Consider the following 72,089-nt stretch of genomic DNA (forward strand, 5'->3'; position numbering starts at 1 on the left):
ATACGCAGGAAAATCGTAAACTGCGATTTGCATACAACTACAGACACAATAGCTCTCGGATTGTAATTTCACTATGCCAGGAAAAATCATTCTGCTACGCGAAAACTCAAGCGAACCCTTTCACAAACACAAACCGGCCGCGCGTTCACAGACCAGCCGCGGCGTCCGCAATATTGCGCGCGCCGGCGCGTTGGGCGTCTCGAGGGCCACGGAGCGTAGTGCCCGGTGTCTTCCATTAAAGGGACACTTAAGGGTTAATATTAAGTGAACGTGGACTCTTGAAATATTATCCTAGAAACCTCGAAACGCTTGTTTCGACGCGAAGAGACGTATTTTAAGAGAAAATGCATTCTGGAGCATCGGCGTACTTCTAGAGCAGTTCAAATCGCCCGCCCTCTGACCGAGGAGTAGTGACGTCATGGTCTCATATGGTGACGTTGCGCCGTCGGTGAGTAAAACGGCGCCCGCAGACGGCGCTACGGCTTTTCTGCGCAAAACGTAAACGCGTGGCCATAAACAGAGCCAAGATGGAGCCGACAGCAGCGCGAAAGTGGAACTATAGTTCCGCTTTCGCTAGCCACCATATATCCTTCCGTCACCATATATATACTTCCAGCCACCATATATACTTATATATATTGGCTATATGGTGGCTATATGGTGACTATATATATAAGTATATGTATACTTATATAGCTTCCGCTAGCCACCATATATGGTGGCTAGCGGAACTGAAAGCGCGCGACAATAAGCTGGCTCTCTATTTTTATGACGCCAACTTCGACGGTAGTTGCAAAGGACGACTCTGACAACGACACATTAGCTCGCGATGCTGGGCTCGACTTCAGCGATTTAAGCACTAACGAACGTGACCTGCTGCTGAGGGCTCGCGCTGCCGGCGTCGTTGCGTACGACTACGGCGGCGGCCTGCTTTGAAAGGCACTCCACACGACTTCAGTAAGTCGGCGTCGAACTCGTAATACTCTGTACGAAAGTGCAGCGAGCACACTACGTGATTTTTCGGCTCTTTGCCTGCGCGCTGCGGCAGAGGTACGGCACTTAAACACTTCGAACGGAGAGGTTCACTCGTTGGCACACAGTGATAAGTAACGTTGGATTCGCCGCTGCGACTACCCTTGGCCAATTTCCGCGGACCGATCACGCATCCCACGACATAAGATGGACGTGGCATTCTCGCGGCTTGTTCCAAATGCAAGTTTTGCGAGCCAGCAGGACCACCGCAGCACGACGCGATAACGAAACAACTGAAACTCAAAGCGTGCGCGGCGCAATGTCGAGCGCGCAGAGTCGAGCGAAAACGAAACCTTTCGATCACCCATATTACTCAAGCGTAATAATAATATTTGGGGTTTTACGTGCCAAAACCACTTTCTGATTATGAGGCACGCCGTAGTGGAGGACTCCGGAAATTTTGACCACCTGGGGTTCTTTAACGTGCACCTAAATCTAAGCACACGGGTGTTTTCGCATTTCGCCCCCATCGAAAAGCGGCCGCCGTGGCCGGGATTCGATCCCGCGACCTCGTGCTCAGCAGCCCAACACCATAGCCACTGAGCAACCACGGCGGGTTACTCAAGCGTAACGTCAATATGTTATTTCTTTTCTTGCAATCGAGCAGAAGTAACTCAAGTAGCATTTTGTTCCGTCTTATAATCTAATGAAATGATCTTTTTAATACGGGTAGTTGAGTACTAGTGACAAATGCTTATGAGGAGTGCCTTCGTCATCGGGCTAGTACCGGAATGTCGCTGGAGGGTCGAAATAGTGTGAAGCATTTACTTTAATTTTTCGGTTGCTAAAGCTCTGTTCGCGATTATATTGACGCCTTAGACGTTCTAGAGCATTGCTTTATCACTTGAACTTGACTTCATCGTAACCCTTTAGTGTCCCTTTATCTCCTGCTCGCGGTCGCCTCCGCCGCATCACGAACCACGCAAGAGGCCATGGTTCCGCCACAAAGCTCGCCGTTCATGCACTTCTCTCTTCCTCTCCTTCAAAAGTCACTACACACACACACACACACGGCACGCGTTTCCAGGTAAACATTAGGATTACATATATGCTCCATTTGCCGGGAAGCGTGAAGAGCAGTCAGGGATGTTTGAACGCTATCGCACTCCAATGTTAAAGGCGAAGCTTAAGCATCATTCAAATTTTTTGTCGAGTTACGGACGCGGACGCATGGGGGGCCGGTCGCGAACGCAACAAGTCATCTGTTTTTTCTCTCTTTTCGGCGCTGCGCCTTCTCGTGTCCAATCTTGGTCCTTTATTTCTATTTATGAACGGGGCGTTCTCTAGCAAGAAAGCGTGGCAGAAAAGGCGCTCTGTAGAAGGAGACATCCAAGACGAGAATGAAACCTTGGGGCTGCGATCGGAGATAGTCGTTGGGCGCGTTCGTTCGGTTAACGGCGCGGGATTGGCCTACTCCGCGCCGACGCCGCCAGCCGCGTGGCGCAGCCACGTTTTTAGTGACGTCAAAATGTCGACACGCAAAATGACGACGTCAAATGACAAGGTGCAACCGAGCACATTGTCTGCTAGGCGCCGAACCCGACGGGAGTTGGGAAGTTTGCAGCGATCATACGCTCGTTACGCGCGGGGCTTCGCATGGCGCGTCTGGTGGTTTGGATTGGATCGAACCGGCGGCTGCGGCTGCTGAATAGCACGTTCGCATCTAATCCGTAGTTTAATTTCAGAAAATGGCGCTTCCGGTGGGAACTTAGGTCTTTGCGCTGGCGTTGCTCGAGGAGGAAGGAGAGCGGGTGGCGGTGCGAAACGCGCTTGAAGAAATGGCAGAACGCGAATTCCGGCGTCGCTTTCATTTCTCCAAACAAATACTGCGTCGGTTGTACAGCGAAATCGACCCCATCATCGGTGCCAGCAAGCCTCTGGAATGTTGTTGCTGTCTCTTGAAAAGTGCGCCACTGTTGCCGTCGTTTCTTTTTCCTTTTTCTCCTCGCTGTGTGCGACACCACCAAGGGACGACGCAGAGAAACTAATAGTTATAAATTGTAGTATTCACACGTACTACTATTTGAAAACGTACTTAAGCTTGAAAAAAGAATACATTTTTTAGACAAAAGTTTGATTCATTAGAAGACGACAAACATTTCGTCTTGTAGTAAACTGTGTGGAAGCAGACAGCACCGCTTGCCGATTGGCTGCTCTCTCCGCCCCGTTCTCAGAAATTTTGCATACTGCCACTTTGTGACGTTGCAGCAACCGAACTGAACGCGTATCGAACAAAGATCTTCGACCGCGCCCTTCATTTCCGTTGCGTCATCGAAGTCGTCCCGTTCCAAGCCGCCACAGCGCCAATCGTAGGAGGGGCACATGTACCCCGTTGCCGGCGGCGCGCAAGGAGGAAGCGCGGAAACATGCACGCCTTCCCGTCACGGAGGAACGCGCATGGGCGCAGCAGTCGGTCTCGACGACAGCGTTGCGACTCCAGAAGGCAAGGAGGGCCGTTTCGCCACGCGTTCGCGTGCTCTGCAATGTGCGTTGCGGCCGAGTGCACGTGAGGACGGAACAAGCCCAGTGAATAAGCATCCGCTGCTGCGGATGCGGCGGTGGATGTATGGGACGGCTGTCGCCGACGATAACGAAGCAATCGTTCCTCGCCGCGTTACGAAGGTTAAGGTGCGACAAGTGTTCCCCATTCTACGCGACAGTGCGTGCAGGGCTCATGTTATCTCTCGTTGACGCTTATCTGGGCGAACTGTAAAGAAAGCTCGGTAAAGAAAGCCACCACGCTCTTTCGCGAACGTAGGATTCGTGCCCGAAGACGACGCCATGCCGGATTGTGGACAGGGACGAGTGCACCGTTTTCGCGACCACGTCGTCGCCGGCGTCAACTGGCGACCTACGCGGTTCGTCGACGAGGTTCCCAGTTCACGTGTGTGCGGTCTCTGCCGCATGATCCCGAAACGGACGGTGCTGTTGCCGTGCTCGCACGCTCTGTGCCAATCTTGCCACGCAGGCAGCCTCGAAGTTGGCCGGTGTCCATTGGATCGAGAGGCATTCGAAGAATCGGAGTGCGTCAGTTATGAATTCCCTACCAGGAAAGCAAACGCCGTGAAGGTGAGCCGGAAAGAAACAATTTCTGTTACTTTTTGAAAGGGGGAGGGGGAATTATGCATTAGTATTCGCATAATTTCGCAGCGGCATATCTGCACGTCTAACGATTAGTGTCCCTTTTACTATTGCTGAACAGTAGTACACAAATTCACCCTGACTAAATTTTACTTTTTAGCGTCTATCACAACTAACACAATAGAACAACACACTCACTCTAGGCTCATGTGAAATATTCTGTTGGAAATCAGTATCTACTTATTTCTTAGTGTCACAGATAAGAGAGAAATAAAAAAAAAAACTTTGATGTGTGCGACGTTACACTGACGTTTTGGAGTCGTCGTTTCAGCGCTAAATTCAAAGGGAAACTGGTGATAATTAATCACTTCAGTGAGCATTCAGTGATAATTCAGTGATAGTTAATCACTTTCTATTCAAACATTATTCTCCTTTCCCTTGAAATTCGCACTGAAATATCAGAAAACGAAGTTGGGCTCACTGCAAAATAAGTTCACTAGAATACTTAAAGTGTGGGCGTATTCCTTCCCCGATTCTCGCTTATCAAGGCTGACTCTTGTCTGAGAGCAGCTGTCTTGCTATCAAGAAGCATAATTAGGTGATTCACTTTGACCTAGTATTCGCGTTTGATCCATCTTTAATGTTTAGACAGCAGCAGACACTGCTGGTTGATTTTGAGCATGGCGTATACACTGCTTCACACCGGACTTCATGTAAAGGTACAGGGTCGTCAACTCTTAGGGTGAACACGGCTTACCGTGGCCGCGCTCCGCGGGGCGCATGCGCACACGTACCTCGGGGAGGCGCTTCGCGTCGTCTGCTACAGCGCTGGAGCACAGGCTTTGCTGCAAAGCACGCTTCGCTGGACCGACAGGTTACTGAGTGCCAGAGGCGGCGTCGCGGGAAGGCGCACTTCACTAACTGGAGCATTTTCCAACTGGTCCGGTCTACAGCTTGTGAACAGCCTGCTTAGTCAACATACATTACCAGAAACGACCTTCTCGCCACATAAATCAGTTAGCATGCTTTTTGTAAGTCATGAGGGTAAAAATACAGTCGTTTTTTCGCGCTCTTTATTAGGCTGGGGCTATTTTATTTTACTCTCACAGCACTTGGTGCAGTGCATACCGAGAGACCTATTAGGCGGGCTCTTCTTGGTGGGAGTCATCACGTGATAAGCCTAGCGAGCCGTTTCGCGCATGTCTTGATGCTGGAACGAATTCGCTTAATTGACTTAAGAAAACGACCGAAACCCGCAATAAATTTCGCAGCAAGTTAGAGAGCGATTTATCAATCACGCATCATCATGTTTGCCATGGATTTTACCATTAAGGATGGCAATAATGTTACTTCCACCGCAACTAAGACGCGATATCCGCTGCTTCGCGACTCGCTTATTGGCACGTTAATGTCGCTCGTAGGAGGGCATGGAGCGCTACACGCGATGTAGAAAAGTACCCTCCCCGACATATCAACTGATTTGTCTTCACTCCCCCTTTTCATCTTTCTACATTCTATAAAAAAACAAAATTAATTTTTGTTGTCACAGTTTGGGCAAAATCCCCGAAGCGGTGCCGGTCCTTTGACGGCTACCTGACGCGAGAAGTCGCATTCTCATTTAGAAGAATCGTCGGTCACTTATTTGATTACATTGATTAGGTGAAGTAAAGCATGTGGCGCCGACGTTTTTTTGGTTGTTGTTGTTTGTTTTTTTTCTCCTTGGAGTCGATGCACGCCGCATGCGAATGCTGTTTCTGTCCGTTTTGAATACGTAATTGGAGGGAAAAATCTATAATCTACGTGTCTGTTTGCTAGCTTAAGTTACGTCTTGCCGGGTAATTAAGTCATTATTCGCTTCTATTTCATTTCAGTACTTCCTCGGAATAGGCCATATGCGTATTCTCACTAGCATGTAATTTGTTAATTGCGCGGTATACGGTACGAAGCGACACATTGCCTCTGCGTTACGTCATAGAGGTGGGCATCGGATAAATTTGGAGAGTAGGAGGAATTGATTTCTTTCCTTTTTTTCTTCTTTTTTTAGGGGGTACGAGGGGGGTTGGGCAGAGTGGGTAAAACCCAAATGCAGCCAAGTGATGCTGTTGGCGTCGTGGGGAAGTGGCCGGTCCGTGGGTTGGACTAACGCGGCCACGATAATTAAACCGGCGGTCACGAGGCCGGCCCGGTGTCGCCTGCCGACAGGATGCCGGTGGTCGTCAAACGGGCTCGCCATTTGTAAAAGCCAAGCCAGATTGCTGCGGTCGGGCCAGTCTACATTTTAGCTGACCAAGGGCGTCAGCCCGATCTACCGCCGAGCCTCCCCCCCCCCCCCCTTATTTTTTTGCTTAGGTCACGGTATGCCCCATCTTAGCTTAATATGATCATGCGGTGCAGCCGACGGCTGCTCAACTGAGTGACCGGCCGCTCACGAGTTAAAGATTCTGGGATGACTCGTCAAATCGAAAGACACCAGAGGTGTTTCCTTTAAACGCATTTCTGTCGACTTGCATGATGAATTGCATTTTGTTCGGTTACTGGTTGTCATGGCACTGCGGCGATAAAAACGCTGTCACAGTGCAGGATAATTTCATCTCCCCGGTGCACTTTCCGAAAGTAGTCACTTCGCGGGTACCGGAAAAAAGAAAGATGACGCATTGTAGATCTGTGCCTACAAAACCATTCTCAACGCGTTATATCCGAGGTGGCAAAAGGGCCACTGAAAACTGTGAATAGAATCGTCCAGGCTTACAAGAAGGATGGAGGAATTTTGCGGGATGCTCCCCGTAAAGTTCGGCAAACAGTGACCACTGAAGCTGAATACATGGGCATTGTTGAGCAAGTGAGCAGTACATGAGCAAATTAACAACAGCCTCAGGTTGGACGACGTCTCTGACACGACTATCATGCGTCACCTCTACGCCCTAGCCTAATAAAGAGCGCGACAAAATGACTGTGTTTTTACCCTCATCCCTTATAAAAAACAAAATGATTTATGTGGTGAGAAGGTCGTTTCTGGTAATGTATATTGGTTAAGCAGGCTGTTCACAAGCTGTAGACCGAACCAGCTGGAAGATGCTCCAGTTGGTGAAGTGCGCCTTCCAGCGACGCCGCCTCTGGCACTCAGTCACCTGCGGGTCCAGCGAAGTGTGCTTTGCAGCAAAGCCAGAGCTCCAGAGCTGTAGCAGACGACGCGAAGCGCCTCCCCGAGGTGCGTGTGCGCATGCGCCGCTTCGCTTCGATGCGCCGCCGCGCCGGATGCAATGGCGCCCTGCGGAGCGCGGCCACGGTGAGCCGTGTTCACCCTAAGAGTGGACGACCCTGTACGTTCTAAAAGTTGGGGACAGGGATGCAACGGGCCTTTAGTAAAAATGTTTTGTCGTCCAAAAAATCGTAATGTCTGGTTTGTTTATTTGATTTCCTCTTAAGGTATACTGCTGGAACGAAGCGCACGGCTGCCAGTACACGGGCACCTTGGACCGCATGCTGGAACACTACGAGAACGAATGCACATTTCACACCGTGGAATGTTTGCGATGCGGCGAGGGAGTCCAGCACAGCGACCTGGCAACGCACTACGCGACCGGATGCAGTGCCGGTGTTTCTACCGCGATCACGGAGTCCTCGGAGCATACAGCATTGACCCTTGCAGATGTGAAGGCCATGTTGGGATGCCTCAACCACGACCAGCTGCTGCCAGTGATTCAGAGTCAGTTGAATGAGCTCACGGAGCAAGCCAGAAACCAGGAAGCCAGGTTCGCCGAGATCACTCGCGAGGTCAGAGCATGCGAGCACAATTTAAAGGCCGAGATGGATCAAATGGCCGCCATGATTTCATCGACCGTGTCGCGCCAGCGGACGTCTCAGCAAAATCCATTGGAGCAAGCCAGCACGACGAGGTCGCTGTCGTTGCGCTCGGGACAGGATCTGATACTTCGAAAGTTAGAAGGTTTAGCGCACCTGGAAAACTGGCGGCAAACTTCCCCGAAGCCTGATTCCAGCCGTGTCATTGCCCGTTGTGAGACTTTGTACGATGACGTTCGCCATTTGACTAGTGCGCTGTTGACACCCGCTTCAATTAAAAAAATTCAGTGCGTGGAATATCTGCTGACCCTAAAAAACTGCGAGGAAATTATTGAATGGCGGGGAGGCTTAAAACAGTTTGCCGAAATTACGGTGTGGCACATGAGGGACACGTACTTTAGAATTGCCGTTTCGAAGAACGGCGCTACTCTTGCATCTTTCCTCATTGTGGAGATCCAGTTTAACGGGACGCTGGTGGACTCCAAGTGTTCGCCGCCTTTCTGTAGAGTGTACGCGGCGAATACAGTACCATTCCATCTACGTTGGCTGACTTGCGGTCGCAAGCCTTGTTTCTGCAAGCGCGATGATCTCTCATTGCCACACTTCCATCTCGAATTTACTATAGACATTGCTTCGCTGGAAAATGACGGCTGCCTCCGAGACGGAAAGATGGCGTTCCGTATCTCGCTCAGCGATAAAGAAGTGCACGGTAGGATCAGAGGAGCACCCTAACGTTCGTCGTCGCAGAATGTGCACTGCACCGGAGAATCCTCCTCGCCACTTCATAAAATGTGTCACATGAGCTTAACGATTTTTTGATCTCCTTTGTTATAAATAAAGTGGGCTCTGCGAAATTTCTTTTTTTTAATTTGCTATCCTTTGTAACTGTCAACCTATTGTTTTTCTTACTCGACTGGCCGTTCATATTGTTTATTTCTTGTGCTAATACAGCTTTTGTTGCGAAATCTTGTGCTCCTCGAGTGGTTTCTCACCTTAAGACGTTCACTCCGATACTTTTCTCTCGATTATTGCCGTGGGGCAGTTAAAGCGATTGATTTCAAGGCGACGTTCGTGTTTGATACTACCAGGTACTACTACCAGGTACTACCTGATACTACCAGGTAGTACCACGCATTGTGCCGTGTCCGAAATGCATGCCCAATGTTAATGCATCGCATTTATTTATTTATTTATTTATTTATTTATTTATTTATTTATTTATTTATTTAATGTACCTTCAAGGCCCGAAGGCGTTGCAGAAGGGAGCGTAACAAAATACAGAGCATGTGCAGATAACAGGGTATAATAATATTTTTTTAAAAATTGAAAGTGCGGATTAACAAATGCATTCTTCAATAGTAGTTCTAAAAGCAGACGTATCGGTTATGTTAACAATTGAGGGCGGCAGATGATTCCATTCATTGGTAGTTTTAGGAATAAATGAATAAAAAACTGGTTCGTGCGACAACGTGGAACGCCCAATTTATGGCGATGGTAAGCACGCGATTATGTGTATGCAGGTTCGGACAAAAGTTCAGTTTTTGATTCCGGATTGTAATAATTAATCATTTGAAGCAGTGATAAGCGTGCTACCTTCCTACGGGATGAGAGGAGAGGGAGGTTTAGAGTAGCCTTCATAGATGTTACGCTTGATGTCCGAAAATAGTAAGAATGAAGCGTGGGCTGCGATGTTGTATTGACCCTATTGCATTTGTTAAGTAATCCAAACCAGGCTCCCATACAGAAGAGGCATACTCAAGCTTAGGACGTATTAGTGTTTTGTATAGAAGTAGCTTTAAGTTAGCGGGTGCCGTAGAGAAATTGCGACGGAGGTAACCAAGCGTACGGTTAGAATTGTTAGTGATGTGGTTTATGTGTGCTTGCCAGGAAAAATTAGATGCAATGTGGACGCCTAAGTATATATAGGAACTGACTTCTTCGAGTACACAGTTCTTCAAGTGATAGTTGGATAGGTTAGACGAAGCAGTATTGCGGGAAACCCTCATAAGTTTGCACTTTTGGCTGTTAAGTCGCATTTTCCAAGTGTCGCACCAGTTAGTTACCTTGTCTAGATCAGATTGTAGTTTTAGAGTGTCAGAATTTGATGATATTACTCTGAAAATGACACATTCGTCAGCAAATAACCTTATGGAGGACGCTACACAGTTAGGAAAATCATTAATATAAATGAGAAAAAGCAAGGGTTTGAGGACTCACACTTGTTAGAGAAATCGGCCTGTAATTTAAAGGCGAATTCACGTCGCCAGACTTAAATAATGGAACCACCTTGCCGACTTTAAAAGCATTTGGTAATGAGAACGACAGGGTACATTGCGAAAGGATGTTGCACAAAATTATGGATGAGTACAGTTCGGTATTTTTCAAAAACTTAGAATTGATATCGTCTATCCTGACGATGACGAAATTTTTAATTTACGAATCAAGTTCACGACAACATCCTAATCAATTAACAAGGGCTCCATCTAAGGAAAATTGATCTTAACAACTTCAGGTAGAGAAGCACAGGGCAACACGTTATGCAAAAATGATTTCGAAAACACTTCATTGAGTGTAGAAGAACATTCTTCTTGCTGAGAAACAGCACCATCTCCATCAGTTAACGGTATTGTGTTACATTGGGAACCATTGACAGTTTTCCAAAATTTTTTAGTACTTTCAGTCAGCAGAGATGGAGGTGTACTGTAAAAGAAAACGCGTTTAGCTTCTTTGACTGCGTTTTTAAACAGTGAAGCAAGCTGCTGATACGCACGCCAGCTATCACTTGTGTGCCGTTTTTTTTTTAGTTTGGCGAAACAGCCGCTTCTTCCTGTTCAAGATACGTGTTAGCGATGCATTAAACCACGCTGCTCGATGGTTACACCGGACAACTCGCAGGGGTATGTATTTTTGCACCAATTCATTAAATTTATTTTTAAAAAGCGACCAGCTCTGTTCAACGCTCCGAGTGTAAAACCCCCATTCGTCCATTTCTCCAAAGTCCATATGGACCATTTATCATCGTTAAGGTTGAACGCAATCGCTTGAATCTCGGTTTGCTGTGCCTCGCCTTTCCATTCCGCCGTCCTGGAATGGTTGCGTCCTTGTGATCAGCTTCCGATGCGTCACACTGCCTAGGAAGAGCCAGTCGCCCCAACGGTGCCCCTGGGGATCGAACCCGCGACCCTTCAGAAATTATAAGCGAGGAGAAGAACACACAAATGATAGCGTGATCGCGCTGCTTCAGTGCTTGGAAATTTGGGCGGCGTGTTTCACGTAACCCAGACACCGCCTGTCGCGTCCACTACTTCGTCTCACGTCCCATCTGAAGCCGCGGTTCTTTTCCTCATTGTTTTAAACAGAGATTCGAGGCCCGTGTGCTCGTATGTCGAATACCCACAGAAGGCAATGCCGTAGAGGAATAACACGGCATTATACTACTGCATGTTTTATTTTAACGTTGACAGAAATACAGATTTTTAAATCGCCTGTGGAGGTCGGCAAAAATCTACTTATTGCGCTGAAGTACTCGGAGATGTATGCATTGAACGGAAAACCAATTCGCGTATACTTCACTATTAACATAACTGAATTGAATCAGTATTCAACTAATTACTTGAGCAGATATACTGCAACGCACGCACTCAAGCCAGCGATTTCACCAGGCTAGTCCGCTTCTGACGAAATTTTGAGAGTATAGCACCATCTTTGAGACCAGCGCAGTCAAACTTGCGGTGAAAATGCACTGTTGGTTCACTTCTTGAAAAAAAAAGCACGAATCCCGGCCGCGGCAGCCGCATTTCGACGGGGAAGAAATACGAAAACATGCGTGTAGCGTGCACGCTTATCTGCACGTTCAAAAAGCCCCGGATGGTCAAACTTAATCCGGAATCCCCCACTATACGGCGTGCCCCACAATCACATCATCGTTTCGGCACTTAAAACGCCAGAATTTGAACAAAAATCACACACACAAACAACAAAAAAACGCTTTTTTACGCATTGAGGCTCGGAAGGTACTGCAGCAGCATTGCATGTTGTTGCAAACTTTCGGAACGCGAACCTCAACACTGATGTCCTACTGAGAATTCGTTGCTAGTGAATATAGCCGTAAAATTAACTGGCTACACTTCGTAAATATGAACACGTGGCGTAAAGGAAGTAGTTTAAAAGCTAAGTAACAAAAAAATTTCATGATAAGCATTATTAGTTTGATTGTTCATGCAAATAATGTCTCCCTCTGTGAATAACTCAAACAGTGGAATTCAGGACACCTAATTGTGCAACGTGTCATAAGTGATTTGTAAAGATAAATCTTAACGATGCGATTAAACATCCCGTATGTATCGCAAGCATAAAGCCTCTCCCGGATCGATATTTGCTGTGAGGCGTCTGCCGCTGCTTCATTAGATACGACATCAGAGTAGGAGATACTTCAGATAGCTTCTGTGCCCTCCCCTCTTATGGAACGCTTCTTGTTATCCTCGGTATAACTTGTGTCACGTTCTTCCAAAGACTGTAATGATCGTACCAACAAAATTCTATCCCAACGCAATATATATATTCCTTGCGAAACTATTGAAAGATAGTTTGACGAGGTACGAATGTTTTTCATTGTAAAAATATTGCTTTTGATACCATATTTCTCAAATAACGCAGCAAAACAACCGAAACACTCACCTAATCGGAGCAAAAATAAATGATGTACTAGACCAATCTTTATTTCCAAGGGGCGATTATTAATTTATTGTTTTGTCATCAAAACATAACAAAACTGTTAGATATTAACGTTAGATCTGATTTCGCATTTTTGAAAACTTCCTTCCCCCGAAGGAGAACGACTGTGTTCTTTTAGTTTATTTATTTATTTTTATTTGCGAGCGACCGATATATAGCAAAGGCGCTTTGTTTCTGCTTTAGAAGCACTTGATTTCATGTTGGTGCTCAATTTCAACTCTAATTCGCCGATTCATGTACACGGAAACGCAGATATGCTCTCCATGCATTAACAAATGCGTCTCCCACGGACAGACTAGCGGCGCCAGCAAGGCGAGGCAGGTTTGGATGGCCGAGTATTGTTTGTTGCTTCATTGTCGCCTTCACGGAGCAACGGGAGCAAGAAACTCCGCAGTTAGCTGGAGCAAAAAGCTCCAGCTAACTGCGGGGTCGTCCCAGTAACCAAGACGCGCCAGCTTGAGTCAAGCGTGACAACCCCTGTCTACGAAGATCCCCCCTCCTCCCTGCGTCTGCAGTGAACAAAAATGCTGGAGTGAGTATGTGAATACTGGCCCTCAACGCGAGTCCCTCGACGACTTTGGACGCTTCGATTAGACGAAGGTTGGACGGCAGTTTCCCTGGTCTAGGGATCTAGGGAGGACAAGGTGTTTTTAAGCAGACCTTTCTCGGCCCCTCGGTATGCTTCACTTCACTCATGCTGGACTGATGGGATGTAACGTCCACCACTCTTCGTGTAGATATTGTAAATAAACGCAGTACTCTTCGTTCTCGATGAGAACGAGTTCCTCCCTTCAACAGCGTCTTTAGGGTGGATGAGTCGGAACACGGCATGGGCAAGCTACAACTTTTTACATGCCCTGCCCATACTCTTACAACATGTCAATTTCGTCTGCTGCCGGAGTTCTCATCGGCTGGGCTGGGGCATGCATCTAAAGCAGACAGGCGTCCATAGTCAATCAGCAATTAAGCAGCAGACGAAATGGACATGTCCACAAGATGTACATATACAGAATAGTCCCCAGCTGGTGCCTTCTCGTGGGGACAGCGGAAGAGGGGCTGAAATGGCGGCTGTTGCAATTCACGTTGGCATGTTTCTATGTTCTGAAACGTATTCTTGCCACATCTGCTGAGCTATTTGCGTTAGACGTCTTCTAACGGCAACGGGTAAGCGGTATTTACAAGGGTCCTTCCTCTGAGCCATACTGTGCTGGCTTCGGCTGCGGCAACAACCAGCGAACGACGAAGCTGCTCATGCAAGAGCCCTGCGATCGATGTTCATGGAGACATGAGTTTGTGTTTGTGTGGAGTGCATTCGGCTGTAGAAGTTTCCGGAGGCACTTGAAAAAGGACGCTGTAATATGGCGGCTTTAAACAGAAAGGACTTCCTGCACAGCAAGCTTGATCGGTTGGGTACTGGTTTTGTTGCCGTCAGCCACGCGATAGTATGCTTCATGTCTGGCTCCGCTGCGGACCTGCGATAACAGCATAACAGTGCCGTTCACGACCCTTCTGCGTATTTTATTGTTCTGCTCGGTCCTATTTCCGGATGGAAAGCACGGAGGTCAACCCGTCTACACAAAACTGCGTTTCGATGTGGAACAAAGGAAAGCAGAAAGCGTTCGGGTGCGCCTGTCGAGTTCGTACTGATGCAGTGATTGCCTCGTTAGGGCAAGCAAACAAGACTGCACCGAACTTGCCGGTTTTCATGCCGTGTGTTATTCGCGTTATTCATATTTTATCGTGTTATTCAAGTTTTTTTTTATTCAGTACATGTTTCCTCGCTTCCTCCTTGCGCGCCGGCGATATCCGAGAGTAGCCGCGAGGTAGCCCTGCTACGACTGGCGCTGTGGCGGCTTCGACGGGCACAACCATGCGAAGCGTGAACTGGCGCGCGCCGCTGCGGATTGTCTACAACGCGATAGCGTTAGGGAGCCCGTGTCGCAGGAAATCCCGCGTCCGCTGTCGCATCGGCAAAAAGATTTCACACCCACTTGTACCCAGGGCTTCTATATGGTGCAAGGCACTGTCTGAACTTATTGAATTTCTCAAACTAAAATACGCAGAAAAATCGCAAACTACGACATGCACAGCCTACAGATATAAGTAGAACTTGTTGCTGGGCGAGTTGGTTGGGATCTGAAGAATACATTGTTGCGCCAGAAAAGGAAAATAAAGACTTGAGAAGGAAGAGTACGAAAAGACAGATTGAGCGCTCAATCTGTCTTTTCGTACTCTTCCTTCTCAAGTCTTTATTTTCCTTTTTTGGCGCAACAATGTATTCTACAGATATGACATGATAGCTCTGGGATTGTAATTTGACTATACCAGAAAACGTAATTCTTCTACGCGAAAACTCAAGCAAACCCCTTCACACACACAAACCGGCCGCGGGGTTCACGGACTGGCCGCGGCGAGCACCATCTTGCGCACGCCGGCGCGATGGGCGTCTTGGGGGCCACGGAGCGCCGCACCCGGTTGCTTGCATTAACTCCAGCTGGCGCTCGCCTCCGCTGCATCGCTGCCCATGCAAGAGGCCGTGGTTCAACCACAAAGCTACCCGTTCGCGGCAAGCGTTTCCAGGTACCGACAAGCATGACACAACCAAACCACCACTAGCTACCACCCTTGCGGCCAAACAAATCAAGTGATCGAGCACACGCTGGACAGCTCCCATATTCCGGATGTGCTCTTACAAATTGTACCTAGGAATGGATATCAAACCAGCTTGTTTTTGCTTAATATCTACAGTGCACCTATATCGTGACGAGACGACTTCGGACAACTTTTTTGGGACGCCAGTAAACAAGCCAAAAAATTGATTATTCTGGGAGATTTCAATGCGTCCCACCCAGCTTGCGGGTACCAAACAGAAACTCCGAAAGGCCGCCTTCTGGACCACGCCATGAACCTTCATCAATTCACTTTGCTGACAGAACCTGACACATTAACCAGAATGGGCAACAGCGTAAGCACGGATACGTGCTCTGGCCTTACAATGGTCAAAGGGTTGACTCAATGCTCCTGGAACAACCTAATAGAGAATCTTGGTAGTAACCACAGCATTCCAGCCACAGAAGTCCAACTGGTGGCCATACGCACCCCAGAACGCCCAAGTAAAATAACGGACTGGGACGCTTTCCAGCGCAACAAAACCAAATCTCAACAACACGACGCGCGATCTCTACACGAGTGGACACAACAGCTACAAGCAGAATTTAAAGCTGCCACTAAGCAACTTACTACAACAACGGAGACACGGGATGTGGAGAGACATCTGCTCCGTCGCTGCAATGCTCGAAAAGACGTGACCAAACGATGGAAGAGGCAGCGGCACAACCGCAGGCTGAAACAATCGCCCGGATCACAGCAGAAGCTGAAGAATACGCCACTAGCCTCACTAATAACAATTGGCACCACATCTGCGACCGCCTTAATGGCACATTAAGTACTTCCAAAACGTGGTCCCTCTTCAAAAAACTACTCAACTCAACGCACACATAAACGCACGCAACCAACACCGTCCGCACTATCATCCACAAAGAACAAATGGGTGATGACGCTCTCCTCCAAACACTGCAGCAGAGAAACATTGCTACAGGTCACCGACCGGAGTACAAAGACTACCCACACGAGGAAGAAACCCAATCGGACGGCGGCATTACAGAGACAGAAGTGAGGGCGGCCCTACACGGCTTAAGACGTAACACGGCGCCCGGAGCAGACGGCATTCACTATGCACTGCTACGCAACCTCGACCATCAAGCCGTACGGCAACTTACTGCCTACTGCAACGACAATTGGAAAAACTGAACGCTTCCACAGGAATGGCGACACGCCGATATTACCTTAATTCCGAAACCCGGCAAACCGCTTTCCCTCTAAAATCTCCGACCCATTTCCTTGACTTCGTGTATTGGCAAACACTTCGAGCACGTATTCCTAATGCACCTCCAACCTCACCTCGAAGCGAACCAATTCTTCCCCAATACCTTATTCGGCTATCGACTAGGTTATCTGGGCAGGACATACTCCTTCAAATTAAGGAGGATGTTGTGCATAGTCCAAGTAAAGCTCAAACAAGGACCGTTCAGGCGTTGGACCTCAAAGGGGCCTTCGATAACGTCTCACATGACCTCATTCTAAACAATCTCGCATTCTTCCGATGCGGAAAACGTATCTATGATTATGTCCGAGCCTTTCTATCTGACTGCACAGCCACCGTCGGCCTAGGTGATATTCGGTCGTATATCATGAAACTTTCCGGCAGAGGCACTCCCCAGGGTTCGGTTCTCTCACCCACCCAGTTCAACGTGGCGATGGCAAAGCTACCACCGCTCTTCGACAAACATACGAACGTGCATCAGGCCCTGTACGCCAATGTTGTTACAATCTGGGTGACCACAGGGTCAGACGGCGCCGTTCAAGGCGCACTACACGAAGCTGTAAATATAGTACAAAAGTATGCACTCACCTGCACAGCTGAGAAGTCGGAGTTCAGTAATGGGGAAAGTTGGGCTAGCTGGTGAGTGAACATCATACCTTGCTGGTGAAGCAGCGCGCTGACAGGGACACACTGAAGACACACAGAGTGTCGTCTTTTTTTGTGTGTCTTCACTGTGTCCGTGTCAGTGCGCTGCTTCACCAGCAAGGTATGATGAGAAGTTGGAGCTCCTACTTGTATTCAAAAAAACGCAATAGGGCCCATAGCCATCACATTGCATCTCAATGGCAACGTCATACCAAGGGTAGCCGGACTACGCGTACTAGGCTTTCACAAACAACACAACGGGAAGGCCACACATACCCTACACAGGCTCTGCCTGTGTAGCGCATTGCATTGCAAGCCGCCGATAAGCGCATTGCATTGCATTGGAATGCAATGCATTGCATTGCATTGCATTGTTTGCATTGCAAGCGCATTGCAAACCGCCAACAAGGACACCAAGAAAAAGATGTGCTCCGAATTGTGCAAGCCCTCACATTTAGCCGTTTAACCTACCACCTCCCCTACCATAATCTGACTCAGACTAAGATGCACCCAGATGGACACCCTCCTCCCTACGGCACTAAAGCCAGCGGTGGGACTACACCAAAATGCGTCTACGCAGCTCCTACTACGACTGGGTGTGCACAGAACTATCCGCTAACTAGTCGAAGGTCATCTTAAAAGCCAATTGCAACGTCTACAACGAAAAGTGCCAGGGTGCCACATTCTATTCCGGCTAGGAAACGAAACACCAAGAAAACCACAACAGGAAAACAGCACACTTACTTGCCCTTAGCATTAGCAACAAAATTCACGTGCCCCAATTCCCCAGAATATGGACCCTGGCCGTCATAAAGGCCGAAGAAAGGCAAGAGCACAAGCCCTGGCTCGACTCTTTGGCGATAACACATCCAATACACCGGTCCTATACACTGACGTGGCCCACACACCCACAGAAACGTGCCCTATGTTTAGTCCTACTAGATAGTACAGACATTCTGAGGGCTTCAGCCACGCTCAACACAGTGGACAGTGGCACGGCGGAAGAGGCTGCTATCGCCCTAGCCATCGCACACGCTTTAACCATGCCGGCACCGGATGGACCCATCACAGTCGTCACTGATTCACAGACCGCCTGCAGGACATTGGCACAAGGGCGGTTGACACCCTACACACACCGCATCCTTACATCATTACACCCCACTGCGTTACACAGGGTGCCTATCGTCTGGACACCTGGACACGCCTCTCTCCATGGTAATGAATGGGCTAATGCGGTAGCCCGAGAGCTCGCTAACCGCGCGCCATTGGAAGAGCTGTCCAACCCAGACGACGCACCTACAGAACTACACTGAAACTCCACAATATTACAGAGATACCAGGAGACAATTCCCTCCACCACATGATTCCCGTAAAGAAGGTACCGTCGCGTGGCGACAGCTTTGAACTAAATTCATTTCCCTGCCTCTTTTATCTTCCCCTGTTCCAGCCCGCACAATATCCCTCATACTGTCCCTATTGCGCAGCAAATTCCACAGTATATCATTGCACCTTAGAGTGCCCACACCCTCCGGGTTACTCCTCTATTCCTTCACCTTCTCCTGGGAGACTGCGTTGACCAGCTCAGACGCGCAAGAGCAGCGACGGCTCATCCGGCAGGCACGCGGAGTGGCGCGAGCCAATGCGGCCCTGAGCTAAGGGCTCCACCATACGAGGAAGTCACGCAATCTCATTACAAATAAATGTTTCCCCTCTCTCTCTCCACGTAGACATTAGGATTACATATGCTGCAGTTGCCGGGAAGCGTGAGGAGAGGTCAGGGAGCTTTGAATGCTATCGCAGTGCTCTCTTAAAGGCGAAGCTTAAGCATCCTTTGAATTTTTTGTGTACTCACGCATCGCGCACCGTCGCGAAGGCAACGAGTCATCTGTTTCAACGCGACAGCATTAAGGAGCTCGTGTCGCACAAAAGCCGGTGTCGTCGGCTTCGGCGGCGTTGGCCGTGAGCGAAAAATCCCGGAAGGCAATTCATAAATAAAACAACTTGCAAGATTGGGTTGGGTGGGAATCGAACCAGGGTCTCCGGAGTGTGAAACGGAGACGTTACCACTCAGCCATGAGTTCGATCGTTCAAAGTGGGACAAAAACGCTTCTAGTGAATGCGGTGTTGCCTTACAAACGTGCCATAGAAAGCTACACTGCTGTGTATATCGGTAATTATAAGCATGTAAATTACAGAAGTCGCAGTTAAACGCGTAGCGAAGTACGTTTATGCGACATTTCTTCTGCGCTTTCCGCACACGCAGAGCCATCTTGCGGCAAACACAGAAGACCCCCTCCTCGCAATGCACGGAGCTGCCCCGACAAGTGGCGCGCCACGCGCTCATTTGGGGCTGTGCGGGGACCGATGCGAAGGCGCGTCGCGGCCCGGCTGTCATGTTTGGCTCGCGCAGATCGTTTCCCCCTCCGAGACACCGTGTTCTTCGGTTCGTTCCGCTTGCTCAGGCGCAGGTTTCGTTGCCGCGCCGAACGCTGCGTTACTCGACACTCACCGCGTGATTGGTGGGTGCAAAGTCCGATGCGGGGCGCCTCATAAGTGATCACTGCGCCGTAGCGCAATGTCTTACACCCCTTGGCGGGTCGAAGGGAACGCTGTCGCGTTCCACTCTTGAAGGCGAAGCTTAAGCGTCCTCCAATTTTTTCTTTCTTTTTCTGCGCTGCGCCTTCTCGTAGTCAATCTTCGTTCTTTCTTTCTCTCTTTTACGAAAGCTACGGGCCGATCTCTATAGCAAAAAAGAGCGGCAGAAAAGGGGCTCTACAGAACGAGACAGCCAACGAAAATGGCACCGTTGATTTCCGTTACGTCAACTGTTAGGAATGGCCTGACGAGGGGGCAACGTGCCAGCTATTTCAGCCCGTTGCACGTCTTCGAGCGACCCGCGGTGGCGGCGCCCTTCAGAGAACGAGCGAGGACGACAAGGCTAACCGACCATGCCCCGCGTTTGGAGGACCGGTGACGACAGCAGGGCTGGCCACGTTTGGCGCCCCGTGTATTGTTGGTTAATTTGCCGGGTCGTCATGGTCTGTCTGCGGCAGGCGGAGCCACCCTGGCAAAAGGTTGCTTTGGGGCCCCAGGATCCGTCACAGTCTGCTGACACACGTGGCGACTACAGGAAAAAGTCAGCTCAGGGGAGTTCTCGAGGGGAAGTAATTGGAGGAACCTCCCCATGCGATTTCCGAGACACCAGACAATGGACCGCGGTGGAGGCCCCTGTGCGAGGTCCGCTCTGGAATTTAGCGGCGCCGGCTGGGGACGGGCGTGACCACCTGACTACGGGGACGCCAGACAATGGATACAACGACGACTTCGCTGCAAAGGTCGTCTGCCCCGGAGAGAGCGCTGAAACCTGTGCAGCACGTGTGAGAGCCCGCCTCCTCCAAAAGGGCGCGTCATCTACAGTGACGTCGAACTCTGACGTCGAGCGGAGTGCTTATCAGCAGCGATTGTCGGCTGCTAGTGTGTGCTCGTCGTCGTGCTCTGTGATTGTAAATGTACTAGTGAGCTGTCAGCTCGTAAACTGTGTGCTGTATGCTCGTCTTGCGTGCTCTGATTGGGAGGCACGCATAGACTGTCGAATGTGTCTCTTGTTTAAAATGTGAATATGTAAATAAACCCATTCACCAAGTTCCTCCCAAGTTCCTCTCTACGACCTTCAACGCTTACAAATGGTGGCAGCGGCAAGGTTGTCTGACAACTCCTACAACTGTATGCCAGCCGTGGGATCGTCCGACAACTCTAATACAACGAAGTCGTGCCGTTCCAAGCCGCCAAAGCGCCAATCGTAGGAGGGGCAGCTCACGGATGTACCCCGTTATCGCCCGCGCGCAAGGAGAAAGCGCGGAAATCTGCACGCTTGCCGTCACGGAGGGACGCGCATGCGCGCAGCAGTCGGTCTCGACGACAAGGTTGCGACGCGCGAAGGCGCGGAGGGCCGTTTCTCCACGCGTTCGCGCGACCTGCAATATATGTTGCGGCCGAGGGCACGTGACAACAGAACAAGCCCAATGCATATGCACCAGCGGATGCGGAACCGGCGGTAGATGTATGGAACGGCAGTCGCCGACGATAACGAAGCAATTGCTCCTCGCTACGTTGCGGAAGCGAAGGTGCGATAAGAGTGCGTGCAGAGCTGACTCTCTCTCTCGTTGACGCTACTCTAGCCAAAGTATGCGAGCCCCTCAGTAGCGATGAGCTCCGTAAAAAAAGCCAACGCGCTCTTGTGCGAGCATAGGATTCGTGCCTGAAGACCACGCCATGCCGGATCACGGACAGGGACGGGTGCACCGTTTTCGCGACCACGTCGTCGCCGGCGTCAACAGGCGACCGACGCAGTTCGTCGACGAGGTTCCCAGTTCACCTGTGTGCGGCCTCTGCCGCATGATCCCAGAACGGACGGTGCTGTTGCCATGCGGTCACGCTCTGTGCCAATCTTGCCACGCAGCCAGCCTCGAAGGGGGCTTTGAGCAGTGTCCATTGGATCAAGTGCAATTCGAGAAAGAGGAATGCGTGGGTTGTGAATTCCCTAGCAGAACAGCGAACACCGTGAAGGTAAGGAGCAAAGAAACAATTTCTATCACTTTAATTTCTTTTTTGGGGGGAGGGGGGGTGTAGGCAATTAAGCATTAGTATTCGCATAATTCCTCTGCGGCATATCTGCACGCCTAATAATTAGAGTGCCCCTTTTACTATCGCTATACAGCAGTACGCAAATTCGCCCTGACTAAATGGTACTTTTTAGCGTCTATGCCAACTAACAATAGAACAACACACACTCACTGTAGGCTCATGTGAAATATTCTGTTGGAACTCGGTATTTACTTATTTATTAGTGTCACACATAAGAGAGAAATGCAAAAAAGGCAATACCAGGGTGTCTACCAAGTTTACATTTCCAAATTCCCTGAGCTTTCCAGGTTTTCTGTAAGTTCCTTTGCAAAATTCCCTGAGTGACAGAGAACTTCGTTTTATGTCAAGACTGGCTGACACCATGTCACCCGATGCTGCCACTCTCTAGTAAGCACGTGTAAAAAAACGACTTAATGCCGTTTGAATAGTAAGGAGCACAGTTTATTTTATTCAAAAATAACAAAAGGGAGGGGTCAGTAAAATACAAGCGAATAAAACGTCTTCGAAAAAAAAATGGTAAGACCAATCGTAGATCGAGTCCAACATTCTCAAATACGAATACAAAGGACGCATACAGAACGAAATATTTTCGAACTTGAGCTCTTTCTATCAACTGATAGCAAGCTCATTGATACGAAGCCCGAACATTGTCACAAGTGAGATTCTCTCTCAATAGCTGGTAAGTCAACCTCAACTGTCCCGAGACTTTTGACATACTCTCGGCCTGGGCACAACGCTTCAGTGTTGTATTTCACTGCTTTAAAGAGCTTACATTGGTTTGGGTGAGGGACACCTGCATTTCGGCGTCAGCCAAAACTTTCTTTTTTAAACTGAAGCTCCTTCAAAGCAGCGGCAGCACGCTTCCTTTCGTGTTCATTCCTCAGTGCGTAGGCCCTTTCCTTTTTCGTGTTCCTTTTGCCGCGCGTTCGCCCCACGGACCATTTGAAGCCTCCTCTCGGTCAGTTGTACAGTCAACATCCGATTTTTCGCCCTCCCTATGGGCCTTGAAAACGTCCGAAAAATCGGCCAGTTCTAAAAAAATGAATGCCATGTCTATTACTGCCCTTAAGGTCTGAAATCGCCGCAGGCACGTCCGATAAAGCTCTGAAGGCTATTCAGTACAGTTGTTAGGCATATGTGCTGTGGCAGGAGACGGAGGGTGCAAGCGTGTATATTTAAGGAATACATACTGTGCCCCGTGGCAATTGCCCCCTTCCTACGCTAGTTGTGCTTCCCCGCTTAACGTTGCTGTACTGAGGCGAAGCTGACTTTCGGAAACCAGCATTATGCAACGCGTTGTGCTTTCCAAGCTTAGAAGCCAATCGCGAGGTTCACAAAGGCGGAGTCAGTGTCATTGCTGACAGCGGCGAATTCGTTCAACGAAAAACACGGCGCAGAACGGCAAGAAGCGTAACAGCGAACATCGAAGCAGCTAGGCCTATGGCTGCCAACGGATCTGCGTGCGAGCGCCGGTTCGAGGCGGCGAGATAATCAAACTGGCAGCGGTAGTGCCTTTGATTAATGCTGTTATGGATCTGCGATAACGGCAAAAGGTTCGGAAAATCGGATGACGAAGGGCTCTTGCGTCCGAAATTCCAGACGCTCTTATGCACTGACTACATGGTACATGGTGGTGCCGGGAAGCCGTCCGAATTATCGGGCGACGGGAAAGCCGGTCGTTGACTGTACACTGGCAACTCCCTTAAGCTGACACGGCGTCAAAGACGATTCGTTGTGATTCCCTCTCCGTTACTCGAGCCAGCATTACCGCGACTTTCGCTCCCTTTCAATGAAGTTACAGCTCATTTTCCCTTATAGAAGCACGAATTCCCCGAGTTTTACCTGAGTATTTCCAAACAATTCAATATGCCTGAGAATTCCCGGTTGGTAAACGCACTGCAATACTTTCAAATGTGCGACGTCACACTGGCGTTTCGGGGTTGCCGTTTCAGCGCTAAACTCAAAAGGAAACTAGTGATAATAATCACTTCAATAACAATTCAGTGATAATTCAGTGATGGTTACTCACTTTCTACTCAAACATTATTCTTGTTTGCCATGAAATTTCCACTGAGACATCATAAAACGAAGTTGGGTACACTACAAAATAAATTCAGTAGTTATTATTCTAAAAGATAATGTTCCTCCTGAAAAACTACCATTTCTGCAAATTTTTACTTTAAGACATTATTCCTCAACCGCAACTACCACACTTCTCCCGCAACCACCTTATAGCAGCTATATATCTTGGCCAGTAGTGCGTGACCGCATTTATTTGAGTAGCAAGCGAGCAAGCGAAAAGGAGATGGCGGTGTCCACTGCACAAGAATGCTGCTGTCCCCGTAGATGAGATCGGAGCTGGAAAAATAGTTGAAGAATGGGCGTATTTTTCCTCGATTCTCGCTTACCAAGGCTGGCTCTTGTCTGAGAGTAGCTGTCGTGCGATTTAGAAGCATAATTAAGTGATTCACTTTGACCTAGTATTCGTGTTTGATGCATCTTTATTGTTCAGAGAGCGACAGATACTGCTGGTTCATTTTGAGCATATTTGCTTGCCCCAAAGGATCTCGCGTATACGCTGGTTCTCACAGAAATTCATGCAAACGTACATGCTAAAAGTTCGGGACAACGATGAAACGCGCCTTTAGTAAAAATATTTTGTCGGTTAAAAAACTAATCTGTGTGACTTATTTATTTCATTTCCTCTTAAGGTGTACTGCTGGAACGACGCTCACGGCTGCGAGTACACGGGCACCATGGACCGAATGCTGGAACACTACGAGAACGAATGCACATTTCACACAGTGGAATGTTTGCGATGCGGCGAGTCCAGCACAGAGACCTGCAAACGCACTACGCGGCCGCATGCAGTGCCCGTGTTTGTGCCGCGATAACAGAGTCCTCGGAGCATACGGCACCGACCCTTGAAGACGTGAACGCTGCCCTTGATGACATGAAGGCGATGTTGGGATGCATCAACCACGACCAGCTGCTGCCAGTGATTCAGAGTCAGTTGAATGAGCTTACGGAACAAGCCAGAAACCAAGAAGCCAGGTTCGCCGAGATTACTCGCGAACTCGAAGCATGCGAGAACAACTTAAAGGCCGAGATGGAACAAATCAACGCCACGATTTCCTCGACCGTGTCCCACCAGCTGATCTCTCAGCAAAATACATTGGAGGAAGCCAGCACGTCGAGGTCGCTGTCGTTGCGCTCGGAACAAGATCCGATACTTCGAAAGTTGGAACACTTAGTCCACCTGGAATACTCGCGGAAAACTTTCTCGAAGCGTGATTGCAGCCTTGTCATTGATCGTTGTTGTACTTCTTGCGGTGACTGTAGCCGTTTGACCAGTGCGCTGTCGACAAATGTGCTAACTACAGGAATTAGGTGGGTGGAATATATGCTGACCCTGGAAAACTGTGAGGAAATCATTCAGTGTCATGGACACGTGAAAACGTTTGCTGACATTATGGTGTGGCACATGAGGGACACGTACTTTACGATTGCCGTTTCGAAGCACGGCGCTAATTCTGCATCTACCCTCGTTGTGGAGATCGAGTTTAACGGGATGCTCGTGGACTCTCAGTGTAGGCCGCCTTTCTGGAGCGTGTACGCTGCGGATAAAGTACCTTATAATGAACGTTCGTTGGCTTCCTCTGCCAGCTATTGTTACTGCAACCGCGACCATCACTCATTGCTGCACTTCCACCTCAAGTTTACTATAGACATTGCCTCGCTGGGAAATGACGGCTTCTTCCGAGACGGAAAGGCAGCGTTCCGTATCTTGCTCAGCGAAAGCCAGATGCACGGTGGGATCAGAGGAGCGCCCTAACGTTCGTCATCGCAAAATGTGTACTGCACCGGAGAATCCTCCTTGCCACTTCCCAATATGTGTCACATGAGCTTAACGAATTTTTGATCCCTTTTCTAGTATATAAAGCGAGCTCTGCTACATTTCATTTTTTTTTAATTTGCTATCCTTCGTAACTGACAACCTATTGTTTCTTTTTTTTACTTCACTGCAGCCGTTCATTTTGTATATTTCTTGTGCTAATACAGTTTTTCTTCCGCAATCTTGTGCTCCTGGAGTGGTTTCTGACCTTATGGAGTTCACATCGATACTTTTATCTCGATTATTCCCGTGCGGCTGTTAAAGCGATTGATTTCAAGTGGACATTGGTGTTTGATACTACGCTGTAGTACCACGGTTTGTCCCGTGTCCGAAATACGCGGCCAATGTTAATGCATCGCAACGCATTATTTATTTATTTATTTATTTGTTTATTTATTTATTTGTTTGTTTATTTATTGTACCTTCTAGGCCCGATGGCGTTACAGAAGGGAGTAAAACAAAATAAAGAGCATGTGCAGATAACAGGGTATAATAATAATAAAAAAATTCGAAAGTACGGATCAACAAAAGTATTCTTCAATACTAGTTCTAAAAGCAGATGTATTGGTTATGTTAACAATTGAGGCCGGCAGCTGATTCCATTCATTGGTAGTTTTAGGAATAAATGAATAAAAAACGGTTCGTGCGACAGTGTGGAACGCCCAATTTATGGTGATGGTCAGTTCAAGATTATATGTATGCAGGTTCGGACGAAAGTTCAATTTTTAATTCCGGATTGTACTCATAAATTTTGTGCAGCAGTGATAAGCGTGCTACCTTCCTACGCGATGAGAGGAGAGGGGGGTTTAAAGTAGCCTTCATAGATGTTACGCTTGATGTCCGAGAATAGTTAGTAACAATGAAACATGCGCTAAGACGTTGTATAGACCCTATTGCATTTCTTAACTTATCCAAGCCAGGGTCCCATACAGGAGAGGCATATTCAAGCTTAGGACGTATTAGTGTTTTGTATAGAAGTGGCTTTAATTTAGCGGGTGCCATAGAGAAATTCAGACGGAGGTAACCAAGCGTACGGTTAGCATTGTTAGTGATGTGGTTTATGTGTGCTTGCCAGGAAAAATTAGATGTTTTGTGTACGCCTAAGTATTTATAGGAACTGACTTCTTCGAGTACAGAGTTCTTCAAGTGATAGTTGGATAGGTTAGACGAAGCAATATGGCGGGAAATTCTCATTAGTTTGCACTTTTGGCTGTTAAGTGGCATTTTCGAAGTGTCGCACCAGTTAGTTACCGTGTCTAGATCAGATTGTAGTTTTAGTGTAAGAATTTGATGATATTACTCTGTAGATGACACAATTCGTCTCCAAATAACCTTATGGAGGACGCTACACACTTAGGCAAATCATTAATATAAATGAGAAAAGCAAGGGTCCGAGAACAGAACCTTGCGGCACCCTGGAACTGACAGGGCAAAGCGAAGAGTCAAAATTGTTAGCTGAGACAAATTGTGTTCTATTGGATAAGAAATGTTCAATCCAAGAGATCATAATACGGTCAATGTTGAGTGTATTTAACTTTAGACAAAGTAAATGGTGACAGACGAGATCAAATGCTTTAAAAAAGTCTAAGAAGATGGCATCAATGTGAAATTCATTATCCAACGCGGCACCGATTTCATGTTTAAATGAAATAAGTTGAGTATCACAGGAAAACGATTTACGGAACCCATGTTGACGAGATGAAAAAAATCAATTTGTTTCTAGGAAGTTGATGACATTAGAGTATATTACATGCTCTAGAATTTTCCATGGCACACTTGTTAGAGAAATCGGCCTGTAATTTAAAGGTGAATTTACGTCGCCAGACTTAAATAATGGAACCACCTTGCCGACTTTAAAATCCTTTGGTAATGAGCACAACAGAATAGATTGCGAAAAGATGTCGCACAAAATTATGGATGAGTAAACTTCGGTATTTTTCAAAAACTCACAATTAAAATCGTCTATTCCTGACGATGACGAAATCTTTAAGTTACGAATCAAGTTGACGACACCATCGCATTCGATTAACAAGGGCTCCATCTGAGAAAAATTCATCTTAACAACTTCAGGTAGAGAAGCACAGGGCAACACGTTATTCAAAAATGATTTACAAGACACTTTATTGAGTACAGAACAACATTCTTCTTGCGGAACAACAGCACCATCTACATCAGTTAACGATATTGTGTTAGATTCGAAACCCTTGAGAGTATTTCAAGATTTTTTATTATTTGCAGTCAGCAGAGATTGAAGTTTATTGTAAAAGAAAACGCGTTTAGGTTCTTTGACTGCGTTTTTAAACAGTGAAGCAACCTGCTGATACGCACGTAAGCTATTAGTTGTGTTCCGTTTTTTTGAATTTGGCGAAACAGTCGCTTCTTCCTGTATAAGATACATACCATTTATCATCGTTAAGGTTTGCCGCAATCGCTTGAATCTCGGTTTGCTGTGCCTCGCCTTTCCATTCCGCCGTCCTCGAATGGTTGCGTGCTTGTGATCAGCTTCTGACGCGTCACACTGCCTAGGAAGAGCCAATCGCGCCCACCGGTGCCCCTGGGGATCGAACCCGTGACCCTTCAGAAATTATAAGTGAGGAGCAGGACACAGGAATGATTGCGCAATCGCGCTGCTTCAGTGCTTGGATATTTGGGTGGCGTGTTCCACGTGACCCAGCCACCGCCTGTCGCGACCACTGCTTCGTCTGGCGTCCCGTCTGAAGCCGCGGTTCTTTTCCTCTTTGTTTTAAACAGAGATTCGAGGCCCGTGTGCTCGTATTTCGAAAACCCACAGAAGGCAATGCCATAGAGGAAGAACATGGCATTATACTACTGCGTATTTTATTTTTATGTTGACCGAAAAACTTTTTTTTTTAATCGCCTGTGGAGGTAGGCACTAATCTGCCTATAGCGCTGAAGTACTCCGAGATTATGAAATGAACGGAAAACCAATGAGCATACTTCACTAAAAACAAAATTGAATTGAATCAGTATTCAACTAATTGAGCAGATATACTGCAACGCACGCACTGAAGCCAGCGATTTCACCAGGCTCGTCCGCTTCTGATGAAATTTTGAGAGTAGCACGAGGTTTGAGACAAGCCCAGTCAAACTAGCGGTGAAAATGAGCTGTTGTTCCGCTTCCATTTTTTTTAACAAAGCGGCCGCATTTCCATGCGGGAGAAATGCGAAAACACCCGTGTACCATGCACACTTACGTGCACGTTGAAACAATCCCCGGCGGTCAAAATTAAACCTGAGTCACTCACTACGGCGTGCCTCACAATCATGTCACGGTTCCAGCACGTAAAACGCCAGAATTTTGAAAGAAAACACACACAGAACAAAAATCACTTTTTTTGCGCATTTATGCTAGAATGTTAATGCAGCACCATTGCATGTTGTTGCAAACTTTCAAAACGCGGATCCCAAACTGATGTCATACTGAGAATTCGTTCCTACTAAATATAGCCGTCCAATTCACCGGGACATGTGGTGTAAAGGAAGTAGCTGAAAAGCTAAATAAAACAAAATTTTTAGCTTTAATATCACGTATACTTAGTTTGATAAAAGGAAAATCAGACATCCACCCGTTCGTAGCTGTTGCTACAAAGGAAACCCATACCGGTTCCTCGAAAGAAAAGCCTCACAGTTGAAGAAAAATTCGTCCTTGTCCGGAACCCGAAACCGGGACCACGGCCTTTCCGGGGCAGGCACTCAACCAGCTGAGCGTTGCGGGCTTCCGCAGATCTACTACGTCAAATAATTAGTTTGATTTTTTATGCAGATAATGTCTGCCTCTGAGACCAACTCAAAAAGTGGAATTGTGCAACGTGTCATAGGTGATTTGTAAAGATCATGTCACTTTGTTGAATGCCTTCATGATTCTTTAAGCATTATTCAAAGCAACTATCCGTCATCAGAAATAATACTTGCAGGTGACTTAACTATCCCGGAATTGACTGGCCGACATGCAAACCTGTCGAGGGCGCAAGAAGGCATGAATGTAGGCAGTTTCTTGATGTTCTTTCTTTGTTTAATTTGAGCCAAATGGTATCATGTCCCACACGTGGTGATTCAGTTCTAGATCTTGTACTGACTACAGATCCACAAAGTATGTATGTACGCGTCCTTGACTGCATGAGTGACCACAATGTTATCCACTGCGAGTACACCATAAAATATGAAAAACCTCGTAATGCAAAGAAAACCATATACGATTACAACAGAGGGGATGTACGCGGACTAAATAACGACCTACTAACATTTTCTACGCAGTTTTTATTGACCTTTTCCGAGCGTGATACAAACGAAAATTGGCAGATCTTTCAAAGGACGCTCACTGAATTGAAGGAAAGATATATTTCAAGAATTACTATCAAATCTTCAAACAAAAACGCGTGGTTTACAACACATGTCAAGCGGTGCATTAATAAGAAGAAAAGAATGTATTCAAGGGCAAAGCTTTCGACCTCTGCCGACGACTGGGAACGCTATCTCGAACAGGCGAGACCTTGCAAAGCAGAAATTGAAGCAGCGAAGGAAAAATTTTACAACTACGACTTATCACAAATGTTAAAAAACAACTGTAAAAAATTTTGGGAAGTAGTAAATCCGAAACCATCATCATCGTCCCTTGTGTCGATAACGAAAGATGGTGAGCCTCTTCTGTAGTCCGATGTTGCGGAACAATTAAACACTTTTTTCTGTTCGGTTTTCACATCGGAAGAACCAGTGCCACCAGATCTGAACTTTATCAGCCTAAATACTTCAATGAATGACCTCATAATCACTCGCGAAGGTGTAGAAGCTGCTATAGATCGTCTACCAGTCAATTCGGCACCCGGGCCAGATGACATTTGCGCAAAATTGCTAAAACTTACAAAACCAGCTATATCACATATCTTGGTTGCTATATTTCAACAGTCAATTAATACAGGATGCGTGCCTGACGCCTGGAGTGATCCCTCCTTAGTCTCAAACTACAGGCCCATATCATTAACAAGCATCTGTTGTAAATTACTAGAGCACATCATATCATCCAACGTCATGAAATTTCTATCAGATCACAATTTCTTCGCTAGCAATCAGCATGGTTTCCTTCGTGGTCGTTCCTGTGAAACCCAACTATTCGAATTGGTAACTGACCTCCACGAAGCCGTTCATGGTGGACTAAAAATAGATGCTATATTTATTGATTTTGCAAAAGCATTTGACAAAGTTCCGCACATCCGCTTATTAATGAAGCAAACGATTCTTAACATAAACAGTAGGATTACAAATTGGATAGCTAATTTTTTAACCAACCGAAGTCAATCAGTCTACGTGAATGGGTACTCATCTTCACTTTCGCATGTAAAATCCGGTGTTCCGCAGGGTTCGGTCCTGGGTCCAATATTATTTCTGATCTATATTAACGACATAGGAAACACTTTATCTTCTACCATAAGGTTATTCGCAGACGACTGTATCATCTACAGACAAATGAGTAACGCGGAAGACAAGAACTCATTACAGGTAGACCTCGACAAACTCGCATTTTGGTGTTACCAGTGGCAAATGGAAATTAACGTTTCTAAAACTAAGGCCATGACGTTCACGAGAACACATAATCCAGAATTAAGCTATTACACGATTCAGGGAATCCCTGTTGAGAAAGTATCCACATTTAAATATCTCGTAGTTCATTTATCCTCTGATTTATCTTGGAACGAGCACATTAATACCGTAACCAGTAAGGCATCCAAAACACTCGGCTTCATTAAACGCAACTTATACTTGGCGAACTCTGCTACTAAGTTATTGGCATACACTACGCTTGTTCGTTCCAAGGTAGAGTACGCATCCATTATTTGGAATCCGCATCAGACCTATCTGATCGATCAGCTCGAAGCATTACAAAATAAAGCAGCAAGATATATCACAAAAAAATACTCGCGAAACTACAGTGTTACGGACATCAAGGAATCACTTTCATTGCCCTCTCTTCAAAACCGCCGACTAATAACATTGTTATCACATTTTCACGCGCTTTATCATAGTAGATCCCCGTTCCGCGAATCTTACATCAATGCAGCTCATACTATTTTTCAGCGTTTTGATCACCCATTTAAAGTGCAACCCCTTTTTGCTCGCACTAATCTGTACCGTCATTCACCATTACTTTTGGCAATATATCATTGGAATAGACTACCGAGGGACATTGTATCTGCCATTAACCATGATATTTTTGTTAACAAGTTGAAGGTTTTCCTAAATGTGTGATTATTTCTGTGTTGAGTGCCTACTTGCGTATGTTATTCTTTCTGTATATAATTATGTCACTGTCACTGTATCTTACCAATGTTCTTTTTCTACACGTTTCCAATTGTAACTGGATCCCCCCCCCCGCCCTATGTAATGCCCGAATGAGCCCTTAGGGTATATGAATAAATAAATAAATAAACAATTCAATTAAACATCCCGTATGTATCGCAAGCATCAAGCCTCTCCCCGGTCGATGTTTGGTCGACCAAAGATCTGTTGTGTTGGAAGTGGAATTTTTTTATGTCCCGGCACATGCTGGTACAATATAAGTATGGGAGAGACTGCGTGCGTGGCAACGCATAGCCCACGGCGCACCACGCGCCAGCCCGCAAGCGATGCCAATGCGATGCGTAGCGCGCGCGTTGCTTGCGGGCTGGCGCGTGGACTCCGTCCTGTTGCCATGACAACGTAAACAATCGTCTGCGCCGCCATTTTGCTTCTGCGTCGCCCTGCCGTTAGGGCCGTAACTGAAGGGGACCTTGGCGCTAGCGTCGAAAGAGCGTCTGCTCGAAAACAGTCAGGGGCAGCCATGCGGAGATTCACCCCGCTGGCCCTGCCACGACAGGCGCGGTGGCGGCTTCGACAGGCACAGCTATACGACGCGTGAGCTGGCGCGCCGCGCTGCGGATGATTTTAGCGCAATGGGGAACCAGCGCTGGAGTTTTCACGACGCCTTCAGCGCCGCCCTGGCGGTCAGAACGAGCACAATGCAGCCGCTCCCAGCGGACGAAAATTGCTACTGGTAGTGGCGTTGCGTGCCCTGAAAGTCGAAGGAAAAGAAAAGGACGCCGACGATACTGTTGCATATACAAGTGCCGCAACTACGTCGGGATGAGGGAGGATGTATCCTTCTGCGTCTTTCCATCTAAACCCTACGAACAAGAACGGAGGCGGCGTTGGATCCAAGCAGTCAGACGAGCGGAGTAAATGTTCCCGTCTTGTCGCCCTGTCAAGCGGTGGCGGGCTGGTTTCTAAATGGAATTTTGCGAGTGTGCTTGGTTTATTCGATAGTGAAGACGGTCAGCCGTGCCAGACAGTATCAAACAGCAGAATATACAGTCGGCAGTTCATCGGAAACAAAATGAGCAATAGCATGCACCATCCGACGTATCTACCAACCATTTTTCCTTTGCAATACCACCGCCAAGCCCCTCCCAACGCCACCGCAAAAGCGAACGATACGAAAGGTAAATATTATCCATTCATTGCCAAGAATTATGTGGGAGGGACGCTGCCTTGTCATACGAGTTGTGTGCGCGTACTGCCGGCGCACGCGCGACTAAGCCACCTATATGTTTTTAAAAATGCGCATGCGGATGAGGACTCGGCACTGAGATGCATCCGGTAAATTTATGTAATTAGTGCTAAATGTAGGCAGTGTTGTTACGGATCTAGCAGCGGAGCACTCAAACCGTTGCTTGCGCGAGTCAGCCGATGCGATAAAGCTTTCTTCTCCATGACTGCTGTGGCGAAGTAACATCAGAAATTTTTATGTCTAGCCAGAGAAATATGGAATGTCTTCAGGCCAACTAATACTTCCGAAAGCATAGCGCAGCACGACCGGAGCCGTAGCTGCTAGATTTGCGTGGCAGGCTGCCACGCAAGTATTACAACGGCACACGGCGCAACCGTTAAAGAAACACACATGCTCGCCGCGACACACTGTGAAAAATATATTTATTTATTTATTTAGTACCCACAGCGCCCATTCAGGCATTACAGCGGGGGGGGGGGGGTGTACAGGTGAAGAAAGAAGCATAAAAATTGCAGGTCTGCATAAATTTGTTTAATGTTGAATTCCAATTGCGGAGTCGGAGCAGCTGACGGACTCCGTGAGCGAGCACTCGACTCTGGCGCAGAGCAACGTCTCCAGAGCCGCGAGTGGAACGCAACCTGCGCCGCCGGAGCAAGGCGGAAGCGGAAGTTCTATCACCGAGTTACCCAGGATACCTTGTGTGTTGTCATTTCCTTCCGCTGTTTGCTCCCAGCACCGCCGCACCGGTCACTTGTCTCTTCAGCGCCGTTCACCTGTTCTTTAAAAGCGCGGAATGGATGTCTCGCCAAGCGTGCAGCAGCTTTTGCTTCCTCGCGAGTAGTGACCAGTGGCGCCTGCCAGGAGACAAACGTGGCAAAGGAAATACGTCACGCAAAGTTCCGGTCCACTCCGCCGATTTTGGTGGAGCATCTTTTTCTTCTCCACGGACTGACTCCCGCTCTGAATCCCCTCCGACTCTCTCATTGGAACACCTTACTCCCGCCCTCACTCTGCCATTGGAACAAGCTTACTCCGAAACGAGCAGAAAAACTTGCTCCGCCTCCGCCATTGTATTTCAACATAAGCCAACAACACATTATTATGCGCCGACAAAAAAAGCACACAGCCAAGTTGCACGCAGCCACGACGGACACAGCCACGTTGTAGATGTCACATGTCGCATGTGAAAAAAAAAGTACATAAAGCACAATGATTACAACGACTCATAATAAAAGAAAGCGAATAATAAGTTGCAAAAAAAAAACAATGCGGTGATTAAGATAAAGTGCGACAAGGTGAAAAAAGAGGCACTAAAAGAAAATGTCTTTTGTAACTGGGATCTTTTACAGGTCATGATAATTGCTAGATGTCCACGCGATATTTATCAAGCCTTAGGGGATCAAAAGATTCTATTGCTTTTAATGCAGAAAAGAACTTGTTAGGACAACAAATTCCTACAACTGAGGAAGGAAGTCGGTTCCACTGACTCATGGTTCTTGGGAAAAAAGAGCTGCTAAAGGCCAATGCATTACATTTGTATTCTCTCATCTTCTGTTCATGATCTTTGCATGCTGATATGTAGTGAGGCTGGTTTATGTACACGTCGCGCGGAATTCGAGTTTGAGAGTGACATATGCTGTGTAAAAGTTTCAGTCGAAACGACGCTCTTCGGTGCTGGAGAGATAGCCAGTTTAGAATTGGCTTAGATTTGGTTGTACTAAACTGCCTGTCATACATTTCTAGATCTAGTACATATCTTGCCGCCATGGACTGAACTTTTTCTAGCCTTTCTTTGTTAGTTATTGATGAAGGGTCCCACACAGAGCATGCGTATTCGAGCGCAGATCTTACATATGATTTATATAGTAACTGCCGGGTTTGTTGTGGAAACGCACGTGTATTTCGTGGTAAAAATCCCAAGCTCCGAGAAGCCTTGCCTACGGTATAATCCACGTGCCGATTCCATGATAAAGAGGGGCAAAAGTAAACGCCTAGGCATTTATATTCACACACCATTTTTACTGGAGAGCAGTTTATCGTGTATTCAAATTTTCCAGGATTTTTTTTCTGGAGGACCTCATACACACCGTTTTTTCGAGATTCGGTTTCATTTCCCATCGCTCACACCACTCGTGTATGGCATATAAGTCGTTTTGAATTACGAAGCAGTCACTTTCACATGTAACTTTACGGTATATTATACAGTCATCTGCAAATAACCTAATATGGGACTGAACATTTTCATTAATGTCATTGATATAAAGTAGGAAGAGAAGGGGCTCCAGAACTGATCCCTGAGGTACCCATGACGTAGCATTGGTTATTGCAGATTGTTCGCCGTTTACGACTACATATTGTCGCCTCTCTCGTAAATATTCGGCGATCCACGCAATAACTTGGGGATTATTATTAAAACTGGTTAGTTTTTGCAGTAACATGTAATGTGAAACGGTATCAAACGCTTTCTGAAAGTCAAGAAAAGTAAAGTCGACCGATGATTTGTCATCCCGGGCAGCCGCTAAGACATGTGTGAACTCTACTAGTTGTGTGACGCATGATAATCCTCGCCTAAATCCACGCTGACTTGAGTTAAATAAAGAATTACTATCTATATGTTTGACTACTGCAGTATATAAAACATGCTCTAGAACTTTACTGCACACAGAAGTTAGTGAAATGGTACGGTAGTTATTAATAACGTTGTGCGGGCTAGTTTTATGTATAGGAGCAACCGATGCCATTTTTCAATCAGCCGGAAGTGAACTGTGTTCCAAGGACTTCTCAAAAATAATATTCAAGTACATTGACACTATATGAGAACAAGACTTCAACATAAAATTGGGTAAACAGTCAGGGCCCACAGTTTTGCACAATTTAAGTCACGAAGCAGTAATTCAATGCCCCATGCTTCGATCATTATCTTAGGCATGGGTGTGGATTCGCGTTTCAACAATTTCATATCTTTCCGAGAATCTGTTGGGGCAGAGAACACTGATGTAATATAAAGATTGAACAACTTGGCCTTTTCTGTGGCGTCGCAAATTGTAACATCGCCATCGCTGAAAGCGGGGATAGAAATGTTGTCTTTTTTATTTCGTTTTATATGTTTCCAAAGTTCCTTGGGACTTTGCTTTATCTTACTTTCTATTGTTTTAAAGTAGGCTGATTTTGTTTGGATTATAGCGTTGTTCACTTCCCGCGTTGCCAGTTTTAGTTTACATAACTTTTCTTTAGAGGCGTATCGTTTGAATGAACGGTAAATTCTTTGCCTACGCTTCACTAAAACATCCAGTTCTTTAGTGTACCATGGCTTACTTCGATTACGCCTTCTAGTCAATACCCAGGACGGAACAAACCGGTTGCGCAGTTCAAAGATTTTTTCTTTAAATAGAACCCATAGGTTTTCCACAGAGTACTCATCCGCAAGTGTTTCGAACACAACGAAATACGCTTCCAGTGGAGTATTGATTGCTTGCATATCAGCCTTGGCGTAATTGTACATGCACCGACTCTTCTCATTGTAAACGCTTACATGTTTCATATTTATTTCGCTTAGCACGACGTCATGATCACTTATCCCTGTCAATGTTTCAGTGTTCTGGACCATTTCTGGCATACTTGTGAAAAAAGGATCTAGGATGTGATGTATATAAAGCTTAAAAAGCTTCTTTCGTCACTTCTTCACTTGATGGCGCTAGCTTCTTTACGAAAACTGTCCATTTGAAGTGGCCCGAAAACGGAAGCACACGAACTTATAACACGGCCGCGCACGTGTGTGTTGTCTGGTCGAGCGGCTGGAATACGACGCGTTTCTTCGCCAGGGCGCCGTGCAACGCACTCTTTTCGTCGCGCCCCCTATCCAGCGCTGTTTCCCCATAGCGCTTAGGAGCCCGCGTCGCAGGAACTCCGGTATCGCATCGGCAAAAAGATTACCCAGGCCTTCTATATGATGCAAGGCATTGGCTGAACTAATTGAATTTATCAAGCTAAAGTACCTAGAACAGCCGTAAACTACGACATGCATACAACCTACAGACATGATAGCTCTCTGATAGTAATTTGTCTTTACGAGAAAACATCATTCTTCTACGCGAAAACTCAAACAAACCGCTTCACCCACACAAACCGGCCGCGGCGTTCCCAGCCCGGCCGCGGTAGCGCTATTTCGCGCGCCAGCGCGATGGGCGCCTTGGGGGCCGCGGAGAGGCCCGCCCGTTTGGTTGCATTCACTCCAGCTGGCGCTCCCCTCTGCCGCATCGCGGCGCACGCAAGGGGCCGCAGTTCAACCACTAAGCTCGCCGTTCGCGGCAAGCGTATCCAGGTATGCATTAGGATTACGTATACTCCAGTTGTCGGGAAGCGTGAGGAGCAGTCAGGGATCTTTGAATCCTATCGCGTTCTGCTCTGAAAGCCGAAGCTTAAGCGCCCTTCAAACTGTTTGTCAAGTCACGGGCACGGACGCCTAGGGCCGGGTCGCCAACGCAAGAAGTCATTTGTGTTTTTCCTTTTTTTTTTTTATCTCTGCGCCTTTTCGTTACCAACCGTCGCTCTTCCTTTTCACAAACGGGGCGTTCTCTACAAAAATAAAAGCGTGGCGGAAAAGGCACTCTCTAGAAGCAGACAGCGAAGACAAAAACGAACCCTTGACTTCCGTTACGTCAACTAAGTGGTGCCATTGCCAGCCGCCACAGCGCCAATCGTAGGAGGGGCACCTCGCGGCTGCACTCGTTTATCGGCGGCGCACAAGAAGGAAGCGCGGAAACATTCACGCTTGCAGACCCGGAGGAACGCGCATGCGCGCAGCAGTCGGTCTCGACGACAGGGTTGCGCTGCCCGAAGGTGCGGAGGGACGTTTCGCAATGCGTTCGCGCGCCCAATACACGTTCTGGCCGAGTACACGTGACACCGGAGCAAGCTCAGTGAATATGCACCAGCCATAGAGTTACTATACTGACTCTAGAGGACAAGCTACCCATAGGGCCCATGCATTGAAATCGGGAACCGCAAAAGCGCCGCCATGTTGCTACGCGCCGAGGTTGCCAGCTCCTGAGACGCTTGCTAGACTTGGTGACAGTAGTCAGTTTTAATCCGGCAACAGTAGCAGCGTAGCAGCATGGCGTCTCGCTTGTACTTTCGTGATGTGTGCGTGCAGCCGTGTGTTTGGGCTTTTCAAGTTGGTTCTTTATTCTATCTTGCGGGACGGTGCGGGTGTGGTCCATGTTGGCCGTACAGGTGGCAGTTATGCAACCGAGGGATGATCCTGTTGAAGTTTCCGGCGGTATGCGGTTTTCAGCGGTCACGCCTGTTGCAGGAGTGTTACTCGACGAGATTACGAGCTCGAAGCTGTGGTCAGATTCCTCGTTGGCGTTCCGTAATTCTCTTCGCACGGGCGCGGTACGTTGCAAAAGCCGCTTTCGCGATCTATCGTCGCGACGATAGATCGTTTTTTTTTATTATTATGAGTACTGATCCAGCTGTAGGGCACATGTAACCGACAAACGGAAGTATCAGGAGAGCACCTGAGATTATAATAAAGCAGGCGGCGCAAGAACTCCAGGGCATCGAAGTGACAGTGGGCGGATCAAAGCTCGAAGCAGAACGGTACGTAGGTTGGGGCCGCCGAGGCAGGTGTGTGTGCCAGGGAGTGTTCGCACAGACAGCTACCCTGGCACGCGCAGCAGAGCCTCGCAAGGTCGAGAAAAGGCACCTGCGCCCATGATCTTTCTTTTGCCTCGGTGCAGTGTGCACGATTAAAGAGAATAATATGGAGGGCATCCGGTGCAGTCGCGAATGCGTCATGACAAATGTAGCTCCTGTCGCCTGGCGTGTGCAGTAACATCAGAGTTGGTTGTGTGAACTTTATGCATAATACGCTTTGTTACGGTACCTTAACGCAATGGGTCTAGAGGACGGTGTTGGTACATTTTTTCGTACCGCCCTAATCCTATACCCCCTACTACAAACACACACACACATACCCCCCCTCTTTTCATGTATACATACAATTCCTTGCCATGACGGATCCATTGCCTCCTTTATTTTTGAAAAATAGAGGAGGCTATGGACCAATTGACCAGTTCAAGTTGTCAACTTCTCAGTAACTGTCATAGGAATCACTGTATTTATTTATTTATTTATTTATTTATTGGTACCTCAAATACCCCATTTGGGGTTTTACATGAGGGGTGGGCATATTTACATAATATTTTCAATAAATGCCTTGAACGATGAATGACTGGAGTGGTGCACCGCTTCAGAAGGTAGATGATTCCAGTCTTTCGCTGTTTGAATGAAGAAAGAGTTAAGATGAGCGGAGGTGCGAGCTGGAGGGGGATAAACAGCCTTTGAATGGCCATGACGGGATGAAGTGCGATGCGCAGGCGTGATGTCGGTCTGATGAAGTAGTGAGTGATAAAATTTGTGAAAGAGGCACAGTCTTGCTGTTTTGCGGCGCTGCTCGAGGGTTGGAAGTTTCAGAGATGATTTAAGTTTAGTAACGCTAGTGTGGTAAGAGTAGTCAGAATGAATGAACCTTGCTGCACGATTCTGTATGGATTCTAGTGCTGTTGCCAGGTTAGATTGGTGTGGGTCCCATACTGAGCATGCGTATTCTAGTTTGGGTCGAACGATTGTTAAGTATGCGAGTAGTTTTACTGAGTGCGGGACAAGACGTAGATTACGGCGCAGGTAGCTTAGTACACGATTGGCATCATTGCTAATGTTGCAAATGTGTGAGGACCAACTGAGGTTATTGGACAAGTTAACGCCTAGGTATTTATATGAAGTCACAGCACATATTTCCGAACCGGCGATGGTGTAATTAGCTGACATAAATGATTGGCGACGATGGAAAGTAAGTAGTGATGTTTTTTTGACGTTGAGGGACATGAGCCAATTGTTACACCAAGTTTCAATGACGTTAAGGTCGGACTGGAGGGCGCGAGAATCAGCGTCGTTAGTAATAGGACGATAGATTACACAGTCATCGGCAAATAAACGAATTTTGGAAGAACAGCCTATAGGTAAGTCGTTAATGTATATTAAGAAGAGTAGTGGTCCCAGGACTGTGCCTTGTGGCACGCCAGAGATAACGGGTGATAAGGTAGACGAGCACTGGTTAGCGTAAACGAACTGTTGACGGTTAGTGAGAAAGTTGCGTATCCATTGGAGAACACGAGGGTTAAGATTAAGACATGATAGTTTTAGAAAGAGCCGTTCATGAGGAACCTTGTCGAAAGCTTTTTGGAAATCTAGGAAGAGGGCGTCTATGGGTATGTTTTGATCAAGATGCGAGCTGATTAAACACAATTCCACGATCGGATTGTTTACTTTCATTTTTTGTTGTAACACTGAGGACTACATAGAACTTTATTTTGTATATGTGAGAGAAGTATGTGGATATCACGAGCTTAAGCCAATGTGCGATACGCACACAAAGCAGCTGCTACAACATGAACTGCATTGAGGGCCACAGAACACATACGTAATTAAAGGTGCAAAATATAGGGGGAAGCTTCAAAATACGCTCTGTAGCACTGCAAAGTGTAACATATATTGTATGTGTACAATAAATGTTCAAAAATACAATGCAGCCATGTCCCATTTGCCTTCAAGTTTATTATCAAGTTCAAGTTTACTGAAGTTTATTATGACCATATGTACAACAGGAATCTACTGACACACCCGCAGTCAAGGTGGCTGTTCGAGGTGTGCTGGCTGCCTCAGTGTAAGAAAAAGAAATTGGGTGAATGTCGACACCAGTGCCACTGCTTCTTGCTTCTGACCTGCACGTGCCTCCGCGGCATCTTTGTGCACAAGTGTGCTGGCGTGGCGAGGCGTAGTAGTCATCCAAGAGAAAGAGTATCGTTTACATGGAGAAGTGGCTGTTCACCTTGCCTGCCGCTTTGCCTCAAATGTTTCCTTTACGACTAGGGTGACACACCCACAGTCAAGGTGGCTGTTCGAGGTGTGCTGGCTGCCTAAACGAAAGAAAAAGAAAGAAATTAGATGAATGTCGACACCAGTGCTATTGCTTCTTGCCCCTTACCTGCATTTGCCTCCACGGCCTCTTGACTTGCGGAGTCTGTATGAGGGAGCTGCTGTGGCTAGGCGTAGGCATTGTCTAAACAAAAAAAAAAAGGCCATTCAAATGGGAAATTATTGAAATCAATGCAGTTATGTCTGCTTCTTGCATTCTTCTTGCCCAAAAATTTTCAAATATGGTGTCCAGTACACACCAGGACTTTGACTGCTTCTGCTTTTTACCTGCAGGTGTTGCTGCGAGATCCTTAGTATGGCTGCGTGCAGCATTGTAACACTTGGTGGAGGCATTTGAAGTGGTAGCCAAAAATATAAAGAATCATCCTTGTCTGCACAAATGCTTTCAATTTCTAAATGCAGTGGTAACTATCACTATTAGTGCAAGGCCCCCACATCTATGCGGCAAGTTCCATAGCTCGAAACTGAATTTTTGCTTTCGTGTTTCACAAGGCGTCTGATATGTCCACATTAGATGTGATGTGTTTATTTTTATTTATCCCAGTGTGGAGAGAGCATCATTAAATTGTTTTTTTATTTTTGCTTGTCTTGTTTTTTGGTTTATTTCTGAGTTTATCAAGCACCAGTCTCATGATGCTAAAATGACTTATGTAATGACAATCATAGCTTTTGTTTTGCAGAAAAACAACGCATTTCCTGACCCATTGTTTGACATCCCCTCACTCGCATAATCTTGCGGAGTATTCTACCTATACTGACTTGCTTGACCTCCACTAAAGAGTCTTGCATTTTCAAATACGACTCTTTCCTTAAAATCATTCGACACTTCTCATAATTTCTGTACCTTGGGCTTCTGATACTCTGCAGTCACCATTTTTGCTTGTTTCTGACTAGAAATGTCTTCTTTAATTTAGAGCTTAAATTTTACTTTTGGAACACATGGAAGGGCTTGCCATTGCATATCTGCATAAAAGGGAAACATGTTTCATTAAACATTTGCAAAATCCAATTGAAGATTATAAATGCAGCTTGCAGTGTGATATGACTGAATGAGCTATAAAAGTAACTCATCTCACTTGGTAAATGAAAGCACATATTAGTGTGATGCACAAGATACGTTACACTAACGTGGTGGGTTCTCTTGCTTATGCAGCAAAATAATCAGTGCGCGAGAAAAAAAATTATTTTTGCGTAACCCTTGTACACACTGACTTAAGGAAAATGAGCTGGAGCTGTCCACATGATGTACTTATTTTACCTGCGAGTATGGTCAACAAAAATGTGTCCCAGCTGCTTAGTGGTATTCGGGATTATGTCAGTATTGCATATGTGCCTGTTGTCGAAAATAATTGAATTTTGAAAATGCTCGCAGGGATCTGATGTGCATATCTGCAGTTTATGGATACATGTAAAATACTCAGCATCAAGTGCAAGTGAACGGTCCCACAGGCCCGGAGTCGATCATGCAAATTGATTCGCTGCACAAATTTGTGACCAGAAAAGATATTCCACATCAAATGGCATGCAAGGAAGTGTTGAAAATATTGCACAGTTAATAAAACGCCTACGCTATTAATATGTGGGTTGATGCGCTCGTTATGCAAAACGGAGGTGAGGCGTGCAGACAGGACACAAAGAGTAGAGTATTTACAAGCAAACAACACGAGCGCCGCCCACTGCTCTACTCTTGTGTCCTGTCTGCACGCCTCACCTCTGTTTTGCATAATGAATCCTTACCAAGTAGCTGAGCTTTCTGCCGTTCTAAGTCTCGATGCACTCGATTTCGTCCGCATTAGGCACTCGCCTCTTGATTACTTCGTGGCAGAGATATACTCGGCATCAGACTGTTTGTCTGCTGTGGCCTTTGTAGAAGCATGATTGTACAAAGTGCAACAATTAAACAGATTCTTTGAGTTGCTTGCGGCTTCGCCAGTACAATTCCGGTGCGCTGGTCCGCCTGTCCAGCAATTTCCTACTGAAGGGAAACTTGCAAACAAAAACACCGCTCCGCATGCAGAAAAATGCTCTACTGTGACGCTTCTCAAACGATTGTGATGCACCACAAGAGCTGCCTACTCGCGTGATATTCTCAACAAGGAGATACATTCGTTTACTTACATGTCAAGGTATATGCCAGAGCACTTCGGTGGCACACAAGGCACGAGTGTGTGTGCCATAGCGTCCGATGTCGACGCGCGATCGCATGTCGAACCCAAACTGTACGAAACTACTACGCATCCAAAAAACAGATTCGAAACCGAAATTCGTGTCATCCTTTATTGCAAGAATGCGTACATCGTGATTTACATAAGTCGCGGACTTAGCGAGCGCTTTCTGTAAACTTAATATTAACGTACCACCTTCATAAAGCCATCAGGTATGCGCTTTTAGATGAGAAAGCATAAGGTGACCTGTACTTGCTTTCAGCTCTTTCAATAGTAATTGCGCTGGCCACATTGACCAGTAGCAACAGGGCGGCGCCCTAGAGGTTCCCACTTTTCCGGCCCAGCTTTTCCTCTAGAGTTGTTCTACTAACTCTATGGCACCAGCGGACGCGGAATCGGCGGTTGATGTATGCGACGGCTGTCGCCGACGATAACGAAGCAATTGTTCCTCGCCGCGTTGCGAATGCCATCAGGGCGATAAGTGTTTCCCATTGTGCGCGATAGTGCTTGCTGGGCTCATTTTATCTCTCGTTGACGCTTATCTGGGCAAAGTGTCTGACACCACTGAGTAGCGATAAGCTTGGTAAAAGAAGCCACCACGCTCTTGCGCGAGCGTAGGATTCGTGCCCGAAGACACCGCCATGCCGGATCGTGGACAGGGACGAGTGCACCGTTTTCGCGACCACATCGTCACCGGCGTCAACTGGCGACCGACGCGGTTCGTCGACGAGGTTCCCAGTTCACGTGTGTGCGGTCTCTGCCGCATGATCCCGAAACGGACGGTGCTGTTGCCGTGCTCGCACGCTCTGTGCCAATCATGTCACGCAGCCAGTCTCGAAGGGGGCGTTGGCCAGTGTCCGTTGGATCAAGTGCAATTCGAAGTAGCGGAATGCGTGGGTTATGAATTCCCTGCCAGAACAGTGAACACAGTGAAGGTGAGGAGGAAAGAAACAATTTCTCTCCCTTATATGTTTTTTTCGGGGGGGTGGGAAACAATTGAGCATTAGTATACGCATAATTCCGCTGCGGCATATGTGCACGCCTAACGATTAGAGTGCCTCTTTTACTATTGCTGAAGAGTAGTACTCAAATTCACCATGACTAAATTTTACTTTTTAGCGCTTATAACTACCAAAACAATAGAACAACTCAAGCTCACTGTAGGCTCATGTGAAATATTCTGTTGGAACTCGGTATTTACTTATTTCTTAGTGTCACAGATAAGCAAGCAATACAAAAAAAACACAATACTTTGAAATGTGCGATGTCACACTGACGTTTTGGGGTTGTAGAATCTGCGCTCAATTCAAGGGGAAACTGGTGACAATAAATCACTTCCGTGAAAATTAAGTGTTAATTCAGTGATATTTAATCACTTTCTATTCAAACATTATTCTTCGTTCCCTTGAACTTCGCATTGAAACATCATCAAAAATGTTGGGCTCACTACAAAATAAATTCACTATGTATTCTTCTAAAAGATGGTTTTGCTTCTGAAAAAATATCATTTCTGGAATTTTTTTTACTTTAGGACATTATTCCTTAACTGCTACTGCCCCCCCCCCGCCCCGCTCCCCGACCACCCTATAACAGCTATCTCGGCCCGTAGCAGGTGAGAGGGTTCATATGAGGAGCAAGCTAGCAAACGAAAAGAAGATGGCGGTCTACACTACACAACAATGCCGCTGTCGCCAAAGATAAGCTAGGAGCTGAAGAATAGTTCAACTACGGAGTCCCTTTTTTCTCAATTCTGGCTCACCAAGCCTCATTGTGTGCGAGTACCTGTCTTGCTATTTAGGAACATAATTCAATGATTGACCTTCACCTAATAACTATGTTTGATGCATCTTTAGTACATAGACAGCGGCAAGTGCTGCTGGGGGCGATTTGAGCATATTTGCTTCCCCATAAGATCTGGCGTATACACTGGTTCGCACCGGAATTCATGTAAAGGTACGTTCTAAAATTAGGGACAGAGATAGAAGGCACCTTTAAATAAAAAATGGTTTGTCGGCCAAAAAATTTAATCTGTGTTAATTACATATATTATTTTCTACTAAGGCGTACTGCTGGAACGAAGCGCACGGCTGCGAGTACACGGGCACCTTGGACCGCATGCTGGAACACTACGAGAACGTGTGCACATTTCACACCGTGGAGTGTGTGCGATGCGGTGAGGCAGTCCAGCACAGAGACCTGCCAACGCACTACGCGACCGGATGCAGTGCCGGTGTTTCTACTGCGATCACAGCGTCCTCGCAACCTACAGCAGTGACACTCGAAGACGTGAACGCTACCCTTGAAGACGTGAAGGCGATGCTGGGATGCCTCAACCACGACCAGCTGCTGCCATTGATTCAGAGTCAGTTGAATGAGCTTACAGAACAAGTCAGAAAACAGGAAGCCAGCTTCGCTGGGATTACTCGCGAGGTCGGAGCATGCGAGCGCAACTTAAAGGGCGAGATGGAACAAATCTCCGCCACGATTTCATCGACCGTGTCGCGCCAGCGGACGTCTCAGCAAAATCCATTGGAGGAAGTCAGCACGACGGGGTCGCTGTCGTTGCACTCGGGACAGGATCTGATCCTCCGAAAGTTAGAACGTTTAGCGCACCTGGAAAACTGGCGGAAAACTTCCCCGAAGCCTAATTACAGCCGTGTAATCGCTCGTTGTGAGACTTTGTGCAGCAGACTTTCGCATTTGACCAGTGCGCTGTCGACAAACGCGCAAATTAAAGAAGTACGGGTGGTCAGTTATGAGCTGACACTGGAAAATTGTGAGTAAATCATTCAGTGGCAGGGAGAAGGAAAAAAGTTTGCTGAGATTACGAAGTGGCACATGAGGGACACGTACTTTAGGGTTGTGGTTTGGAAGTACGGCACTACGCCAACACCTGCCCTCGTTGTGGAGATCGAGTTTAACGGGACGCTGGTGGACTCCAAGTGTTGGCCGCCTTTCTGGAGAGTTAGCACGGTGCATCCAGTAACATCCTATGAACGTTCGTTGACTCCCGCTGCCATATTTTGTGACTGCAAGCGCCATGATCCCTCACTGCTACACTTCCACCTCACATTTCGTATAGACATTCCCTCGCTGAAAAATGACGGCTACCTCCGAGACGGAAAGGTAGCGTTCCATATCATGCTTACCTATGCTGAGATGAACGGTAGCATCAGAGTAGCACCCTAACTTTCGCCATCGCAGAATTTGCACGGCACCGCAGAATCCTCCTTGGCACTTCACAAAATGTGTCACGTGAGCTTAACGAATTTTCGACCCACTTTCTAGTAAATAAAGTGAGTTCTACGACATTTGTTTTCTAAAATCTGCTATCCTTTGTAACTGTCAACCTATTGTTTTTTTACTCTACTGGCCGTTCATTTTGTTTATTTCTTGTGCTAATACAGTTTTTGTTCCGAAACCTTGCGCTCCTCGAGTGGTCTCTGACCTTATGACGTTCACCCCCATACTTTTCTCTCGATTATTGCCGTGCGGCTGTTAAAACGATTGATTTCAAGGCGACATTCGTGTTTGATATAACGCTGTATTACCACGCATTGTCCCGTGTCCGAAATACAGATCAATGTTAATGCATCGCATCGCATTTATTTATTTATTTATTTATTTATTTATTTATTTATTTATTTATTTGTAGATCCTTCAAGGCCCCAAGGCTTTACAGAAGGGAGTGGAACGAAATACAGAACACGTGCAGATAACAGGGTATAATATTATTTTAAAAAATTCAAAGTGCGGATTAACCAAAGTATTCTTCAATAGTAGTTCTAAAAGCACATGTGCCGGTTACGTTAACAATTGAGGCCGGCAGATCATTGCATTCATTGGTAGTTTTAGGAATAAATGAACAAAAAAATAGGTTCGTGCGACAGTGTGGAACGCCCAATTTATGGCGATGGTCAGTACGAGATGATATGCATGCAGGTCCGGACAAAAGTTCAGTTTTTTAATTCCAGATTGTAGCAATAAATTTTGTGCAGCAGTGATAACCGTGATAACTTCCTACGGGATGAGAGGAGAGGGTGGTTTAAAGTAGCCTTCATAGACGTTACGCTTGATGTCGGAGAATAGTTAGTAATAATGAAACGTCCGCTACGATGTTGTATAGAGTCTATTGCATTTGTTAAGTAATCCAAACCAGGGTCCCAAACAGAAGAGGCATATTCAAGCTTAGGACGTATTAGTGTTTTGTAAAGAAGTAGCCTTAAGTTAGTGTGTGCCACAGAGAAATTGCGACGGAGGTAACCAAGCGTACGGTTAGAATTGTTAGTGATGTGGTTTATGTGCCTTTGCCAGGAAAAATTAGATGTTATGTGTACGGCTAAGTATTTATAGGAACCGACCTCTTCGAGTACAGAGTTCTTCAAGTGATATTTGGATAGGTTAGACGAAGCAGTATTGCGGGAAATCCTCATAAGTTTGCGCTTCTGGCTGTTAAGTCGCATTTTCGAAGTGTCGCACCAGTTAGTTACCGTGTCTAGATCAGATTGTAGTTTTAGTGTAAGAATTTGATGATATTACTCTGTAGATGACACAATTCGTCTCCAAATAACCTTATGGAGGACGCTACACACTTAGGCAAATCCTTAATATAAATATGAAAAAGCAAGGTTCCGAGAACCGAACCTTGCGACAACCCGGAACTGACAGGACAAAGCGAAGAGTGAAATTGTTAGCCGAGAGAAATTGTGTTCTATTGCACAAGAAGTGCTCAAACCATGAGATAATATTACGGTCAGTGTTGAGTGCATTTAATTTTAGACAAAGTAATTGGTGAGATACGAGATCAAATGCTTCAGAAAAGTCTAAGAAGTTGGCGTCATTGTGAAATCCATTATGCAACGCGGCACCGATTTCATGTTTAAATGAAATAAGTTGAGTATCGCAGGAAAGTGATTTACGGAACCCATGCTGACGAGATGAAAAAGAATGAATTTGTTTCTAGGAAGTTGATGAGATTAGAGTATATTATATGCTCTAGAATTATGCATGGCACACTTGTGAGAGAAATCGGCCTGTAATTTAAAGGTGAATGCACGTCACCAGATTTAAATAATGGAACCACCTTGCCGACTTTAAAATCCTTTGGTAATGAGCACGACAGAATAGATTGCGAAAGGATGTTGCACAAAATTATGGATGAGCCATGTTCTGGAAACGCTCAGTAGGCCATATTTTGGCGTTCCTATAGAGTACACGAAATAAGGCCCGGAAAGAGGGGAATGCTTCCAAATAGTATGCCTTCGTGGTATGTACGGTATTGTTCCGGATAAGTCGGGTATATATTTTCTACGCCACGTATGTAAAGGAGAACTGCTTTTGTTTCAAATACCACCCATTCGCCACTTTCGCGTGTTTCGCGTCTACAAGCATTATTCATATTTGTTAATACCAAAAAGACACTTGCTTGTAATTTGATTTTTCTCAGCTGACGTCGTCCGGTGGAGCTTTGTACGGGAACTGCTGCTGCTTACCTGGTGCCACAACGTTGGATGACTCCACAAAAACCCCTCAACGAGCATTAATAGAGAATAAAATAAACATTTCCTCATTTCACAAGGCGTCAAGCGTCTTTTATGAAATTTCACGTGGCACATATGCGATGGAGGATTGCAAATCTCGTTCGCAATCATTTTTACTTCATAATAAAACGATTTCGCCCGAAAACCGCGCGCGGCTGAGCTGTTGAAGCAAAATAAAGAAAAGAAAAACGGTCAGCGTGGCAGGCATAAAACGCGTTGCAGCTAGCGTTCAAGACGCGCGCGCCCAGACCCGGAACCGGAAGTGTGGTTCAGGTATCAACGCCGACGGCTTGGTGCGCTGCAGTCGATTCGGCCGCTGGCCTTGACGAACGAAACTCATGGCCGCTGGGCTTTATGGGAGTGTCCGCTGTTGTAACGGCCGCCGAAGCCGCAACGGCGCCAATCGCAAGAGAGGCACCTCGCGGCTGTACCCCGTTATCGCCGGCCCGCAAGGAGGAAGCGCCGAAACAAGCACGCTTGCAATCACCCAGGAACGCGCATGCGCACAGGAGTCGGTCTGTACGACAGGGTCGCGCCGCCAGAAGACGCGGAGGGCCGTTTCGCCATGCGCTCAAGCGCCCCGCAATATTTTGTGGCCGAGTGTACGTGACAATGGTATAAGCGCGATGTGCATGCACCTGTAAAGTAATGTTTAACAGTCTGGGAAGAGAACAGCAGTTTACGATAGGTTGCGAGGCAGTGGAAGTACTAAGGGTAATACATCCACTTAGGCCGGGTAGTGACCGCGGATCCGGATCATGAGACTTAAACAATCAGAAGAATGGGCTGGGGTGCGTTTGGCCAGGCATTCTCAGATCATGAACAGCAGGTTGCCACTATCCCTCAAGAGAAAAGTGTACAACAGACGTGTCCTGCCAGTACTCACCTACGGGGCCGAAACCTGTAGGCTTACGAAGAGGGTTCTACTAAAATTCAGGACGACGCAACGAGCTATGGAAAGAAGAATGGTGGCTGTAACGTTAAGGGATAAGAAGAGAGCAGATTGGGTGAGGGAACAAATGCGAGTTAATGACATCTTAGTTGAAATAAAAAAAAGAGAAATGTAATGAGGAGGGAAGATAACTGATGGCTTTGTGCAGATCTTGTAAACTCACACAATATATTTGGAAAGCTTTGAAAGTTCGGGTTTTCGCCCTATGAGTTGCTTAAATGGTGCCGAAAACTTTGCCAATTAGTATATTTTGAGTAGCGCCGGGTCCCCTCACTCCGTATGAGGCGATGTTTTTACCAGGATCGGAAAATGATCACTACCGTGCGTTCCTATGTCTGTTGACCATTCAACGCCATCAAGAAGGTCTTGTGAGCAGAGTGTGACATCTATACAGCTTGGGTAACGAAACCCCCGCAAAAACGTTGGAGAGCTGTCATTTAACAGGATCAGGTTACTTTCTTCTGCGGCAGTCTCTATAATGCTTCCACGGGAATCATTATATTCACTGCCCAAGATGACGTCATGTGCGTTGAAGTCCCCACAAACCATCACGTGTGAGTTTGCGATACCAAACACGTTCACCGAGCTGTCTACTGATATTTTGCTAGAACATTGTAGATAAAGACTAATCACTGTGACGCTTGTATTTCTAAAAGATATCTTGCATGCTACGAACTCCGGTATATTTATATCGCTCGACTGTATTAAATAGGACGGTAGGTCTTTTCTCACGCATAACATCGCTCTGCTACTTCCAGCAATGCGCGATGATTTATATATAACATAGTTCGAAAGACGAAAGTCATCTTGTACGTAGCGGCCGCTCGGAGGGACTTCTTCTTCCCAAAATGTGTCACATGAACTTAACGAATTTTTGGTCTCCTTTCTCCTAAATAAAGTGAGCTCTGCGGCATTTCCTTTTTAAAATTTGCTATCCTTTGTAACTGTCAAACTATTGTCTTTCTAGTTTACTGGCTGCTCATGTTGTTCTTTATTTATTGAGCTAATACAGTTTTTGTTACTAAATATTGTGCTCCTGTTGTGCTCCTCGAGTGGTTTGTGACCTTATCGCGTCCACCTAGATACTGTTCTATCTATTATTGCCGTGCGGCTGTTAAAGCGATTGATTCCCAGGCGACGTTCGTGTTTGACACTGCGCTGTAGTACCACGCGTTGTCCTGTGTCTGAAATGCATGGCCAATCTCAACGTTCGCAGTGCTGAGGCCTTCGTTGATGGCCTTGGACCCTATCCTTCAGCAAGCTCTTTGTACTCGGCCATTCATTAACGGTGCATTCAAAGTTATAACATCAGACACAATCCGACAATGCAAAATGCGGGGATGGCGAGAGATCGAAATTCAAGATGATTAACAAAACCAGAACAAGGTGAAAGCGGGAGCCTACGTTTCGACAAGTGGACTTGTCTTTTTGAAGGCGACATATGCTTTCCTCGCCAAAGTATATATAGGTAGAGTTTTTCTAAAGGGGAGATGGGGTAAGGCGGGTGGGTGCGGCAACGAAGGAAGGTGTTATAATAAAAAACTACAATAATAAATAGAAAAACACACGCACACCACACTATTCTGCAATATGTTTGCAATACAATGTATTTCTATTACACAGGGCTCTTTGCTTGAATCCCTCTAGAGCGCGTGAGATGTACGTTTCTTTTTCTACATCTTATGTGTTTTTAGCGCTCTAAGTTTTTTATTACAATGCATTACCAACTTTCCCACCTATCCACCCTTGGGCAAAAGTGTGTTAGAGGCGAGGGTGTAGAATTGAGAACAAAGGAGTGTTGTGAATACTGAAATGGAAGAAATAAATAAATATAGACAAGAAAAAAACAGACAGGGAGAAAAGCGAAAAAATAAACAAATAAAACGTGCTAAGCAACCAAACTATGTGTTGTTGCCTATAGCTTGTAATTTAGCATGGCGAATGGATTCTAACGCTCCCTCGGCTACGTTTATCCCTATTGGTTGAAATGTCTTGAACTTATGGATAAGGTGTGGTTCCGTGTACTTTCTTTTTCAAAACGGTATTTTGGAAGACGTAGAGTTTAAGGTCATCAAAGTTATGACCTGGTTGGTTGAAATTCTCGGCGACGGCCTTGGAAAGCTTTTTAGCTGTGTCCGCACGATGTCCGTTTAATCTGGCGTTCATTGATTGTCCCGTTTCACTGATATATTGTTTCTTACAGAAGGACCATTGGAAAATATATAATACAACCGAACTTCCACAAGCAAAGCTAGTTTTGACTTCGTGTGTATAACTATTTGCGGAGCTCTTTATTTTAATGTCACTTTGAAGGTGCCTGCAGCTTTTGCATCTGGGGCTACAACATGCTTTGCTTACGGGCGGAAGATGTTGGCTACCTCTTGAATGCATGAACATCTCTTTAAAGTTTCTGTTGCGGCGATAGCTAGCCCTTGGTACATCCGGGAACGCTTTTCTCAGATGCTCGATACTTGATAATATTAGGTGGTATTTTCGTAGGATGTTGTTTATGTCTGGAAGTGCATTATAACATTTTGTTATAATTGCTGGCGGCCTGTCAGATTCTGGTGTAGGCTCTTTCTCAACTAATTCCGTCCGTCTCTCCAATCTTGAGGCGACATCGTAAGCTCTATCGAGAGCAACTTGTGGATAGTTTCTTTCTGCTAGCGTTGTTTTAAAGTCATTTAGGTGGTGGATGTACTCGTTGTCTTCGCTGCAGATTCTTCTTATTCGTCTCGCTTGTCGACAAAAATTCCTTGCTTGCAGTGCCGCGGGTGGCGGCTGTTGTAGTCTAAACATTGCTGGCTGTCGGTAGGCTTCGTTTTTCGCATGTTCTTCGTTGAGTTTACAAATTGATGATCGACTACGACGTCGAAGTTGACCACTGAAAGGAAGCGTTGCGGACTTCCTCTGAACAGCTTTGTGGAAGATAATTACGCAGGACATAGCGAACTGAGAACAAGAATAGGGCATTTCCGTACGGAGTGCAAACTCTCCCGTCGGAGGTGAGGCGCTTAATTAAGATCTAGATTAGAGATGGAAATCTTGTCCGTATTGCTTTCCACTGAGGCCGTTTGGTGACGCTACTATCGCATCCGCTCGAGTGCGCTGTAACGTGGTGCTTTTCGCTTTACGCGGACTTCCTCCCAATTTGGGAAAAGAAAGGACACCTCATTTCGGTTTCCTACGGCTCTCTATACACAAACCCCACTACTGACACCTCGACGATTACGGCTATCAGCGAAAATTTGCTCGTTTCATTCTTCCAATGGGAAGTCGGCGACTAAAGAATTATTGTTCGTTTCTCAAGAAGGACTCTAGACAGCATGCATTCATTTTTTTTTCCTTACTTGCGCAACAATTCACGTTTCTTTAAATAACTTGATGTGTGCCAGCTGAGACATGCTCCATACATAATGCGAGAAATTAAGGTATTAAACAATTTTTATTCATTTCAAATGCTCTAAGAAGTTTACTTCCTTTTTGAATCCACAGCCACGGAAGCTAAAAGCCCACATTATATTTTTTACCTGAAGCCTGTTCTACAAAGTGACATTCCGTGTTCGCGATAACGTCCCCACGAAAATATGCTGCAGTAGCGGAAAGTTTGATTTTCTGCCTGCTTATGTTCTCAAGCGCATACTTGGCTTATATCAATTTGCTTTTAAGAAATCGTACTTTAACACCCAAGGTTTTCCATCAACTCAGGTTTACATTTACGTTTTTGTTGTGTGCAGGATAAGCAATGGCACATGAATGAATGAATGAATGAATGAATGAGCAAGCTCTTCTTTCTTCTTGATGAGCGAAAGAGGGCTCCATGGAATTGAATGTTGTAGCTCGACAGAGTTCCGGTGCCCACGTAGACTTCTCCTCTTGGTCATTATATCGTTTCCCTGTGTAAAAATATAAGTCGGTGGATGACGCACCGAAAGACTAGTTCGCGCGCCTCGTTATGTATCACATCGCATTTACTATTTATCATGGTTAGGTTTACCACAGTCGCTTGAATCTCGGTTTGCTCTGCCTCACCCATACATTACGCCGTCCTCGAATGCTTGCGCATATGATAAGCTTCTGATGCGTCACACTGCCTAGGAAGAGCCGATTGCGCCAACCGGTGCGCCTGGGGATCGAAACCGCGACCCTTCAGAAATGATAAGTGAGGAGCATAGGGCACGAAAGGTCGCCCTCCTTGTGAGCTTGGAAATTTGGGTGGTGTGTTGCACGTCATCTAGACAAAGACATTTGAGGCCTGTGTGCATGTATATGGGATATCCACGGAAGGTAATGCTATAGCGGACAAACACAACATTATACCGGGTCATTAATTTTAACGTTGACATAAATTATTTTTTAAAATCGCCTGTCCAGTTTAGCAAAGATCTATGCATATTGCGCTGAAAAACTAGAATGTGTAGGCATTACGTGAACGGAAAACCAATGCACATAATTGACTAATAACACAATTTCATCGAATCAATGTTCAACTAATTATTTCAGCAGATATATTGCAACGCGTGCACTGAAGCCAGCGATTTCACAGGGCTCGATTTCACAACTGCATGCCTTTCCTGCTCCCTGGATCAGTCTGAACCAAGAAGTTTGAACTTACGAAGCAACAGCGATGCGCGTGACCGTTAAATAAACGGTGACAACTGAATGCATCTCGAATTAATCGCGCGGGCACCGAATCGATGACGAAACTGGCCTTCACATCCCAGGAGAGGCCGTTAACTACCGCCATCCATAAGGAGTAAAAAAGGCAGCAAAATGTTGACCGCCGAATAGCTGTTAAGTCTTAACAGTGATTTGGCGGCGCTTTAGGAATGTGTGTGAGAAGTGGTGACGTGAGCGGGGAGGACGGGGAGGGTTGCGGCTTAACTTGGGGAGGAGGGGGGGGGCAGGGCCCCTTCGGGCACCCCCCCCCCTTTGGTTGCGTGCCTGCGGCTGAAGCGATTTCGGAACCGGCCATCGCGGGCGACGGACAACCGCAAACGCGCTGTCGTCCAATGCCGCCCGCGCCGCTGCCGCAGTCCTCTCACCATTATCATCATCATCAACAATAATAATAATAATATTTGGGGTTTTACGTGCCAAAACCACTTTCTGATTATGAGGCACGCCGTAGTGGAGGACTCCGGAAATTTTGACCAACTGGAGTTCTTTAACGTGCGCCTAAATCTAAGCACACGGGTGTTTTCGCATTTCGCCCCCATCGAAATGCGGCCGCCGTGGCCGGGATTCGATCCCGCGACCTCGTGCTCAGCAGCCCAACACCATAGCCACTGAGCAACCACGGCGGGTATCATCATCAAAACAGAAACATGGCGGCCGCCTACAGTAGCTGGAAATTCTATCGTGGCATACAACTCAAGTCTCACGCCCTCATAAGCGCTAGCCTCTGTTCCTCCGCGAGGCTGCATACACTCTTAAAAAAAAGGTAGTCGCAAGCGACTCTTTTCGGGGTGTATCTGCTCGTCGCACATATGATGACCTTTTGGGTGGTAATCCGTACTCTCTTAAAAATACAGCGCAGGCGACTCCCTCACAGCACTGGTGACTCTCTCCCGCAAGACCTACTGAGGTGTATGTATTACTCCCAAAGCAGGAGTTGATGCGAGTACCTCAGTGGTCCATGCAAGTACCCCTTGGTAGTCAGCGATACCCCTTTGGAATGGCAACAATGACCCTTCCTAGGGTAGTCATCTGAAGACTCACAATGGTGGTGTACATGACTACCATGGCAAGAGTTGGTTAAACTACCTTTTGGGTGGTAACACGTACTCTCTTGGAGACACAGTGTGGACGACTCCCTCAGTACCGGTGACTCTCCCGCAAGAACTACTGAGGTGTATGTATTACCCCCAAAGCAGGAGTTGATGTGACTACCTCAGTGGTCCATGCAAGTACCCCTTGGTAGTCAGTGGTACCCTTTGGAATGGCAACAATTACCCTTCCTAGGGTAGTCATTTGAAGACTCACAATGGTGGTGTACATGATTGCCATCACAAGAGTTGGTGAAACTACCTCCTGGTACTTAACCAGACCCCTTGTAGCAACTGCTGTGACCTCTGCCTGGGTAGTGAATAGACTATCTCTACACTAAGATGGAAGCTCACAACATAATAGATTTTAGTTTGCATGTGCAACAAATGCGTAGTTATTCAGCCACCATTATATGTTATGATAAACTGCAATACTATAAACAACTAAAAAAAACACTGAGCACATAACACTACATTGAGTGAAACACCAAGAGCAAATATTTCGCTACTATCACTGTATTAACCTCAAATGCGTCAATGGACTATACCTGGCAAAAACAGAAGACAACAGTCTGATTTGCTAAATTGGAATCAATGGCCAACCTTGAGAAACATTATGCTTCAGTTTACAAAGCATACTAAACAGCTGCAATATGTCCAAACTTATGAGGTAATTTAGCATTTCAGGCATTTGAAAAAGGATTTAATCCTTTGCCATGACAAAGGACTCATTTATTTCAATATGCCATGGAGGCATACATGGAGAGAGGAATTAAATTTCAATATTGATATTAAGCGACAAATTTACAATCTCACCAAATCAAAGCAATCATACAGCATTGATGCTAATGGAAGAAAAGAAATATGCCTAAAGGCCAGATAAATGCAAAACCGGACATTATAAATAGCGTCAGTTCAATATCCTCGTGGTGCCGGCATAGTAAGTACATCCCATAATGTTTCAAAAGTGCAACTTCTTGGCCGTCATTTCATCCAATTTGTCAAAAAAGACTATTGTCTCACCTCCTAAATGTTTCCATTAGCACTGCCTCCATGTTTGCGTCAAATGCTGCCTGCTTTGGTTAAGATCTGAAAGAACAGCACAACTGTTAAAACTTTGTAAACATTTTATTCAATAAGAACATGAACACATTACAGTAACCTTTAGCAAGAGCACATATAGTAATCACAAGGAACACTTATTTCTTATAAGCAGAGAATCCAGTTTACAGCAGGAAGAGAGGAGCCAGAGAATAGCTATAATGCATCCGTAGATGTTCTCTTTGAACGAACCATAAATGGCCTTGCCATCAGGGCATATCACAAGCCCACACACGTGGATACACAATAGGCAGAACATATTTAAATAAGTATAAGAATATATGTATAAGTTCATTTTCCAGATTCAACTGGAGGGTAGGTTTTTGGCAAAAAGCTGCCTGCACAGCTTCTACTAGCAAAGACATAAAATCACATTTCAACAAAATATTTCCGCAGCTCAGCTTTGGTATACCCTTTTGTATGTTTATACGTGCTTAGAACATGGGGCAGGTTATAAGACAACATTTGAAATTTATAATTAGCGCAAAAACATGGTATATTCCATGTATTAATAGGTCTTATGTGTATGTTAGCACGACACATGTCCAAAGATGCCAGAGTAGAATGAAAATTGGCAGTGGATGCCATTGAGAAATAAATTTTTTTTAACAACTTAAAGTTATACAAGTGATTGACGCGGACAGTGTTATGTGCTTCAAAAGCACACTTGGAGGTAGTTGTATTGTCAACATTAGCGATTATTCGAACAATTTTCTTTTGCAATACGAGAACATTATTTATGTTTGTTTTGGTCATTGTGGCCCATACTAAACTGCACATGTACATTGTACATGGCTTCACTTTGCTGTAAGTAATTTGAGACAACAGCTGTCTTCCAATAATGGGGCTCACTGCTGTGAACTTATAGCATAATGCCCTCCAATGTCACATTTTCACATGAAATCTACAGAATGTTTCTATTATACATGAATGAAATGCAAGCTGTGATTCTATAGGGGAATGGCACTGAGCTAATGCCTGCTAAACAATCTGCGTAAGTGTGAATGACAGCATCATTAACAAGACTACCCTGCTGCTTTGCAAGGAGTCACTCCATCTCAGTAACATCAAAAGCGGGTTGCGCTCATCACGGAGATGAGACAGTTCCAAATAAGGGCCAGAATTATGTAGTATTGTTTATTGATCAAATAATGCTCACTATGTCCTGTCAAGTTAGAAATGCCACAGAAAACAGCTAATTATAATGGCCGCCGGCAACTCAGTGCTGTGACATACCACGTCTAGCGACTGCCTCATAACACATTATCCTTATGTAATACTCTAATGGCACTTTCCTTTTGCAGCAAGCAGTTAAAGTATTAAAGTACTGCAATGCACTTGCAAAGCAGTTATTTCCCCATAGTGGGATCAAGACCAAATAATAAAAAGTACACCACAGGTACAGCATAGAAGTGTATTCTGCAGTACTGTATAAGTGCTGAAACTTCCTTCTTGGTACTGCTGAGTGATTTTCATGCTGCCTAGTTCCTGTTTCGTGGTCTCACAAAGATTATGGAATGATCAACACATTGTGACTAGAGTCGCTAAAGTTATACATTCACATTCATTGGAACCACTTTATTTGTTTAACCCTTTAATGAGCACGCATATAAATACAAAACAAATTATTTTATACCTAAATGTGCAAAAGACATTGAGAATAAGCATAATCAACGAAAATAAAGGATACTTTTTAGAAACTCCTTTAGTAGTATGGGGGAAGAAGTGGACTTCTCCCCAAGCGACATATGGCTGCGTTTGGAATCTGTACAGAGCTCTTTGCATTGTGTGTCTGAGGTCACTACAGCAGATCTTGCACTGGTCTGTCTCCTCTGACCGTGCTTTCCAAAGAAAATGAGTCCCATGTCCTTTTTTTCCCATCCTGTGTTCCTGCTCTAAACCGACAAATGACACTTGCTGCCATTCAGTGTTGGCTCAATACATTTAACAAGAAACTTCTTACTCAATGCCAAAAATCAGCAAGAAAAAATTATATTTTTTGGCATGCTGTATGCAGAACTCATCAATGAAGGGTTAAAACAACTGAAGTGTCAGAGCAGCATAGCCACACACTTTTCACTACATCTTAGTATGTATATCAATATACATTACAGTACGAATGCTGTATTACTAGTCTATAAATGCATCTACCACTACATCTTGAACTAATGTTTCACTCTAGGTTCAAGGTGGCGATGCGATATGATATTTTGCTTCTTTGATCACCTACAAAATCTATGACAGCATTGCAGATATAGTTGCTATAGCTGGATTGCATGTTTGCATTTGTTAAAGAAAAAATGTAAATGAAACGAACAAGTACATCGAGAGAAGCAACTTAATGTTTCAACTAAGCCACATAACAAAGACGGAGAGTCAGTTTATCTAATGAAATATGCATGCAAACTTGCAGCTGATCACCCGTCTTCAAAATCCAGATTTTGAGCATGTGTCACAATTTTGCTTTCCTTTCTTGCTTTCACTTCTGCATCGACTTCAGGGCATCCTGGTGGCATTCACTTTCGCATGTTTTTGTACTTGTTTCTTAGGCACATATACCATGAGATCTGGAATGAAATGAAAGAAATTGACTTTACATACCTAATCAACAGTTCAATGACTTCCAGTTTTCAGGTTTTTAAAGAAACTGCAAACACAGCACAGTTAAACATGGAGTTGCCCTAACCTTAGCTTGCTTTTTGCACTGTTTCCTTCATGTTCCAAAATGTATCAAGTGAGCTATTTTAGCACACCTTCGAACACAATATCTGAGAATTACTTTCAGTATTGGTGTTGGTCAAAACTTTAATGCATGAAAACGGCTACAGGTACAAAAATGTATTATTTAACCAAATACATATTTAGCTGAGCATGCAATTAATTTTACAAGAGGTGGCCATATGCATGCCAGATGCAGAGGTGCTGTTGATATCTTCATATTCAGTTAAGCTGCAAAGCTTTAAAACCACCACATCTCTACTCAATCACAAGCACACAGACCTGAACAGCTGCAAGCAAGGATGGCCATAAACTTTACAAAGTAGTAAGAAAGGCTTTGGCAGCATGCTTAATGTAAAAAAAAATTATGGGGTTTTATGCGCCAAAACCACGATCTGATTAAGGGGCATGACGTAGTGGGGCACTCCGGAAATTCGGATCACCTGGAGTTCTTTAACGTACACCTAAATCTAAGTACACGGGTGTTTTTGCATTATGCCCCCATTGAAATGCGGCTGCCTTGGCCAGGATACGCTTAACATCTAAAAGTGCAAAAGAAATAATAAAAAGTTATAAGAAAATGCTATTACATGGCCAAGGTGCAATGTGTCCCTCAGAGCTGGGTACTTGTTTACGAGGCTCCTTGCAGCAACATTGCACAATTTATTTGGGTACCTGATGTTTAAAAAAGCATGCATCAACCTTCGACATCAAACAATACACAAAAAACAATATGCAACATTTCCATGAAATAATATCAAACAGTTGAACTGTGAGTCATCAGATGGGAGAATTTAAGTAAACTGCACCATGAAAGCATTAGGTACGTGACAAGACCGAGGTTAGAGAATTGATCAGATGGATTTGACAAAGGACAGGGGTAACATTTAATCCTTTTGTCCTGCAATAGCCAAGATAAACGGATAATCATGACCAGAGTTCACAAACTCTTAAAATACTTTCACCAAACAAGATGTTATAAAAGGTTTTAATTAATATTTCAAATTAGCTTATTACTGAAACATGCACACAAGGGAAAATTAGCCATGAATACAAACTTGAAGGAGCATCTCCTATAAGAATTTACAAGGGCAGCTTATTAAGCTAGTTGTTGATCCATTATCGTGAGTGTACAGTGCAAAGGTTAAACGAGCACATAGACACAAGCACTGACTACCAATGGAGGTTTTATTGCTGAATACACACAATAGTGATACAGCTATCTGAAAAATAACTACTAAAAAGAACAAAGCAGACCATCAAGAGGCACACAAAGAAATGTAGAGTTGCGTAAAAAATGCTGGCCATAGGTTTGACTTCCCAGAAACTTGAGCTCTCTTTCAGATAAGGCAATGGATGGCTTGTTGATGCATGCACTCGGCTCCCATGCCAATCGTGCTACTTCAAGTATGATATGGGTAAGACCATCCCTGTGCTTGTGAATAACTGACATTCTTTCAAACCAAGGAGTGCAGCCACGCATGCTAGTATGATGTGCCAAAAAAACTTTCTCTGCCATTGCGCACATTATATGCATGTTCGCACAACCTCTCATGAAGGCATCTGGCAGTCTGCCCCATATGACAAGCGCCGCATGAAAGAGAAATTTCATACACAACATTTTATGTGGATTCAACATGCCAAATCTTGCGCTTGACCTTGCAGATGCCTTTCTGACTGCCCTATCAGAAAAAGAGCTAAAGTTATTCTGGAAGTCACGTGAACGGCCTGTATTTGTGATGCAATCATATTTTTTTTGTATCTCGATTTCCAGCATAGTTCATTTTTTGGCCACTCGTCTGCTTTTCTTGTTCTATCTTCAGAAGTTAATGTTTTTCAGATAGCTCTTTCACTTGCTTGTGTAAATTCGGCACATTGAATAATAACCTCTCTGTTGACAGTCGGCACTTCTGTCTATGTACCGTTTACCTTTGTGGTGTACACTACCTATAAGAACTGTAACCAGCAGCTAAAGAAGCTTTATTCAACGCGCCATTCTAGCGCCCTCGCCCACTCATTAACCCAAGACTCATGGCAAGGAAACCACGGAGGATATTGCTCCATTGAAGCATGACATAAATTATGACTGAGTGTTAACCTTCCTGTAGCTTTCATGACTGTTTTTTGTGAAGGAAAAGGAATGGAAGTAGAAGAAATGCTGCTGGTGGTAACCGAACTCGCAAATTTGACATGACGCATGCAGCACTGTACGAATTCATCTAGCCACAACTGTATTTCCATCCAATTCAGTTGGTATTTGTATACCCGCATAAAATGTAGCGCTGCTAGTGTCAGGGTTCATGTTGTTCGCCAGAATAAAGAAAATGGGCTCAGGGCTGCAATGTCGACATTGCCATTGAATATTTAAATTTCGAGGTTATGAGTGAACTGTAATTCAGAACTAGTCAACGATGTATCAGTGATAAAAAAATTTCGAACCAACAATGCCATATACACTGCTAAACACTTAAAAAGGCACTGCACAATTTGGACGTTGTTCACTGCCCCAATGCAAAGCTTTAGGAAAACAATTTTTTCCCCTCGGTTATCGAGCGTTTTCAAGGGGAACTACGCAGCAACTAAGTTATAATCATGAATTAGACAACAAAAACTTGTTTTGATTATAGACACCTTCCACTTGCCTTAGTGACATAACCGCATGAGAATGGAGCGTAATACGCTAATTAACATTGTGCTTACCATTCATATTGCAATACAAGGTTGGGAAAAATGCACGACTGAACATAATTGAGACATTACTGTGGAATGAATTCTCATTAAGTACATTCTATCCCAACTTTATTTACATCTGCCATAGGTTGGCAAACTGATGCATGAGTCGACTCACTGAGACTGATCTCGAAAGTGAGTCTCAGTGAGTCCGACTGAGTTGATTTTCTGTAGGTCTTAGCCCGAATGAACCCGGCTGAATAGAATTTTGGTGAGTGTGAGTTCTCATTATTTTGCTGACCAATGCATCCAGGTAATTGTTGTGACTTACATTGTCTGAGATGACGAATTGTAGGCAATCCATTCAATTTTCTTTTGAAGATTGTCAGGCATGCCTCCTGCTGTAATATTTCAGAGGTGTGCAGCAACGTCAATGGGCATCGGAGGCAGTGTCTACGTTGACTTCCTTGTACTCCTTTGTACTCTTTCCATTCCTTGTACTCTCCTTTGACTGCATTCTCCGCATGTCGAACTGCACTACCAGACAGCCTTAAAAAGAGAAGTATTCATTGAAATCAACAACAAAATCCAGTGCTAGAAAAACATAAGATGTGGTATCACAGACTATCACTCCACATGCTCAAATTTACCTACTATATAGTTAGTGACGAGCTAAGAATACAGGAAGGGCTCTTGATAAATATGGGCACATTTGCCATAGCAAATGGAGCCCATTGCTTTTCAAGGATAATGATGTACGAACAGCAAAAATCACTGACTGAGACAACTGACTCGTTACAGCATGAATGGGCTGTTAAAACGAAATTTAAAGAGGAATTTTATCACCCCCTATGTAGACACCTCCTTACTAACACACCATGATCCCTCTCCCCCTTTTCGCATTGGTACCATGCACAAGGAAGGCGCATTATTGGTCCCTTCACAGACATTGGTACCATGAGCAAGAAGCTCCCCCACCAAGGTGAAATAAGCAACCATAGTGACGCACCTGCAAACATTCCTTCTGAGGAAAACTTATTGCTAGCTAAATCGTCTACACAGGTATTGCTTTGTGAAGGACAAATACTGGGCCATAAAGTGCCAAGACCAGACTAGCATTGTCTTGGGACCAGAAACAGAGAACAAAAGCAGGTCATATGAAGGCCAAGGATGATTTGATAGAACAAAAATCTACTAGAACATTTTGGTTCTCAAATACACAAACTAGACCGCTTGTGTTTATCCAAACATTATTAACTCCCTATCACATTTCTGGTGGCTAATGAATTAATATTTCAATGAACGCATTTTTTCTGATAACTTCTTGGTGCCTTTGCTTATAAGCTTTTTTGGTGAAACATGGCTATTATTTCAAACAGGAAGTCAAATTTTCCCTCAGCATTACATAAATCTGAGCTACTGAGATAGATACAAATGTCAAGGTCGAATAAGACTTTGAAGGATGATACGGAAGGATTGAGGAGTCGCAAACATGATTGTGCTTCTTAAGCTCTTCATATATCATCAGTTATATTTGGGCTGTCTAGACTGCACAAAATTTAAAAAAATATTTTGCAGCTTTTTGTTTTTATGTTTTCATAAATACACCTCATTTGTCATATCTATTAGTAGCAGAGCATTCCAATATTTAACAAGGACAGTGGTATGCTATAAAAGTGGAACTAGGACTATATAGATACATAAAAATATTAGGGGGAAAAAGCGTTTTATTTTTACATAGTGGAATTGCCCCTATGGCATGCATTTATTTGTTTACTAAATTCCCATGAGCTTATACCCCAAAGTTAAGATACAACCAGGGGCAGAAAAAAGCTTTAGGACAGGAATGAGTGTCCCTTGCTACTACTTTACTGAAAGCAAACAGGTTCATATTTATAGGTGAAGGTGGCCATGTGCGCACATATGTTTGCACGCAATACTCAAACAAGCTTGCCCATTATTATTCAGTCATACAGTGCAGAAACTGTCATTCAATTCAGTTCAAGCCACAGATGTATCACTGACATAGACGTCACATTTCATGTTGATGAAACAGGCCTCCGTTAATTCCCATGCAGACAATCTTTGCGTTTACCAAGAATGCGGATGTGGAAAAGATATGGCTCACACGTGCAGTAATTGCAGTGCATAGGCAAATGTGCATTAATCTTATTCCTGGCAGACAGCTCATGTTCCCTTGCCAAATCGTTGGTGCAACAGCCTGTCTGGCTGATATGCACCTTGCCGCAATTAAGTGGAATTTCGTACACCATACCGACCGCGCAAGTCACATATGGCCTTGTATGATTTTTACCACAAAGGGTCAGCTTCTGTGGGTCTGAGATGCATGGGCACAGGCCAGTAAGCTTCCATGGAGCCAAGAAAATAATAGGTACTTTGTACCTGCTGGCCACTTTCTTTAAATCGTGGGCCACTTCATGCATGTATGGAACAACATGCAGCCTTTTCTCCACTAGTGGCTTGGCAAGGGGCATCCAAGCGTTTTTTGGCTGTGACGCTCGCCTCCTTAAATCATGGGTTTGTGGAACTGCAATATTTCTATCTCAGCTATTAATGAGCCAATTTGAAAATTTTTGCAGTAGAATGCTCCCAAGAGGGCACCTAACAACTTCCAGCGTATAATTAAATTAGCTATGTGGCCTGGTGAGGGGCTCCTTAAAGTACTGCTAATAGCGATATTATAGCTTTCCAGCATACGACAGGTTTTAATGTTATACAGAGTTAATGCATGAGTACAGATTAAATAAGATCGGGTGCATACGGCTTTTTTGGTGCCTATGATGCTTCGGCGTGGCTTGGAGAGACAACCAAGTTAATCAATGCTCCATCACACACCGTCGTGCTTTCACCCATGTCGACGTAGCACTGGAACCGGTCGTTGGAAGATCTGAAAGCACACCCAGATGGTTTATCAATAGTTTTGCACATTAGAAGTGAAGCTGTGGGCACTGAACAGGCACTGATTAATTAAACAGCCTTTTTTTATGGTTGCTGTACTGTCCCAAACAGGTTTGTTATTTAGAGCCATCACAGCACAGCACAGCACTAATCCTGCTGCCCATAGGTGAGCTAAGTACAGGACGCATTAAGCTAACAAGGCTAAGCTTATTTATGCAATGTCAGCAACCACCAGTGTATAAGAACAGATGATTTCACAAAGATAGAACCATATTGCTGATTGCCCAAGGTTTTCATAGTCCTATTGCTGAAAATGCCAGCAATTTTTTTTCCTCAGTTGGTTCAATTTAACTTCATTGCTGTGTAAATGTTGCAGCGCACAAATGACGACAAAGATTGAACAGGCAAACAACAAGTCCGTTTTCGTCGCCTTGCCTGTTTTATTAGTTAAACGCTGAAGAAATTTGCAAAATATGGCATACTGCGACCAGTTATGCTAACTAAAGCACCATTACATTGACTGAAGCTGTTACTACTCCCTCTCCTACCAGATAGGGAAGCGATTGCACACCTTACCCCAATATCAGTAGTAAACCAACTGCAGAAGTTTTCAGAAGATGGAAGTCCTGAAAAGGCTAGTTTCCTTGCGGCTTCTCGACACGGCAATAATTATAGTTGAGCAACGTTGTGTTCGTACGGGCAAGTATGCGCTACACTTCTCAATTTAAGGACAAGTGCATTGGCTGCGACGAAACAAAAATATTAGTAGTTGGCAGCACAGTGAAGTGACACAGAGCAATTTCCCAAGACTCGATCTGTCAGTTCAAAGCGCGGCAACCGAAGTTATTAATCGTGCTCGACATTTCCGCTACGCATACTGTTGCTACTTTGCCCATATTTATTTATTTATTTGTTTATCATACCCTCAAGGTACGGTTGTACATTGCAGAGGGGAGGGGCAAAGTAAATACAGAGGCAAATCACAAAATAAGGAAGGAAGGCAAACAAAATTGCAAAAAACATTGTATACAAAATAACATAAAATAAACCAAACAATGACCAAATCCTCTTTGCGCTCCATAACGCGCAGTACATTTACGCTCACCTGTATTAGAAGATCGTTGCCTGTCATCAGGTACACGAACCCTCCCGTCCGCAGGCTTTCGTGGAGGTCGGCGAGTTTCCGGGCGCCTGAGAGCTTCACGATTTTCTTTGATGGCTCCTGCGAAACGAGGCAAGCCGCTTCTTCCGCACCAGTCGGCGAGCGTTCAGTTGAAGCCGGATCGGACGACATACTGCCACCGTTGTCAGATTTCACAGGCGCAACGCAAGCAAGAGGCAAACCGCTCCTTCCGCACCAGTTGGCGAGCGTTCAGTTGAAGGCGGATCGGACACCATACTGCCACCGCTGTCGGATTTCACAGGCGCAACGCAAACAAGAGGCAAACCGCTCCTTCCACATCAGTCGGCGAGAGTTCAGTTGAAGGCGGATCGGACGACATGCTGCCACCGCTGTCAGATTTCACAGGCACAACGCAAGCAAGAGAGGAATGCCACTCGCCTTTACATACTCGTTCACCGCCGTAGATAGCAAGGTGCCGTCAGAGCCATAGCCGTGCTTCTCATAGTTGCGAATCCAAAGTCGAAGTAAATACGAAAGCCGTAAGTCATGTGCTGGATCCTGAATATTTCGCTGCGCGCGTTCGCAAAACAGTTTTCGCTCACCGCTGCACTATCCTTGCTCAAATTTGGCAGAATGACCACATTTTGGTGCCTACTTCGTTTAGTATAATACTTAGCACAGTTCATTGCCTGATCTTTGTTTTAATGCAAACTTACCGGCGCTCATGAAAATGCGAGCTGCTGCCACGACGGTGTACGCATAAACTTGTAGCGCCGCCTGTCGTCAGCTGCAGAAAGCAGCATATCAGGGAGCGCTGCCGCGTGTTGCCTGCTCCTGGAACAGGCGACCGTCCTCCGTTAGACGCTGCTTTTTAAAGCTGACGGCAGGCGGCGAAACTGGTGTATGCTTGCGCCGTTACGGCAGCTGTTTGCAGCCTCAAGGGCACAGGCAAATTTTTTTTTTCTTACAAGCAAGGCACTTAACTGTGCCAAGTGTAAAGTCGACGCCAAAATGCGATCGCTCTACAAAATTTGAGCAAGAACAGAGCAGCCGTTTGCACGTTTTTTGCACAGGGGTTTGCAGAACAGTGCACAAAGTTTGCACATTCCATTGTGGCCGCAATGATGGTACAAACAGACCACAACGTTTTTAGATTCTAAATCTAAAGCGTTGACAGACCACCACGCCCCACAGAAGCCTTCGTACGAGGCAATACCCCTCTAAAGGACACTGCTTCACAGAAGTGGTGCCTTTTCGGACTGTTACCTCAGATTTTCGCTTCTAAAATTATAGAGGGAAACGAAGGCTGGGAGGTTTACCTCCTATTCAGGGAAGTTGTAGGCATGCTTTTGTATGATGAGCTTCCCTCAGAGTCTCTTGTTTATATGGAGGTGAAAATTCAAGAATTTCTCCGTTCATACGTTACCCGCTACCCAGAAGCCCGCATAATCCCTAAATTACATTACCTTGTGCACTACCCACGCATGATCTCTTTTCGGACCACTCAAACAAATCTGGCGTATGAGGTTCAAGGCATCAAAGATGAAAAACTTCAAAAACATATGTAAAACACTTGCAGAGCTTCACCTTTCTCAAAGCTATGAATTCCGTGAGATTTTCTTCAACCAACGCCACACCATGTCAGGCCTGAAACCTGTGCGAAGATCTGTTTTACATACGTACATTGAGGAGCGCCTGCCTGCAGGTAACGTATGGCAGGCGAAGTCAGTCACTATGCCGCAAATGGCATACCATGTGGGAGATGTGCTTTTAATGACCAAGGGAGACGAAATTGACTTATGGGGTTTTACGTGCCAAAACCACTTTCCGATTATGAGGCACTTGTAGTGGAGGACTCTGGAAATTTCGACCACCTGGGGTTCTTTAATGTGCTCCTAAATCTAAGTACGCGGGTGTTTTCGCATTTCGCCGCCATCGAAATGCGGCAGCCGTGGCCGGGATTCGATCCCGCGACCTCGTGCTCAGCAGCCCAATACCATAGCCGCTGAGCAACCACGACGGGTAAGGCAGACGACCCACAATTTGGACAGATTGCAGGTATTTTTGCGGCTCAGGATGAGGTTCTGTTCTTGTTAGACAAGATGGGACTTGTTGAATTCAGGAGACATCGATAAGCACGTAAGGTATCTAAACGCAATGTAGTCTGTGCGGCGCAGCCAGAAGATGAGGTATTACCAGAGTTCCTCGATCTTTATCTGGCAGGGAAAGTGGTACCCAGATGTGAATTAGTGGTTTCATTAAAAATTGTAATATTTGCTTAGCTTTATGTTATGAACTCTAAGTGGGTGTACTTCACAGTTTGTGTTCTGTTGACGTTGTGTGTATATTCGTGTTGTATTTTTTTCTTGTTTTTTCCATTCTGTGCATGGGCAATCAATATTCATGCACTCCCCCCCCCCCTTAAGGTATCTTTATGTACAAAATACATATTAATGTACAGTGCGTTGCATAAATATACCAACCAGTGTTATTACTTTTGGAGTTTGGTGTTGTACCACCCTGCTCCAATTATTTCTTACTGAAAAATTAAAAAAACAATTTGCCTTTCTTGCTATCCTGATTATGCTGTAATACAGCACTGCATGAAACGCATTTTACTGTTTGCGGCTATAGAGTTGAACTCGGGTAGTTACATATCGTGCTCTTTCATTTGGTATAGTCAATCAGTTATTTGATTGAGTGAACCAACGAATCCACATTCACTGCAACCTATAACATCATACGTGCCTTTCACTGACTCCCTTCAAGCAGCATGGGAGTCATCCATTTCATGCGTCATTCCCGACTTCGTTTTGTGACTACCCTTGGAAAAAAAGGTAGTCAGCGACTGAAAAAAGAGAGTCGAGGTAGTCGTGACCCTCTTTTGACTCTCTTTTTTTTAAGAGTGATATAGTTGGGACTTTTACTTTCCCCGTTACCTAATTAAGGCGGTAACCCGCCAAAAAATAATATTATAAACGCGGAACAGTGAAAGCCTAATTTTTTTATTGCACTGAAATAACACGCATGCTTGGCTGCAGATATTTATTGCCAAGTTTCACTACAGTTGGCAGTGAAGTTTCATGAGTAAAACGGGGTCAGAAGGGATATGAACTGTGCCGCCGATTTTTGAAGAGTGAGAAGCTCAGACTTCATACACTTTGTCCCTGTCTCTTGCACACGTGATCGCTTCCGCCGATGACAAAACTGTTAAGAATAGCGGACGCTCCGGAGGTATCAAGTACGACGCCATATTGAAATGGTCGCATGACGACCATTTTGTTTGCTTCTGTGATTGGCTGGCGGAGTAACAATCTCGCGCCGTCTTTATACCTCGGTTGCCAACTGCGGTTATTTTTAATTTGTATCCTACTATAGTGTATAGCATCCACATAATATAACGTAGTATCTGTTAAAATTACGTACCGTAAGTATATTAAGCTCTAACACAAGCTTGTATCTACACCAAATTACCGTGCCGACCGCCGATACCCACGGTTCGTATGATCGGCATGGCTTTTTACGTCAACAGAGCCATCTGCGTGTCAGGATGAAGATTTTTTGTCGTTATGTACAGTCTCGTCCACTCTTAGGGTGAACACGGTTCACCGTGGCCGCGCTCCGCGGGGCGCCAGTGCGTCCGGCGCGGCGGCGCATCGAAGCGATGCGGCGCAGGCGTACACGGACCCAGGGGAGGTGCTTCGCGTCGTCTGCTACAGTGCTGGAGCGCGCTGCCTCTTGCTTTGCTGTAAAGTACAAACACTTCGCTAGACCCAGGTGACTGAGTGTCCAAGGTGGCATTGCGGGAAGGCGCACTTCACTAACTAGAGAATTTTCCTGGTGATTCCGTCTACAGCTTGTGAATAGCCTGCTTATCAATATACAGAAACAAACAAGCTTCTCACGAGATAAATCACTCAGCATGTTTTTTTTTTAAACGATGAGGGTAAAAATACACTAATTTTTTCGCGCTCTTTATTAGGCTGGAGCCCTTTTATTATACTCTCACAGCACTTGGTGTAGTGCATATCGAGAAACTTATTAGGCGCGCTCTTGGTTGGAGTCATCATGTGATGAGCCTAGCGCGCCGTTTCGCGCATGTCTTGATGCTAGAACAAATGTGCTTAATTAACTTAAGAAAACGACCGAAATCCGCTATAAATTTCGCAGAAATTTAGAGAGCGATTGTTCAATCACGCATCATCATGTTTGCCATGGATTTTACCTTTAAGGAGGGCAATACTATTACTTCGACTGCAACTAAGAAGTGATATCCGCTGCTTCGCACTCTCTTATTGACGCGTTAATGTCGCTGGTAGGAGAGCATGGAGCGCTTTACGCGATGTAGGAAAGTGCTCTCCCCGACATAGCAACTGATTTGGCGGCAATTTTACTCCCCCTTTTCCTCTTTCTACATCCTATAAAAAAAACTAAATTCATTTTTGTTGTCACAGTTTGGGTGAAATCACCGAAGCGGTGCCGGTTTTCTGAGGGCTACCTGACGCGAGAAGTCTCATTCTCATTTCGAGGAATCGTCGGTCAATTATTTGGTTACATTGATTAGGTGAAGTAAGACATGTCGTGCCGACGTTTTTTTGGTTTGTTTTTTTCTCCTTGGAGTCAATGCACACCGCATGCGAATGCTGTTTCCGTCCGTTTCGAATAGGTAATGGAGTGGGAAATCTATAATCTACATGTCTGTTTCCTAGCTTAAATTACGTCTTGCCGGGTAATTAAGTCGTTATTCGCTTCTATTTCATTTCAGTACTTCCTCGGAATGGGCCATGTGCATGTTCTCACCAGCATATAATAATTTGTTAATTGTGCGGTATACGTCCCGAAGCGACACATGGCCTCTGCGTTACGCCATAGAGGTAGGCGTCGGATAAATTTGGAGATTAGGAGGAATTGATTTCCTTTTTTTTTTATGGGGTAGGGGGGGGGGCGGGCTGGGCTGAGTGGGTAAAACCCAAATATGAGTACGGCACAGGAACCCTTGCCGCGGACAAGCGATGCTGTTGCCGTTGTGGGCAAGTGGCCGGTACCTGTGTTGGACGAGCGCGGCCACGATATTTAAACCGGCGGTCATGAGGCCGGCCCGGTGTCGTCTGCCCACAGCTTGCCGGTGGTCGGCAAACGGGCTCGCCATTTGTAAAAGCTAAGCACGGCCCAAGCCAGATTGCTGTGGTCGGGCCAGTCTACATTCTAACTGACCATGGGCGTCAGCCCGATCTACCGCCGAGCCCCCCCTCCCCCCCCCCGCCCTTTTTTTTTTTTTGCTTAGGTCATGCTACCCCATCTTAGCTTAATATGATGATGCGGTGCAGCCAACGACTATTCAACTGAATGACTGGCCGCTCAGGAGTTAAAGATTCTGGGATGACTCGCCAAATCGAAAGGCACCAGAGGTGTTTCCATTAAACGCATTTCCGTCGACTTGCATGATGAATTGCATTTTGTTCGGTTGCTGGTTGCCATGGCACTTCCATAAAAACGCTGTAACAGTGCAGGATAATTTCATTTTCCCGGTGCACTTTGGAAACTAGCCATGTCGCGGGTACTGGAAAAAGAAAAACGACGCATTGTACACCTGTGCCTACAAAACTATTTTCAGCACGTTATATCGGAGATGACAAAAAGGCCACTGAAAACTGTAACTAGAATCGTCCATGCTTACAAGAAGGAAGGAAGATTTGCGGATGCTCCCCGTAAAGCCCGGCAAAGAGTGACCATTGTTGCGGCGGTTGCTGCAAACCCGATATCCACCGTTCGAGATATTAAGAACAGCCTCAGGCTGGGTGGCGTTCCTGACACGACTATCAAGCGTCGCCTCTACGCCCCAGCCTAATAAAGAGCGCGAAA

The 72,089-nt window shown here is 45.6% G+C and overlaps 3 protein-coding genes across 3 annotated transcripts; all 3 read left to right on the forward strand.

The window, feature by feature from the left end:
- The first annotated feature begins 3,431 nt into the window (after positions 1–3,431).
- LOC142566595 (uncharacterized) lies at positions 3,432–8,768 on the forward strand. Its single transcript, XM_075677437.1, has 2 exons — positions 3,432–4,101; positions 7,540–8,768. Exons 1-2 carry the CDS (start codon positions 3,814–3,816, stop codon positions 8,644–8,646), a joined length of 1,395 nt encoding a protein of 464 aa, XP_075533552.1. The 5' UTR covers positions 3,432–3,813; the 3' UTR covers positions 8,647–8,768.
- A 12,564-nt stretch (positions 8,769–21,332) lies between these two features.
- Positions 21,333–25,775, forward strand: LOC142566759 (uncharacterized). The gene is made up of 2 exons (XM_075677649.1): positions 21,333–21,742; positions 24,532–25,775. Exons 1-2 carry the CDS (start codon positions 21,449–21,451, stop codon positions 24,712–24,714), a joined length of 477 nt encoding a protein of 158 aa, XP_075533764.1. The 5' UTR covers positions 21,333–21,448; the 3' UTR covers positions 24,715–25,775.
- An 18,210-nt stretch (positions 25,776–43,985) lies between these two features.
- Positions 43,986–48,876, forward strand: LOC142566863 (uncharacterized). The gene is made up of 2 exons (XM_075677791.1): positions 43,986–44,371; positions 45,498–48,876. Exons 1-2 carry the CDS (start codon positions 44,078–44,080, stop codon positions 46,218–46,220), a joined length of 1,017 nt encoding a protein of 338 aa, XP_075533906.1. The 5' UTR covers positions 43,986–44,077; the 3' UTR covers positions 46,221–48,876.
- The last annotated feature ends 23,213 nt before the right edge of the window (positions 48,877–72,089 follow it).

This window comes from Dermacentor variabilis, unplaced genomic scaffold (assembly GCF_050947875.1).
Source record: "Dermacentor variabilis isolate Ectoservices unplaced genomic scaffold, ASM5094787v1 scaffold_13, whole genome shotgun sequence".
Classification (NCBI taxonomy): Eukaryota; Metazoa; Arthropoda; class Arachnida; order Ixodida; family Ixodidae; genus Dermacentor; species Dermacentor variabilis.

Bases quoted from the DNA above. Each gene is read 5' to 3' on its own strand.
- LOC142566595 (XM_075677437.1), top strand. From the start codon at position 3,814: ATGCCGGATTGTGGACAGGGACGAGTGCACCGTTTTCGCGACCACGTC. The intron at 4,102-7,539 runs GTGAGCCGGAAA...TTTCCTCTTAAG, and splicing joins GGAAAGCAAACGCCGTGAAG to GTATACTGCTGGAACGAAGC.
- LOC142566863 (XM_075677791.1), top strand. From the start codon at position 44,078: ATGCCGGATCGTGGACAGGGACGAGTGCACCGTTTTCGCGACCACATC. The intron at 44,372-45,497 runs GTGAGGAGGAAA...TTTTCTACTAAG, and splicing joins GAACAGTGAACACAGTGAAG to GCGTACTGCTGGAACGAAGC.
- LOC142566759 (XM_075677649.1), top strand. From the start codon at position 21,449: ATGCCGGATCACGGACAGGGACGGGTGCACCGTTTTCGCGACCACGTC. The intron at 21,743-24,531 runs GTAAGGAGCAAA...TTTCCTCTTAAG, and splicing joins GAACAGCGAACACCGTGAAG to GTGTACTGCTGGAACGACGC.